Source organism: Prenolepis imparis, unplaced genomic scaffold (genome assembly GCF_030444845.1).
Source record: "Prenolepis imparis isolate NDT839.2.m4 unplaced genomic scaffold, iyPreImpa1.0 SCAF_28, whole genome shotgun sequence".
Lineage (NCBI taxonomy): Eukaryota > Metazoa > Arthropoda > Insecta > Hymenoptera > Formicidae > Prenolepis > Prenolepis imparis.
Genome location: NW_028141186.1, coordinates 217,458 through 289,546, shown reverse-complemented (window position 1 = coordinate 289,546; position 72,089 = coordinate 217,458). Strand labels below are relative to the sequence as shown.

General features: G+C 37.1%; 4 protein-coding genes across 4 annotated transcripts; all 4 read right to left on the bottom strand.

The window, feature by feature from the left end:
* Positions 1-33,660: 33,660 nt before the first annotated feature.
* On the bottom strand, positions 33,661-39,163 carry LOC145946913 (uncharacterized). The gene is made up of 7 exons (XM_083056666.1): positions 38,906-39,163; positions 38,698-38,811; positions 38,500-38,565; positions 37,460-37,546; positions 35,020-36,930; positions 34,696-34,779; positions 33,661-34,234 (listed from the first exon to the last, which is right to left on the bottom strand). The coding sequence occupies exons 1-7, from the start codon at positions 39,066-39,068 to the stop codon at positions 34,020-34,022; spliced, it is 2,640 nt and encodes an 879-aa protein (XP_082912792.1). The 5' UTR covers positions 39,069-39,163; the 3' UTR covers positions 33,661-34,019.
* LOC145946918 (uncharacterized) lies at positions 39,109-41,242 on the bottom strand. The gene is made up of 9 exons (XM_083056671.1): positions 41,177-41,242; positions 40,886-41,092; positions 40,568-40,774; positions 40,250-40,456; positions 39,929-40,138; positions 39,617-39,823; positions 39,305-39,511; positions 39,158-39,193; positions 39,109-39,113 (listed from the first exon to the last, which is right to left on the bottom strand). The coding sequence occupies exons 2-9, from the start codon at positions 40,965-40,967 to the stop codon at positions 39,109-39,111; spliced, it is 1,161 nt and encodes a 386-aa protein (XP_082912797.1). The 5' UTR covers positions 40,968-41,092; positions 41,177-41,242.
* Positions 41,243-61,654: 20,412 nt separating this feature from the next.
* Positions 61,655-62,170, bottom strand: LOC145946917 (uncharacterized). Its single transcript, XM_083056670.1, has one exon. It carries the CDS (start codon positions 62,168-62,170, stop codon positions 61,655-61,657), a length of 516 nt encoding a protein of 171 aa, XP_082912796.1.
* Positions 62,171-62,379: 209 nt separating this feature from the next.
* On the bottom strand, positions 62,380-67,926 carry LOC145946912 (uncharacterized). The gene is made up of 3 exons (XM_083056665.1): positions 67,849-67,926; positions 63,035-63,735; positions 62,380-62,928 (listed from the first exon to the last, which is right to left on the bottom strand). The coding sequence occupies exons 2-3, from the start codon at positions 63,716-63,718 to the stop codon at positions 62,878-62,880; spliced, it is 735 nt and encodes a 244-aa protein (XP_082912791.1). The 5' UTR covers positions 63,719-63,735; positions 67,849-67,926; the 3' UTR covers positions 62,380-62,877.
* Between the last annotated feature and the right edge of the window lie 4,163 nt (positions 67,927-72,089).

Here is a 72,089-nt window from a genome sequence, read left to right as displayed (position 1 = left end):
TGTCCCGGCCACCTCCTCGTCGTCATCAGACGTCGAGCCATCTGGTACTTTGCCAGCGAGGGTGCCAGAGGAAGTGGCTATCGCTCAAAGCGCTGTGGAAGAGCAGCAACCCCGAAGTGCGGCACTACGGTGTTTGGCGGACAGCGGGAAGATTCCCTTTGTTGTTCTGGAAAGGCTCGCGGTTCATATGGGGAAGAAGTCGCCGCTTCCCGGACCGTCGACGGATATTTCACCATCGGTGAGCCAGGATGAGGAGGCTCCGATGGTGATTTCGTCCGACACGTTTCCGTAGCCAGTAGTGGAGAAACAAGCGGATAAGGGTGAGTACAACCTCCACTCTATTAAAAAAACGCGGTCGTTCGGCTAAGACCGGTGATTATGTTGGCATTGCCGAAGCCAAGGAGCGGCTTAACGTTGCCAAGAAAGAGGAGATCCTGCTTAAAGAGATTGAGAGGATTTTGGATCCGTCCACTGGTCCCGTCCTCTCCGCTGTGAGCCGGGGGAATATTCCATCTCGGGAGACGTTTCGCGGGGGTCTTGCGAACGTCTCCCCGCTGGATTTACGGAATCTGGCGCGGAAGTTTGTGTGCCAGATTGAAAAAGTATCTGAGGTATCCGAGGGTCTGGATAACTCCTTGGCTAGGGAGCTTTTGATCTCATCTTCCAGGCTGGATGAGATCGTGGGAGCTTTCGAAGAACGCCTATATGCTGCTGCGGATTCGCAGGTAAAGGGGTTATGGTCCGAAAATGAGGGCCTAAGGTGGCGCATATTAGGACAAGGAGGTCAACCGTGTTAACGGTGAACTAGGAGCCCTTCGGGCTAGCCTCCTTTCATTGGGGGCAAAATACGATGCTCTACTTTACAGTGGGGAGTTGCAGAGCGTGGAGCCGGCAAGGGGGAAGGAGAGCCCCCTCCATTGCTTGTGGAAGGGCCTCCTCTGACCGCTGCCATAGCGGATAGATCCCCGTTTGCGGAGGAGATCTCGTTGCTCCTGGATCGAAAACTTGTCGATCTCAGAGGCGATATTGTCTCGACGATGGCGGCCGCTTTTCGACTAGAGCCTGTCGGTGCTCAGGCTGGGGCTCCTCCTCCTGAAGGAGTTTCCAGATTTTTGGGTCCGACGGGCAGTGTTACGGGCTCTATTGCGCCCGTTGCTTCTCCCGCTCATGGGGGCTCTGTGCCCTCTGCGTTTGCGGAGGGGTCCTCGGATGCCCCTGGGATCGGGGGGAGGACTAGGAGGAGAGCCAGGAGGCTCCGTACAGGGTAGAAAAGAATGCGCGTTGGCGCTGCGGCTTCGGATGCGGGGGCTCCTCGCAAGCGAGTCCGTATTCGTCCCTTGTCCACGGCGGCGGTGGCGTTGACTGTGGTCGGGGGGGGAAGGATCGGCCCACCTATGCCTCGGTTCTGTCCGAGGCAAAGGAGTGGATCGACCTTAAGAAGATTGGCATCTCGGGGATGGGGATGTGTCGAACGGTAACCGGGGGTTCGCTAATGCAAATACCCAGTCAGGATGCGTTTGCCAAGGCGGACCAGCTTGCTGGTCGGCTGAGGCAGATCTTCGACGGGTCTCGATACGTCTGGATATCACGTCCGGTACGACTGGAGGAGGTGCGTCTAAAGGGTGTCATGGCCTTTTCTTCTCGCGAGGACATCCTGAGGGAGGCTGCTGACGTCGAGAATGCGATTTTGGGAACATCCGGGCTGGGTTAGTCCGAGGTACCCCAAAAACTGACGTCAGCACAATTTGGTTACGCTGCCCCGCTAAGGTGGCGCGCAAGTTGGTGGCGAAGGAAAGGCTTCGTGTGGTGTAGTCGGAACTGGCAGTAGTTCCGTTGGCCCGCCGCCCCATACAATGCTACCGTTGCTTAGAGTTTGGACACGCGGCCCTGAGATACAGTTTCCTCATCTGGATCGAGGGGACTGTTATCGCTGCGGCAAGGTGGGGCATAGGGCTGCCGGCTGTTCGGCGCCGCCACACTGCGTTGTCTGCGCGGGCAGGGGCAAACTTGCCAATCACAGGTTGGGCTTAGGGGTGTGTGCCAAGTTGGCCGCCCTTCCAAAAAGGCACGGTGAGGAGCGGATGGGTGCCGCTTCTCAAGATAAAAGACAGGCCTCGGGACGCCCGGATGGGGGTTCTTGCGAGGGCACATCCACCGAGGGAGAAGAGCAGGGGGATATGGAGGTGAACCCGGTGGACGTGGGTCTGCCTCCCTCTCCCATACTCGGTATGTAATGTTTCGTCTAATGTTATGGGGGCTGCGGCCTATGTTGACGGCTTCGGCCGGTCTGTATGGTCTGGTTACGCCCTTCGTTAGTTGGTCCATTTTTGTACGTGGTTATTTATTTATTTAATGTGGATAAGGACTGCGGCCTATCTGACTCGCCTCGCGGGTATGTTAGGTCCGGTTACGTCCTTTTAATGAGGTGGCGTTCGTTATCGTCGTTGTCCAGTGGTGGTCCTTGGACCATTAGTTGGATGCAGGGGTGATTGGCATAATTGCCGGTCATCCCTGCTCCCATTGTCTATGTGTAGGGAACATGGAGGATGCGGCCACTCTGGTCGGCTAAGGCCGGCATGCGTGGTTTCGGTTACACCTTGTGACGTGACGGTTTTACGCCCGTCACAGGGCCGGAACGGCCCGGCCGAGAAAGGGTCGAGAGGGAGGAAACGAATTTTGGGTCGGCGAGCGACGAACTTTTCTTCGTCGACTCGCCTTTAGTTAGTTAAGTCCCGTAGGTTTACCGAGTGGAAGTGAGTGGTCGGAGAAGGCTCTAATGTATCAAAGGGAGCAGCCATCGTGGGATGGCGGAATTTGCAGCAAGAGTGGACGACCTGGGTGGAAGCGGTGCGCTCGGGGACGCCGGATAACACGATCAAGTAAGGTATTTATTGTCAAATAAATAGAATAAATACGCAAGGACCCGTTACTGCCGGATACGTTTTACAGCCTCGGATAGCGGACGGAACTAAGCGGAGCAGCACATAAAAAGGTACCGACATCTCGAGACAGGGATGGCTACTCCAGTGGGGCCGCCGGCATCGTCCCGAAGAAAGCGGAACCGTCGGAGACTGATCACCTCTCGGCGGGTTCCCCCAGTAAGTCGACAGCCATTAAAGAAGGAGAGAAGCAGTTATTCGGAACGTGCAGCGAGCAGCTACATTATCCGCACCAACATTCCGAAAAGTACCGAGAGCAGTTCCGAAAATACCGGGGCCACGAGGCCCACAAGGATCGACTATCGTCGACAGAGGATCAAGGATCGATTATAGGCGGCGCGCGCAGCGCCACCGACGCCGGCTACCGGCGTGCCGTGAGTCGTACACTGTTCGACGAGACTGCGGCATGCGAACCACGTGAGACACTGACGGACCTCCATATATTGTAAGGCCACCACTTTCGAAATCTCGGTAAGAGCGAACTCGGCGGGGACTCGCGTCTCTAGTAACACGGCAAAAATTGTTACCTAGGTTATTGTTAATTACTTTCGTTACCGAGCACTCGGGAGTGTGCAAAACGCGAGGCCCGTACCGAGATTCGCCATTAATGTAAGAATTGCGCCGCCTCTCTCTCTCCGTGGAGAGTCGTACCGAGTCGACAGTCCAGAATTTTGTGTATAAATGTTAGTCTAATTATTTATCGAGTTTCGTCTCTCTGATTGTCTTGTATCGAGTATTTGAGTCTTGTAATTTGGGAGATGTCTTTCTCCCTCGCCTCCTCGATTGAAATATAATACGGGAAATATAATATGTTCCCCTTGGTAGCGATAAATATCAGACCACAATTGTTTTGTAATACCTCGAGTGTCGAGGATCTACCGAGTCACGAGGCCGTAAATGAATAATATGAAGCATTAATCCATTTTCTTATACGAAATATATTTTCTTAATTTTTATTGAAAGATTCCGAGTTGCTGATTTAATGACTCTCCTTCTCTCCGAAGCCCCGAGTACGATTCCCCGCATTAAGAATCCCGCCCCTTTGCCAATTAAGAATCTGAGTTACCGAGCTTAAGCCGTCACTATCGTAGAATTAATTATCGTGTTATTTTGAGTGGTGCGGCCTGACCGTACCTGGCGCCTAAGCAATCTGTCGAATTTTTGTGTATAGAGATACCGAGAAAAGTGACGAAGTTGCGCGGCACTAGGAAGAAAAGTCCGTTGCAAATTTGGCGCCCAACGTGGGGCCCAAGGGAAAATTATTTTTAACTTCGGTTAATTAAGAAATTTGAGACTTGGCTTAAGCGACGGAGATAAGGAGAGGAGTCAGGAGAGAGATAGGAGATTTCTTTGCGTTGGCTATCGCCATCACACGGCCGTTCCGTATTTCCCAAACATTTTTCGTTTGCCTTATTATTTCCTCAAGATTTTTTTCTGTTATCTATGTGTATTTCCCGCCTGTATTTATTGATATATTTTGAGCTGGGAAAAAGATTTTCCTGTGAGACGGTTCTTGCCGAGACGAGTAAACCCCGAATTTAGAGTGCCATCGCGTATACATTGTTTCTCCCTCGAGGCGGAGAACCGCTGCGCGGGCTCGAGCACGCATTCCATTGAAGCTCGCGCGCGGCACGGTAAACACCGCGTATCAGTTACATACAATAATGTTGTGTATCCTTATACGTTTCCTTTGCGACTCGGTGTGTGATATAGATTATTCGGGTAAAACCTTTGCGGTGTCGGAGATTGTATAGATGTCGCACAGTGGTGCCATATACGTGAATCACGGAAAAAAATTATATAATTTATTAACTTTTAGAGATCGGGCTTTTTTGATGATTTTAATAGTTTTCAATTGCACACATATCAATATTGTTATATGAGAAGAAATAAAACATCAATATAGATCTGATAAAAATTAGTTATATAATATATTTTTATTTAATTAGTGATGACCAATCTAAACGCGTGTTCAAAACAAAAAAAAATATATTTTATAACAAAAGAGATATTTTATAATATCTTTGAACTGAGCCTACTAGCCCCGGTCTCCTCTAGTCTTCTCGTTATGCATTTATATTCAAATAAAACAAATATAAACATTTTTCCATTTTTTATTATAAATATAAATAATCGCACTAAATCGCAATTGTAATTAATTGCATACGATAATATAGTATGATTTTAAATTTATATAAATTTCTGATTGAAGGGAAATGTAGATAAATGGTGAGATTTATTCAATGATCAAGATTAGTAAGGGGATTTACGATTTTATAATATTATTCTTTGCATAAAAAAAATCCGATTTAAAAACGAAATAAATACGCTTTTATAAAGTTATTATGTCAAATTTGTGAATTCCGTACAATAATTTTCAATATAAGATCTTCAAAAAATTGTAGGAATATATGGAATAAAAGCATAAAAATTTCATATTCGATGATACTTTAAAATTTTCTTCGGAACGACTCTAATGATGTCCACAGTTTTATAAGCGTTGGACCGCTAACAATGCGAGTTCATACGATTAACAACGCCAAACTCATAAGTCTCGAATCTTCAAATGTATGCATGATGATGATCGAATCGACGTTACACCGTATGTTCGATCTCGATCCATGCATTGATGTATCTTTTGATCGATTGGTTAAAATTACCGAGACAGTCGATGTTAAATTTACACAATTTTCAAATATCGCGTCCAATGTAACGAGAATCCTAAAGAAGTATCAAATGTAATACGCGCTAGCGACGCCTTCAATAAACATCAACTCATCGATTGTGAGCTGGCAGCTTTCATTTTTAGTCCATAATATGTAAGAAAAAATATATAAATAAAGAGTTTTTAAAGTCTAAATTATGATGTAATTTTTGCATGCATTTCCATTCTCCATCTTTCTCCCACCCGTAAGCAGCTCTCATACATAACTTGTTGCGGGGTCCTTGCGGGGTCTGACGTCATACGGGGAAGGGGAAACGCCAGGCTAGAGATTGAGAGGTAGCGTGAGAGAGAAGAAAGAGATAGCGCATGTGAAGGAGAGATATGTCGCGGCGAGGTACACGAAAGAGTGACAGATAGCGCGAGACTAGGAACCGTGAGAGAGATAGCGCGAGAGAGAAGAAAGAGATAGCGCGAGGTGCATGCAAAGGAGATTTTTTTTAAAAATATTTTTTTCCAATATTAATAATAATAATTCTTTTATAATAATATTCTTAATATAAATGGGAGGAAGGAGAGGAATTATTCTAAAGTAAAATATGTGTTTTTATGTTTAAAATAATTTTTTTTTTATTCATAAAATAGGTATGTGTAATATTTATAATTTTGTGTGTGTGTGTGTGTGTGTGTGCGTGTGTGTACGTATGAATATGTGTGTATGTGAATTTAAAATTTAAAATATAAGAATATATAAGAATATAATAATATAATATGAATATAATATAAAAATATAAAAAATATAATAATATAATATGAATATATAAGAAAAATACAAATAATAAGATAAATAGATAAACAATATAAATTTAAAATACAAAATATAAAAATTTTTAATGCGTCGGCGGCAAGCGGTTGAGCAGCGGCTGCGAGGTGGTGGGGCGATGGCAGCGAGGCGGTAGAGGACCATTATGGGACAGCAAGGGATCCCTTCTGCATAACAGAAAATTTTTTTTTATTAATTTATAAATATTTTAATTTATTTAAATAAATACTTACAAGTATTACATACTACCTCCATGACAGGTTAGGGAGAATATGGTTCCTCAATATCTCGGTCTGAAAAATTAATGGTTCCTCAATATCTTGGTCCGAAAAATCATAATCCGATGATTCGCATAATGCCGATGGTGATGGCATATCCATTCGACCAATATATGGGTCCTCAGATCCTTTAAAGTAAACCACACAGCTTTTATAGCGACGTCGAAAGCATTTGATATTGTTGTGTGCTCTGAAGCATTTAGATAAACCTCCAGTTGTTCTTAAAATATCTTCATGAATTTCTATAAAATGGGCCAAATCTTTTGTTTGGGGTTTCTGTACACCGAGTTCACGATTTCGTAGAAACTGTACCACCGAAGACACCTTCGATTTTTTCTGACTCGCCATTTTCACAACACTTGTAGAATTCTCACTTTAAGTGTCCCAGCACAATCTCCAAAAGTTTATTTTGTGCAAATAGGACACATATCACATGGAAATATCTGACACAATGATTTTCTACAATAGCAACACCATCGACAATCCACTGCATTGTGTAATTTAATCACATGCTTTCGTACAGCATACATGTGTCCGAAATCTTGAATAGAGATCATACATGAAGTACATAAAGCCAGAGCACCACCCGTAGAATAATAAAAGTATATGGCGCAAACTTTTGTACGTCCGTTTAGCGCAAGGATTTGTGAATTAGACACTACCTTGTCGTGAATATCCGTAAAGTCCTCACTGCGATCACTAATATAATTACTGTCACTCAACAACAATGATCTTCGTCAGATTCGTCTACATTGTTATCCGACAACTCGTGATCTTCATCAGATGACTCGTCTAATATTCTCTCGAAATTATTATTTTCCATTTCTTCTTAACTCACTACACTGTGCAACTGACACTTCGCACTTTCGACACTTTAACTCGTCGAATGCTAAAGACTTTTTGACGCGGAGACAGACTCTCTCCATAAGTTTCAACCCCCATCCCTCTCAAAATTATCGCAATTGTTACGTCCTGTGGACTGCACGATTCTTTTCTCCTCCCCGATTTACGCAGATTCGCGTTCCGCGAACATATTAATTATAAGACCGAAATTAGTTATAAGAATTAAACGGAGAAAGACAGTGATTGTGAAACAACTCGATCGGTGAGATTACGAAACCTACACTTTGATCAATAAGTCATAGGTAATGTTGAAATATCACGATCGACACACGCTATCAGTAGACCAAAGATCGGAATTAGGAAAGAACTCTTCATACAAGGAAGCAATACGTTGCGCAAAGGGGATTAAACACCGAACGTATGACTATGAGTCACAAGAAAAGAAGACGCCCTTTGCCCTATAGGAAGGGCAGACGAATAGTATAAAAGCAGCGAATCTTCCAAGAACGCTCTACTATTAATTCCGCCTACGTCGTGGCAGTTACACACTTCTGGATCCTCGCATTAAACATACATTGTGACCATCGAGGCTCAACAACCAGCTATCAGTCAACCTACACCTTCGCCCACACCACTCGAAGGAATCATCGATCCTGAGGATCAACCTATAGCTGCCAACCCGCTCACCAAATAATATACAGCCAACAGTGAGTACTTTCATTCTTCTACGATCACGGAAGTGAATAAATCCCCGGAATCGCGACTAAACTTAATAAGTAGTGGAAATCGCTGCCCGTCGAGCATTGAAACGCGCTCTCCGATTGAAACGGGACGATTAAAAGCCAACGCGAATTCTCAACCGCCTCATAGCACATCAACGTTACACACACACTCATATATAATTGTTTATACATGTCCACAAATTCAAATGTCTAATTCTCCGAATATTATTAAGATTTTATTTTTTTGAATAAATGATAATTATTTACATTACGCGAATTTAAAGTCTTATTTAAACCCCTGCGTTCCTTCATATATCCCCCGAGATCGCACAAGGTCCTATCCCGCGTAAAAGGGATTTAATTCCCTTACCGAAAAGGACCGACGAACGGACCCCTGAAATAAGCCAGGTAAAAGCGACTATCCAGTCGTTGACCTGCAAAAGGGCCAGACAGTCCGTTCGACCCGAAATCACTCCGATTTCGGGAAAACGCTGTTACGACCTTCGAGCGGCCTTTCCTTCGTGCAGGCCAGGACGTAACATACGTTTAATTGGGGGCTCGTCCGGGATTGAAATGTGCGATCTTTGGGAATAGGAATGAGTAAAGGGACTAGAAGCACAACGGACAAAGACGAAATAGATGAACTTTACAAGACCGCGTTAGAAACACCACACAGAACACGTGAATCTAAATCAAAATTCACAGCATCTACGCCTCGACATGTACATTTTTTAGGAGATTCTAATTTAACCGAAATAAGTGAATTACTCGACGAATCCGACCAAGTTGAATTTATTGACTCAAAAAATCAGATTCTCAAAATTAATATCGATAATTCTAACGGCGAATCCGGAGGTCCATCAATAAACATGGCTAACGCTAATCCTTTCGCCACTTTAAAATACGCGGTCGAAGCCGTTCCCTTTTTTGACGGTAGTAACACCCCACTAAATTATTTTATTGAGGGATGCGAGGAAGCAAAATCTATGCTCCCTAAAGAGGCAGAGTGTCAATTCGCTAAAATTATAAGAACGCGAATAGTGGGGGAAGCGCGTCGTACTATACAAGATCAAGATTTTAATACCGTAGCTGCATTAACAACGTATTTGAAGAAAATTTACGGTCCCTCCAAAAATGTCTATCAATTACAAGGAGAATTAGGTTGCGTTTATCAGAAAAATAATGAAGATGTCGTCACTTACGCGAATCGGGTTAAACTTCTCGGAAAACAAATACTAGAGGCATATCGAAGCTCAGGGAACGCCATGCCTGAACAGGATATAAAAGCAACTATAGAAACAGATATGTGTAAATGCTTTATTAGAGGACTAAAACCCGAAATAGAACAAAGAATAGCGCGAGACTTAAACGTACAGGAAACCGTGGCCGACGCGTTAAAAATAGAAAGAGAGCTTCAACAAATGACAGATTTACGACAAGGCGCTAAATCAAGTCAAAATTCACCGCTACCTGTTAATCTATCTCGAGAAGTCTGCCAAATCTGTTATAAAGAAGGGCATGCAGCAAGTAGTTGTCGAAAGCTCACTCAACTTTCACCACAAAATCAAAATCCTTTCGGAAACACCGGAACGGATATTTTAATCTGTCAAATTTGTAAAAAACGCGGGCATAGCGCAGATAAATGTCGGTTACGCGACCCACGATCTCGACAATCAATTAACGTAATTCAGGAAAAGGTCATTACTTGTCAATTATGCTCTAAGATTGGTCATAATGCAAAATCATGTCGACAGAATAACTTTAATCAACAAACAAATAAATCTTTAGTAATTTGCCAATGGTGCGATAAATCCGGTCACTCGGCTAATAATTGTTGGAAGAAACAAAATGAACGCAATACTAATATCGTGTGTCAAACTTGTAACAATTATGGCCATATCTCTAGAAATTGCCGCTCTAAAATCAATCCAATACCAACACATAAAGACAATTTATTCTGCCGATATTGCAAAGAACAGGGCCATCTTCTCGATACATGTCAATTACGAATTACGAGTAACAATCGCCGCAAAGAAAAAGAGCAGGGAAACTACAACGGACCCTCGACATCGGGTGTAAAATCGGGGGCCGAGCGAACATCACACCCATCCGTGCAGCGGCAAGCCAAGTAAATAACTACGAACCCGAAATCAGGCCTGTAACTGTAAGCCTCGACAAACATAGTCGCGTGCCTACGGTACAGGTTGAAATCGATAAAATTACCACTCAAATAACCTTTATGTTAGACACGGGATCCGGACCGAATATAATTAAAGAAAATTTTGTGCCCAAAAATACAAGTATTAATTATTCGAATATTTTAAAATTAAATGGCATAAACAATTATCCTGTCTATACCCTAGGAGAAATTACACTAACACTTTTTGAATTACCGGTATTATTTCATATCGTTGCCAACGATTTTCCGATTCCACAATCCGGAATATTAGGAAATGATTTCTTCAAACAAACTTTTTCAAAAATAGATTACGCTCAAGGACATTTAGATATTTCCGGAATTAATGTGCCCTTTTTCTCCCCGGAAACCATAATAGTATCTCCAAGATCAGAATCGCTATTTTTTGTGAGGATAGAGAACCCTGAGATTAAAATAGGATATATACCGAAATTAAAAATAGAACATGGAATTTTCCTAGGAGATACTATCGTAGAAACTATTTCTGGAAAAGCATATCTAAATGTCATAAGCACTCTAGATGAAGAAATAGAAGTTCGCGTACCGACACTCCGTTTAAAACCACTGAACGAACTATTTAACGACGATATCGAAATTATTGATAACAAGAAAGAGGGGTCAGATAACGACCAGACTAACGTTAACACAGACCATGAAGATAAAGATACGATGATATTTAGAGACAATGAGGATGAATTTTCAATAATGATTCAAGGAAAGAATAAAATTAAAAGTAAGAGAGGGAATAAAAATTATTTAAACGAAAATTATAATAATCCAAAAATCCTTGGAGAGGGAAGTTACCAAACCTCTCCTGAAAATTATAATAATCCAGAAATCCTTGGAGAGGGAAGTTACCAAACCTCTCCTGAAAATCATGATAAATCAAAAATCCTTGGAGAGGGAAGTTACCAAACCTCTCCTGAAAATTATAATGATCCAGAAATCCTTGAAGAGGGAAGTTACCAAACCTCTTCTCAAAATTTTGATAATCCAAAAATTATTGGAGAAGAAAGTTATAAAAATCTCCCAAAAGAAAAAATTCCTAGAATTTCGAAGGAAAAATGTCAAACCTTGTCAGAAAATTCTAGCTCCGTCGATTCCGAAGAGGGAAGTTACCAAACCTCATTTCATAATTCGACACAACCTTTTTCCAAAAATTCAAAGGATCGTTTATCCCTTCCAAAACTTACATTTCCAAAAACTGGATTATCTGTTAGAAATAATGAAAATGAATTAGAAACCTCTCAAGTTACAATGGAAAATCTTCTAAAAGAAGCTCAAGAATATAATAAAGATATTGAAAAAATAAATAATAAAACAGTCAAGAATAAAAAAGGACCGTCTCCAAAAATCTCAGCATCCTTATTTGACAAATCTCAAGAAATTATAAAAAATTTCCCACGAAAACGAAAATTAAATCATAAAGAAAAACACCAAATTAATGTAGAAAATATCGATCTACATAACTGCCTAGTAGTTTCCGAACAACCAAAGGAAACTCGATTTACTCAAATTATGGAATTACTGCGGTTAGAACATCTAAATAAAGAAGAACAAGAGAACGTATTAAAATTAATAACAAACAGTCAAGATCGATTTCATGTTCCTGGAGAAAAACTGACCGCTACTCATGTTTTACAACATCAAATAACCACTATAGACGATCGACCGATTAACACTCGTCAGTATAGATTCCCGCAATTACACAAAGAAGAAATAAACAAGCAGGTAGAAGAACTGTTAGAAGGAAGCATCGTAAAACCGTCTCAATCACCTTATAATACGCCCATATGGATCGTGCCAAAGAAAGAAGACTCGAAGGGAAACAAACGCTGGAGAATGGTTCTCGATTTTCGAGCGTTAAACGACAAAACTATCGGTGACGCTTATCCATTACCCAACATCGTAGATATATTGGATCAATTAGGAGGAGCACAGTACTTCTCAGTATGCGATCTAGCTTCCGGATTCCATCAAATAAAAATGGATCCTGCCGACAGTCATAAAACAGCATTTACCACTCCTTTCGGTCATTATGAATTCGACCGAATGCCTTTCGGATTAAAAAATGCACCTGCTACCTTTCAACGATTAATGGACCTAGTATTGACTGGATTACAAGGCGAGGAATTATTTGTCTATATGGACGACATTGTTATTTATGCTACCTCTCTAGAAGAACATGAACGAAAATATAACGCATTAATAGAGCGACTTCGTAAAGCCAACTTAAAATTACAACCAGACAAATGTGAATTTCTAAAAAATGAAGTAACATATTTAGGACACGTAATTAGCAAAGATGGAGTAAAACCCGATCAAAAAAAATTAGAAGCAGTACAACAATTTCCGAGACCCAAAACACTGAAGAATATTAAACAATTTTTGGGACTTGCAGGTTATTATAGACGATTCATACCGAACTTTTCTAAATTTGCAAAACCACTTACTTCTTTACTGAAAAACGACACCCGCTTTGAATGGACAGCCGTACAAGAAGAATCATTCGAAATTTTAAAACAAAAATTATGTGAAGAACCTGTATTGCAATATCCTAACTTTTCGAAACCATTTATCTTAACCACAGACGCATCAGGAATAGCAGTAGGAGGAATATTATCACAGGGAGAAATAAATAAAGACCGACCGATCGCGTACGCTTCTAGAACCCTCACCGATAACGAAATAAAATATGACACATACGAAAAGGAAGCTTTAGCTATAGTATATTGCGTCAAACATTTTCGACCGTATTTATATGGGAGAAAATTTACATTAGTCACCGATCATAAACCATTATTATGGTTTAAAAATGCTCAAGACGCAAACATGCGAATATTACGCTGGAGACTAAAATTAGCCGAATACGATTACGATGTCGTATATAAGGCAGGAATAACTAACGTAAATGCAGACGCATTATCAAGAAATCCAATAAATCTAGAAGAAATCGATTGTAAACTAATAAAAGAAAGAAAAACCTTAAATCCAAACAACCCCGCAGATGCAGAAATAATTTCAAAAATGTTAGAAGAATCAGATAGCGAAGAAGAAGAAGAGGAAGACGATTTTCATTTATATCTCTCAGATAACGAAGAACCCATACCTGAAGCTAATTTTGTCAAAAACAATAACGATTCTATACCTTTTACACTCGAAGAAATAAATGAACCGACCGTAATACAAACTACAGAAAAAGTATTAATACACGATCCACCTAAACAAGACAGAATACAGACAAGAAGCCAAACTGCAGGACAAGGTAATAAACAAAAAACCACTAAGGAAGAAGATAATATTGAACAAAACAAAGAAAAAAACGACACATCAGACAAGGACCTCGACGCCGAAGAGGAAGAAGAAGACGAAGAAGACATTATAAATCAAAATCTAAAGGCAAGGAAAGCGAAACCCAGAATTATCGAAAATAAAATAATTAAAAGCAACATCATAGATTCTCGCGAATTATTATTCCTACGAAAAGATAACGTAGCATATTTTGTCGACACCCAAGGAAATCCTTTAGACTCAGGATCTCAGAAACTTTCCGAGCGAAACGAACTACCAAATTTAGGATCTCTTACCTTGGGCGAAGCCAAGGCCATAAAATACAAACACTACTATCATATCGCGCTACCTGTTAACGATGAACAACGAGTAGGCCCTACGGCAACTCTAGATCACATCTTAAAAACCTTGAAAGATTTAAATAACGTTATCAAAAATTTAAAATTAGAAACAATTAGCATTGCAAAAACCGATTTCATTAATAACGTTCCCTGGAACAATATCAAGGTACAACTACAATTGATATTTATTAACTCAACTACGAAAATAATTATTTGCAATGGACAAATTAAATATCCACCGAAGGATTTGCGTTCTGTCATACTCGACGAAATGCATTGCTCACCAACAGGAGGACACCGCGGAGTAACCAAAACATATAATAGAATTAAACACAATTATTATTGGGAAAATTTGAAATCGGACGTTCAAAAACACATACAACAATGTTTACAATGTCAACTGAAAAAACTCGTTCGAGTTAAAACAAAACAACCAATGATAATCACAGACACGCCTGGCACTTCGCTTGATAAAGTAGCTATGGATATCGTAGGCCCACTACCTAAGACCGAAAGAGGCAACGAATATATCTTAACACTACAAGATCAGCTAACAAAATATTGTATGGGGATACCGCTACCTGACCAAACCTCAGAAACCATTGCGGAAGCCTTTGTAGACCGTTTTATTTGCGTGCTCGGAGCGCCGAAAGCTATACTTACAGATCAAGGAAGAAATTTTATTAGCGATTTAATGAAGAAAATTGCCAAATTATTCAAAATACGAAAATTTCGCACAACAGCTTTTCATCCTCAATCAAACGGATCATTGGAGAGATCACATCACGCACTCAGCGAATACTTAAAACAATACGCAAACGAGCAAAAACAATGGGACAGATGGATCGGATTAGCTATGTTCAATTATAATACTAGCGTACACGAAGCCACAAAACACACTCCGTACGAACTAGTTTTCGGTAAAATAGCACGAGTTCCGTCAAATGAACTTCTTCCACCTGAAGATAAATTAGCAAATTATGAAGACTATTTAATAAATCTTGTCACACAACTTCACACGATTCAACGTAATGCTCGCGAAAACGTAGTAACAGCAAAAGTCAAATCAAAAAAATATTACGACAAAAAATTAAACCCTCAGACCTTTAAACCCGGAGATCAGGTATTCTTGTTAAAAGGACCGAAACCAGGTAAATTCGGAGACCAGTATACCGGACCTCATGAAATTTTAGAGATATTAAATAAAAATAATGTAAAGATCAAAATAAAGAAAAACAGTCGCATAGTACATCCTAACCGTTTACGAATATCGCACATCAAACCAATATCTAATAATAAACGTGGAAACGCGGCTTCATCAGAAGCATCGACAAGCCTGGATGGTCCAAGTAGTACTAGGCGACTGGGGCAGGACAACCTGGTACCACGCGAACGATGTCTACATCCTAGAAGATAGATTCAAAGAATTGCCATGGCAGGTCATTATCTGCGGGTTAGCCTATACCAAGGCCCCCACCAACAAAACCACTTGGCCCAGGAGGACACGCCACTTATGTCAACTCCTTCTAGAAAAACAACAAGGATGGATTAACATCATACATCCCTTGAGACAAGGAGCGGCACTCGTAAAACTACATATGAAAATCGACAGCGAATTCAACAGAGCATACAACGTTAGAGACGTGCTTGTCAAACTAGGACATGCAGAGCTGCACACAAAAATCACAGCCGACGTCGAACCTGCCGTATAAATAAAAACATATATATATACGCATATATATACGCAAATATATTCATCCGTAATCTTAAGTTAAACTATTGTATTTTCTTTATAACCTCGTATACTCTATATTACTATTCATATATTATATTTCGTTAAATACCTTTTCTTTATACATATATGTATATATATAAAAAATTTTTTTATATAGTCTCAAATACATAAAATATTGTCTTTTTATCTCTAGATTAAAATAAGTTATATTTTGTTAAAAACAATATCATGTAACTTCAGTAGTAAAAAGAGAGAAGGAATTTACCTATATACATATATATATCTATAACCAACACGTATATTTTAGTTTAATATTCTTCGTAATGAACGTGGAATCATTTTCCATTCTATAGAAAAACTACCTGATCGTCAGTTCCAGTATAACAATGCCAATATATCATCAACTCCAATGGACTCCTGAAATAACAGAAGAAATACGGCAAGGACCCATCGACGGCGTGAGACCACAAGATCACCCTGAAACTTATTTAAAATTGATGGAAATCCGATGTGTCATACAAGCACGGGGGAACATCTATCAAAATACTGAAGACCACTCTAAAATCTGCCAAGAATGTTATAATAAAATACCAACCAAGGAGGAGTATATGACACTACCACCCCACAATCTAGTCCATAAGGACTCAGCAGACAACCAATCAAACTGCACTAAGTGCGAAATAATAATCGTACTAATAAAACCTGCAGAAGAATGTATCGAATGTATAGAAGAATTTCTATACGTCAACTACGAACACCTGGTAGACGGATGGGGCTAAGCTGTGTTTCCCAGAGGGAGAGAAGAACAATAAAAGGAAAAAGATTCCACGCGCACCTTACCAGTAATAAAATAAAATAAAAAAAAAAAATATAATAAAAAAAAAATGTAAGAAAAGAACGAAAGAATAAGGAAGGGGTTTTGGTGGTCGCCTTTTTCTTTCCTCCTTTTCAAAAAAAGGAGATACATGGTAACTAAAGGAAGCACAATTAACCAACAGGTTAAATGTGGTTCTTTCTACCGATATTCGTAAATCGCGGCAAGAAAAGAATCGAAAATTTTTTATTTCTTTTTTGCAAATGTTGTGTTACACCCCCAACATTTGTCTAAGACGGGGGGTGTTACGTCCTGTGGACTGCACGATTCTTTTCTCCTCCCCGATTTACGCAGATTCGCGTTCCGCGAACATATTAATTATAAGACCGAAATTAGTTATAAGAATTAAACGGAGAAAGACAGTGATTGTGAAACAACTCGATCGGTGAGATTACGAAACCTACACTTTGATCAATAAGTCATAGGTAATGTTGAAATATCACGATCGACACACGCTATCAGTAGACCAAAGATCGGAATTAGGAAAGAACTCTTCATACAAGGAAGCAATACGTTGCGCAAAGGGGATTAAACACCGAACGTATGACTATGAGTCACAAGAAAAGAAGACGCCCTTTGCCCTATAGGAAGGGCAGACGAATAGTATAAAAGCAGCGAATCTTCCAAGAACGCTCTACTATTAATTCCGCCTACGTCGTGGCAGTTACACACTTCTGGATCCTCGCATTAAACATACATTGTGACCATCGAGGCTCAACAACCAGCTATCAGTCAACCTACACCTTCGCCCACACCACTCGAAGGAATCATCGATCCTGAGGATCAACCTATAGCTGCCAACCCGCTCACCAAATAATATACAGCCAACAGTGAGTACTTTCATTCTTCTACGATCACGGAAGTGAATAAATCCCCGGAATCGCGACTAAACTTAATAAGTAGTGGAAATCGCTGCCCGTCGAGCATTGAAACGCGCTCTCCGATTGAAACGGGACGATTAAAAGCCAACGCGAATTCTCAACCGCCTCATAGCACATCAACGTTACACACACACTCATATATAATTGTTTATACATGTCCACAAATTCAAATGTCTAATTCTCCGAATATTATTAAGATTTTATTTTTTTGAATAAATGATAATTATTTACATTACGCGAATTTAAAGTCTTATTTAAACCCCTGCGTTCCTTCATATATCCCCCGAGATCGCACAAGGTCCTATCCCGCGTAAAAGGGATTTAATTCCCTTACCGAAAAGGACCGACGAACGGACCCCTGAAATAAGCCAGGTAAAAGCGACTATCCAGTCGTTGACCTGCAAAAGGGCCAGACAGTCCGTTCGACCCGAAATCACTCCGATTTCGGGAAAACGCTGTTACGACCTTCGAGCGGCCTTTCCTTCGTGCAGGCCAGGACGTAACATACGTTTAATTGGGGGCTCGTCCGGGATTGAAATGTGCGATCTTTGGGAATAGGAATGAGTAAAGGGACTAGAAGCACAACGGACAAAGACGAAATAGATGAACTTTACAAGACCGCGTTAGAAACACCACACAGAACACGTGAATCTAAATCAAAATTCACAGCATCTACGCCTCGACATGTACATTTTTTAGGAGATTCTAATTTAACCGAAATAAGTGAATTACTCGACGAATCCGACCAAGTTGAATTTATTGACTCAAAAAATCAGATTCTCAAAATTAATATCGATAATTCTAACGGCGAATCCGGAGGTCCATCAATAAACATGGCTAACGCTAATCCTTTCGCCACTTTAAAATACGCGGTCGAAGCCGTTCCCTTTTTTGACGGTAGTAACACCCCACTAAATTATTTTATTGAGGGATGCGAGGAAGCAAAATCTATGCTCCCTAAAGAGGCAGAGTGTCAATTCGCTAAAATTATAAGAACGCGAATAGTGGGGGAAGCGCGTCGTACTATACAAGATCAAGATTTTAATACCGTAGCTGCATTAACAACGTATTTGAAGAAAATTTACGGTCCCTCCAAAAATGTCTATCAATTACAAGGAGAATTAGGTTGCGTTTATCAGAAAAATAATGAAGATGTCGTCACTTACGCGAATCGGGTTAAACTTCTCGGAAAACAAATACTAGAGGCATATCGAAGCTCAGGGAACGCCATGCCTGAACAGGATATAAAAGCAACTATAGAAACAGATATGTGTAAATGCTTTATTAGAGGACTAAAACCCGAAATAGAACAAAGAATAGCGCGAGACTTAAACGTACAGGAAACCGTGGCCGACGCGTTAAAAATAGAAAGAGAGCTTCAACAAATGACAGATTTACGACAAGGCGCTAAATCAAGTCAAAATTCACCGCTACCTGTTAATCTATCTCGAGAAGTCTGCCAAATCTGTTATAAAGAAGGGCATGCAGCAAGTAGTTGTCGAAAGCTCACTCAACTTTCACCACAAAATCAAAATCCTTTCGGAAACACCGGAACGGATATTTTAATCTGTCAAATTTGTAAAAAACGCGGGCATAGCGCAGATAAATGTCGGTTACGCGACCCACGATCTCGACAATCAATTAACGTAATTCAGGAAAAGGTCATTACTTGTCAATTATGCTCTAAGATTGGTCATAATGCAAAATCATGTCGACAGAATAACTTTAATCAACAAACAAATAAATCTTTAGTAATTTGCCAATGGTGCGATAAATCCGGTCACTCGGCTAATAATTGTTGGAAGAAACAAAATGAACGCAATACTAATATCGTGTGTCAAACTTGTAACAATTATGGCCATATCTCTAGAAATTGCCGCTCTAAAATCAATCCAATACCAACACATAAAGACAATTTATTCTGCCGATATTGCAAAGAACAGGGCCATCTTCTCGATACATGTCAATTACGAATTACGAGTAACAATCGCCGCAAAGAAAAAGAGCAGGGAAACTACAACGGACCCTCGACATCGGGTGTAAAATCGGGGGCCGAGCGAACATCACACCCATCCGTGCAGCGGCAAGCCAAGTAAATAACTACGAACCCGAAATCAGGCCTGTAACTGTAAGCCTCGACAAACATAGTCGCGTGCCTACGGTACAGGTTGAAATCGATAAAATTACCACTCAAATAACCTTTATGTTAGACACGGGATCCGGACCGAATATAATTAAAGAAAATTTTGTGCCCAAAAATACAAGTATTAATTATTCGAATATTTTAAAATTAAATGGCATAAACAATTATCCTGTCTATACCCTAGGAGAAATTACACTAACACTTTTTGAATTACCGGTATTATTTCATATCGTTGCCAACGATTTTCCGATTCCACAATCCGGAATATTAGGAAATGATTTCTTCAAACAAACTTTTTCAAAAATAGATTACGCTCAAGGACATTTAGATATTTCCGGAATTAATGTGCCCTTTTTCTCCCCGGAAACCATAATAGTATCTCCAAGATCAGAATCGCTATTTTTTGTGAGGATAGAGAACCCTGAGATTAAAATAGGATATATACCGAAATTAAAAATAGAACATGGAATTTTCCTAGGAGATACTATCGTAGAAACTATTTCTGGAAAAGCATATCTAAATGTCATAAGCACTCTAGATGAAGAAATAGAAGTTCGCGTACCGACACTCCGTTTAAAACCACTGAACGAACTATTTAACGACGATATCGAAATTATTGATAACAAGAAAGAGGGGTCAGATAACGACCAGACTAACGTTAACACAGACCATGAAGATAAAGATACGATGATATTTAGAGACAATGAGGATGAATTTTCAATAATGATTCAAGGAAAGAATAAAATTAAAAGTAAGAGAGGGAATAAAAATTATTTAAACGAAAATTATAATAATCCAAAAATCCTTGGAGAGGGAAGTTACCAAACCTCTCCTGAAAATTATAATAATCCAGAAATCCTTGGAGAGGGAAGTTACCAAACCTCTCCTGAAAATCATGATAAATCAAAAATCCTTGGAGAGGGAAGTTACCAAACCTCTCCTGAAAATTATAATGATCCAGAAATCCTTGAAGAGGGAAGTTACCAAACCTCTTCTCAAAATTTTGATAATCCAAAAATTATTGGAGAAGAAAGTTATAAAAATCTCCCAAAAGAAAAAATTCCTAGAATTTCGAAGGAAAAATGTCAAACCTTGTCAGAAAATTCTAGCTCCGTCGATTCCGAAGAGGGAAGTTACCAAACCTCATTTCATAATTCGACACAACCTTTTTCCAAAAATTCAAAGGATCGTTTATCCCTTCCAAAACTTACATTTCCAAAAACTGGATTATCTGTTAGAAATAATGAAAATGAATTAGAAACCTCTCAAGTTACAATGGAAAATCTTCTAAAAGAAGCTCAAGAATATAATAAAGATATTGAAAAAATAAATAATAAAACAGTCAAGAATAAAAAAGGACCGTCTCCAAAAATCTCAGCATCCTTATTTGACAAATCTCAAGAAATTATAAAAAATTTCCCACGAAAACGAAAATTAAATCATAAAGAAAAACACCAAATTAATGTAGAAAATATCGATCTACATAACTGCCTAGTAGTTTCCGAACAACCAAAGGAAACTCGATTTACTCAAATTATGGAATTACTGCGGTTAGAACATCTAAATAAAGAAGAACAAGAGAACGTATTAAAATTAATAACAAACAGTCAAGATCGATTTCATGTTCCTGGAGAAAAACTGACCGCTACTCATGTTTTACAACATCAAATAACCACTATAGACGATCGACCGATTAACACTCGTCAGTATAGATTCCCGCAATTACACAAAGAAGAAATAAACAAGCAGGTAGAAGAACTGTTAGAAGGAAGCATCGTAAAACCGTCTCAATCACCTTATAATACGCCCATATGGATCGTGCCAAAGAAAGAAGACTCGAAGGGAAACAAACGCTGGAGAATGGTTCTCGATTTTCGAGCGTTAAACGACAAAACTATCGGTGACGCTTATCCATTACCCAACATCGTAGATATATTGGATCAATTAGGAGGAGCACAGTACTTCTCAGTATGCGATCTAGCTTCCGGATTCCATCAAATAAAAATGGATCCTGCCGACAGTCATAAAACAGCATTTACCACTCCTTTCGGTCATTATGAATTCGACCGAATGCCTTTCGGATTAAAAAATGCACCTGCTACCTTTCAACGATTAATGGACCTAGTATTGACTGGATTACAAGGCGAGGAATTATTTGTCTATATGGACGACATTGTTATTTATGCTACCTCTCTAGAAGAACATGAACGAAAATATAACGCATTAATAGAGCGACTTCGTAAAGCCAACTTAAAATTACAACCAGACAAATGTGAATTTCTAAAAAATGAAGTAACATATTTAGGACACGTAATTAGCAAAGATGGAGTAAAACCCGATCAAAAAAAATTAGAAGCAGTACAACAATTTCCGAGACCCAAAACACTGAAGAATATTAAACAATTTTTGGGACTTGCAGGTTATTATAGACGATTCATACCGAACTTTTCTAAATTTGCAAAACCACTTACTTCTTTACTGAAAAACGACACCCGCTTTGAATGGACAGCCGTACAAGAAGAATCATTCGAAATTTTAAAACAAAAATTATGTGAAGAACCTGTATTGCAATATCCTAACTTTTCGAAACCATTTATCTTAACCACAGACGCATCAGGAATAGCAGTAGGAGGAATATTATCACAGGGAGAAATAAATAAAGACCGACCGATCGCGTACGCTTCTAGAACCCTCACCGATAACGAAATAAAATATGACACATACGAAAAGGAAGCTTTAGCTATAGTATATTGCGTCAAACATTTTCGACCGTATTTATATGGGAGAAAATTTACATTAGTCACCGATCATAAACCATTATTATGGTTTAAAAATGCTCAAGACGCAAACATGCGAATATTACGCTGGAGACTAAAATTAGCCGAATACGATTACGATGTCGTATATAAGGCAGGAATAACTAACGTAAATGCAGACGCATTATCAAGAAATCCAATAAATCTAGAAGAAATCGATTGTAAACTAATAAAAGAAAGAAAAACCTTAAATCCAAACAACCCCGCAGATGCAGAAATAATTTCAAAAATGTTAGAAGAATCAGATAGCGAAGAAGAAGAAGAGGAAGACGATTTTCATTTATATCTCTCAGATAACGAAGAACCCATACCTGAAGCTAATTTTGTCAAAAACAATAACGATTCTATACCTTTTACACTCGAAGAAATAAATGAACCGACCGTAATACAAACTACAGAAAAAGTATTAATACACGATCCACCTAAACAAGACAGAATACAGACAAGAAGCCAAACTGCAGGACAAGGTAATAAACAAAAAACCACTAAGGAAGAAGATAATATTGAACAAAACAAAGAAAAAAACGACACATCAGACAAGGACCTCGACGCCGAAGAGGAAGAAGAAGACGAAGAAGACATTATAAATCAAAATCTAAAGGCAAGGAAAGCGAAACCCAGAATTATCGAAAATAAAATAATTAAAAGCAACATCATAGATTCTCGCGAATTATTATTCCTACGAAAAGATAACGTAGCATATTTTGTCGACACCCAAGGAAATCCTTTAGACTCAGGATCTCAGAAACTTTCCGAGCGAAACGAACTACCAAATTTAGGATCTCTTACCTTGGGCGAAGCCAAGGCCATAAAATACAAACACTACTATCATATCGCGCTACCTGTTAACGATGAACAACGAGTAGGCCCTACGGCAACTCTAGATCACATCTTAAAAACCTTGAAAGATTTAAATAACGTTATCAAAAATTTAAAATTAGAAACAATTAGCATTGCAAAAACCGATTTCATTAATAACGTTCCCTGGAACAATATCAAGGTACAACTACAATTGATATTTATTAACTCAACTACGAAAATAATTATTTGCAATGGACAAATTAAATATCCACCGAAGGATTTGCGTTCTGTCATACTCGACGAAATGCATTGCTCACCAACAGGAGGACACCGCGGAGTAACCAAAACATATAATAGAATTAAACACAATTATTATTGGGAAAATTTGAAATCGGACGTTCAAAAACACATACAACAATGTTTACAATGTCAACTGAAAAAACTCGTTCGAGTTAAAACAAAACAACCAATGATAATCACAGACACGCCTGGCACTTCGCTTGATAAAGTAGCTATGGATATCGTAGGCCCACTACCTAAGACCGAAAGAGGCAACGAATATATCTTAACACTACAAGATCAGCTAACAAAATATTGTATGGGGATACCGCTACCTGACCAAACCTCAGAAACCATTGCGGAAGCCTTTGTAGACCGTTTTATTTGCGTGCTCGGAGCGCCGAAAGCTATACTTACAGATCAAGGAAGAAATTTTATTAGCGATTTAATGAAGAAAATTGCCAAATTATTCAAAATACGAAAATTTCGCACAACAGCTTTTCATCCTCAATCAAACGGATCATTGGAGAGATCACATCACGCACTCAGCGAATACTTAAAACAATACGCAAACGAGCAAAAACAATGGGACAGATGGATCGGATTAGCTATGTTCAATTATAATACTAGCGTACACGAAGCCACAAAACACACTCCGTACGAACTAGTTTTCGGTAAAATAGCACGAGTTCCGTCAAATGAACTTCTTCCACCTGAAGATAAATTAGCAAATTATGAAGACTATTTAATAAATCTTGTCACACAACTTCACACGATTCAACGTAATGCTCGCGAAAACGTAGTAACAGCAAAAGTCAAATCAAAAAAATATTACGACAAAAAATTAAACCCTCAGACCTTTAAACCCGGAGATCAGGTATTCTTGTTAAAAGGACCGAAACCAGGTAAATTCGGAGACCAGTATACCGGACCTCATGAAATTTTAGAGATATTAAATAAAAATAATGTAAAGATCAAAATAAAGAAAAACAGTCGCATAGTACATCCTAACCGTTTACGAATATCGCACATCAAACCAATATCTAATAATAAACGTGGAAACGCGGCTTCATCAGAAGCATCGACAAGCCTGGATGGTCCAAGTAGTACTAGGCGACTGGGGCAGGACAACCTGGTACCACGCGAACGATGTCTACATCCTAGAAGATAGATTCAAAGAATTGCCATGGCAGGTCATTATCTGCGGGTTAGCCTATACCAAGGCCCCCACCAACAAAACCACTTGGCCCAGGAGGACACGCCACTTATGTCAACTCCTTCTAGAAAAACAACAAGGATGGATTAACATCATACATCCCTTGAGACAAGGAGCGGCACTCGTAAAACTACATATGAAAATCGACAGCGAATTCAACAGAGCATACAACGTTAGAGACGTGCTTGTCAAACTAGGACATGCAGAGCTGCACACAAAAATCACAGCCGACGTCGAACCTGCCGTATAAATAAAAACATATATATATACGCATATATATACGCAAATATATTCATCCGTAATCTTAAGTTAAACTATTGTATTTTCTTTATAACCTCGTATACTCTATATTACTATTCATATATTATATTTCGTTAAATACCTTTTCTTTATACATATATGTATATATATAAAAAATTTTTTTATATAGTCTCAAATACATAAAATATTGTCTTTTTATCTCTAGATTAAAATAAGTTATATTTTGTTAAAAACAATATCATGTAACTTCAGTAGTAAAAAGAGAGAAGGAATTTACCTATATACATATATATATCTATAACCAACACGTATATTTTAGTTTAATATTCTTCGTAATGAACGTGGAATCATTTTCCATTCTATAGAAAAACTACCTGATCGTCAGTTCCAGTATAACAATGCCAATATATCATCAACTCCAATGGACTCCTGAAATAACAGAAGAAATACGGCAAGGACCCATCGACGGCGTGAGACCACAAGATCACCCTGAAACTTATTTAAAATTGATGGAAATCCGATGTGTCATACAAGCACGGGGGAACATCTATCAAAATACTGAAGACCACTCTAAAATCTGCCAAGAATGTTATAATAAAATACCAACCAAGGAGGAGTATATGACACTACCACCCCACAATCTAGTCCATAAGGACTCAGCAGACAACCAATCAAACTGCACTAAGTGCGAAATAATAATCGTACTAATAAAACCTGCAGAAGAATGTATCGAATGTATAGAAGAATTTCTATACGTCAACTACGAACACCTGGTAGACGGATGGGGCTAAGCTGTGTTTCCCAGAGGGAGAGAAGAACAATAAAAGGAAAAAGATTCCACGCGCACCTTACCAGTAATAAAATAAAATAAAAAAAAAAAATATAATAAAAAAAAAATGTAAGAAAAGAACGAAAGAATAAGGAAGGGGTTTTGGTGGTCGCCTTTTTCTTTCCTCCTTTTCAAAAAAAGGAGATACATGGTAACTAAAGGAAGCACAATTAACCAACAGGTTAAATGTGGTTCTTTCTACCGATATTCGTAAATCGCGGCAAGAAAAGAATCGAAAATTTTTTATTTCTTTTTTGCAAATGTTGTGTTACACCCCCAACATTTGTCTAAGACGGGGGGTGTTACGTCCTGTGGACTGCACGATTCTTTTCTCCTCCCCGATTTACGCAGATTCGCGTTCCGCGAACATATTAATTATAAGACCGAAATTAGTTATAAGAATTAAACGGAGAAAGACAGTGATTGTGAAACAACTCGATCGGTGAGATTACGAAACCTACACTTTGATCAATAAGTCATAGGTAATGTTGAAATATCACGATCGACACACGCTATCAGTAGACCAAAGATCGGAATTAGGAAAGAACTCTTCATACAAGGAAGCAATACGTTGCGCAAAGGGGATTAAACACCGAACGTATGACTATGAGTCACAAGAAAAGAAGACGCCCTTTGCCCTATAGGAAGGGCAGACGAATAGTATAAAAGCAGCGAATCTTCCAAGAACGCTCTACTATTAATTCCGCCTACGTCGTGGCAGTTACACACTTCTGGATCCTCGCATTAAACATACATTGTGACCATCGAGGCTCAACAACCAGCTATCAGTCAACCTACACCTTCGCCCACACCACTCGAAGGAATCATCGATCCTGAGGATCAACCTATAGCTGCCAACCCGCTCACCAAATAATATACAGCCAACAGTGAGTACTTTCATTCTTCTACGATCACGGAAGTGAATAAATCCCCGGAATCGCGACTAAACTTAATAAGTAGTGGAAATCGCTGCCCGTCGAGCATTGAAACGCGCTCTCCGATTGAAACGGGACGATTAAAAGCCAACGCGAATTCTCAACCGCCTCATAGCACATCAACGTTACACACACACTCATATATAATTGTTTATACATGTCCACAAATTCAAATGTCTAATTCTCCGAATATTATTAAGATTTTATTTTTTTGAATAAATGATAATTATTTACATTACGCGAATTTAAAGTCTTATTTAAACCCCTGCGTTCCTTCATATATCCCCCGAGATCGCACAAGGTCCTATCCCGCGTAAAAGGGATTTAATTCCCTTACCGAAAAGGACCGACGAACGGACCCCTGAAATAAGCCAGGTAAAAGCGACTATCCAGTCGTTGACCTGCAAAAGGGCCAGACAGTCCGTTCGACCCGAAATCACTCCGATTTCGGGAAAACGCTGTTACGACCTTCGAGCGGCCTTTCCTTCGTGCAGGCCAGGACGTAACACAATTCTTCCTTAAAAAAATATTTAGGAAGATGTTTCGCTCTCGTTTACGACCGATTTTCTGCGAGGGTACAAAGCAGCCGAACGTTGGCGCCGATACGTTGCATTCTTCCTTAAAAAATATTAAGAAAAATGTTTCGCTCTCGTTTTTATGGGAGATTTTCCGCGAGGGTACAAAGCTGCCGAACGTCAACGCAAATAGGTAGAGGCCTATTAAATCACGTTTGACATGTTCGTCGCAGCGTCGGCTTAAAATCTTCATTCCTTTCCTAATGATAAAATGTCCATAAAATGAAAAACATAGTTTTAATGAACTCTAGAACGCTCCGTTGACAAGTTCGAGCAGCCGGACATCGGCGCTTCCGTAATAAAATTATATTAACGAGGGTACAAAATTGTTAATCATCGGCGCTTGTTCTATACCTTTTTGGGGAAAATGTCTAAGAACCCTCATAAAAAAGTCGTAAAGATACCATCTACAAATATTGCACTCAGAAAACTCCCCCTCCTTTGTCGAAACATCCCCCTCCACCCGCGTGACGTCAGCCCCCGCGCCTACGAGATACCCCCGCCCCGCGTGACGTCATACCCTCGCCACGGAGAACCCCCCGCGCCCCGCACCCCCCTCAGAGGACCTGAGTTAGAACTCTCATAGTATCCCTACTGACGGCCAAATATTTAAAGCGTACTGGTTCCGTCTCTTATCGCTCGGCGACGTCCATACTGGGTTTAATAACGAGAGATGCGCGTTGATTATCGACAATATTTCTTTCTCTCGCGATATTTCGCAACAATGACCACTAAGAAGAGCCTGGGATGGATATGCGCTCTTAAGGTGGACGAACTAAAGAAGGAACTCGCGGCTAGGGAATTGTCAGTAAAAGGGATTCTCCCCACTCTCCGGAGTAGACTGCTTAGATTCGAGGCCGCGAACTTAGCCGGGAAGGAACACGTGTCTACCCCCGAAATATCCGATAATTCCTCCGAAGACGAACCGAAAGAGGAAGAGGGGGCGATCGGGGGGGAGCCTAGGCAGATACCGAGACGACCCCTGACACGGGTGGAGGTCCCGACACCTCCAGAGCAGTGATGCAAGATTTCACGCGCGACAGCCACTTCGCGACAGCCATCTTGCAGTGGAGGGGGTAGGTCGGCAGCGCAGAGCGCACCGAAAAGATGAGAACCCTTGTCCTTCGAACATATGTAGAAGAGGACAGGTATATATCTTTTGTCCTTTATTTTCTTTTGATAGAATAGAGCTCTAACCCCCCTACAGAATTATCAAGGCGAGAAAAATATAGATCCGAAAGTCGCTGAATCGGGAATCGAACCCGAGACCTTTCGCTTGCCGGGCGACTGCTCTCACCATCTGAGCTATTCAGACCCTTCGACCCTATATTTTTCTCTGCCTTAATAAAATAACTATTTGTAAATAACGCCTTTTTCTCGCCTATAATTCTGTAGGGGGGTTAGAGGGGATCTTTGGAATTAAAAATCTCGAATTGAGATTGTTCCTTAATAAAGTCTTGGCGGTGTACCAAGCAAAATGTGTGCCCCGTGCACAATTAGTTAATTCCAACGAAAAATTAATTTTCGTTGGAATCGACGCACCGACATCCGCGTACGGCTCGAATAGCCAATCTATTCCCGATTTATACCAATAAAAAAATCGCGTAAATCAATATTTAAAAAAGAATGGTTAGATATTGAAGAATTTAAACTTTGGTTGCGTGAAGTGCCACATGACGAAAGTTTATTTTTTTGTTTGATTTGCGATAAATCTATCGCTAGTAGTTTATCGCAAATCCATCGTCATGCAGAATCCAAAACACACATAAATATATATAAAAAATATCTAGAAAAAAATCAATCAAATTTAGAAGATTTAAATATGCAAAATAAATCTCTTTTGCCATTTAATGAGCGTAAAAAATCCGCGGAAATCAGATATGCAGCATTAATTGCTGATAAAAACATTTCTCATCAAAATACAACAGAGATTCTTACATTTTTTCAACAAATAGGAGAAGATTCTGACGTATTGAAAAGCATGAGCATGAGTCGAACGAAATGTAAAGGCATTATTACAAACGTTTTGTGTCCGATTGAGACGGATCGTGTCGTCAATAAAATTCAAAATACAAAGTTTTCAGTTTTTATTGACGAAACATCAGACAATGGATGACTTTTTTTGTCCGATGCGTTGATTCGGAGACATTAGATGTTCGCTCGCAATTAGTCAAATTAATCGATATTGATGCCAAAGATCCAAGCGCAGAAAAGTTGTTTCAGGCATTTAAATGTGAAATGTGGAAACTGCAGATACCATTTCCAAATATTGTCGCCTTATCGTGCGATAACGCATCTGTGATGACAGGGAAATATTTATCGTTCAAAAAAAAGTTGGAAGAACTATGTCCACGTTTACTAACTTTAACATGCCCTTGCCACTCCGCTGCATTAGCAGCGCATAATTAATTTCAACTTTAACATGCTGTATAGCATTCACACTGCCTTATTTAACATGAAATTCGTCACAATTCGGTGTGCGCGTGAAAGAAAGAGAAAGAGAGAGAGAGAGAGAGAAAGAGCGAAAAAGAGGGAAAGAGAAGGAGATAGAAAAAGAGAGAAAGAGAGGGAGATAGAAAAAGAGTAAGATAAAGAAGCGGAGAGAGATATACGATATATGATTTAATCATGATACTTTCTCATTAACGCGTGATGCGTATGAAGTGAAAAAAATCTATTTACGATACACATTTTATACATTTTCCGTCGCTTTATAAGCCTTTCGCGTTAATCAGAAAGTATAATGGTTAAATTATATATACCTACTCGTACATCTCTCTCCGTTTCTCTATTTCGCTTTCTTTCTCTCCCCCCCTCTCTCTCTCTCTCTCTCTCTCTCTTTCCTTCTATCTCTCTCTCTCTTTCTCTCTCTATCTCTCTCTCTCTCTTTCGCGCTCACGCCGAATTGTGACGGATTTCATGTTAAAATAGACAGCATGATTGCTAAACAGCATGAATTTACATGTTACTTACCTTTCTCCGTTTATCTATTTCTCTCTCTCTCTCTCTCTCTCTCTCTCTCTCTCTCTCTCTCTTTCACACGTACACCGAATTGTGATAGATTTCATGTTAAATTAGGCAGTGTGAATGCTAAACAGCATGTTAAAGTTGAAATTAAAATGTAGGCAAGTTGCGAATGGTAAATGCTTTTCGGCGTGATATCATATGTGGCGGCACATCAAAAGCGGTTGGCCGCATGCTTTGAGTGGCGAGCGAGGAGAAATGCGACATATGATACAGCGCCGAAAAATATTTGTCTTTGCAACTTGTCCACATATTAATTTCAACTTTAACATGCTGTATAGCATTTACACTGCCTTATTTAACATGAAATTCGTCACAATTCGGTGTGCGCGTGAAAGAGAGAGAAAGAGAGAGAGAGAGAGAGAGAGAGAGAAAGAGCGAAAAAGAGGAAAAGAGGAGGAGATAGAAAAAGAGAGAAAAAGAGGGAGATAGAAAAAGAGTAAGATAAAGAAGCGGAGAGAGATATATATGATTTAATCATGATACTTTCTCATTAACACGTGATGCGTATGAAGTGAAAAAAAATCTATTTACGATACACATTTTATACATTTTCCGTCGCTTTATACGCCTTTCGCGTTAATCAGAAAGTATCATGGTTAAATTATATATACCTACATCTCTCTCCGTTTCTCTATTTCGCTTTCTTTCTCTCCCTCTCTCTCTCTCTCTCTTTCCTTCTATCTCTCTCTCTTTCTCTTTCGCGCTCACGCCGAATTGTGACGGATTTCATGTTAAAATAGACAGCATGATTGCTAAACAGCATGAATTTACATGTAGGTAAGTTACAAATGACAAGTACATTTTGGCTAGGTACCATACGATATGTCGCGGCACATCAGAAACGGTTGACCGCACGCTTCGAGCGGCGAGCGAGGAGAGACGCGACATATGATACCGCGCCGAAAAATATTTGTCACACATTTGGAACTTGTCTACATAATAATTTCAAGTTTTACGTATTTAGCATTAACACTGCGTAATTTAACATGAAGTTCGTCGGAATTCGGTGTACGCGTGAAAGAGAGAGAGAGAGAGAGAGAGAGAGAGAGAGAGAGAGAGAGAGAGAGAGAGAGAGAGAGTGGGAGAGTGGGAGAGTGAGAGAGAGAGAGGAGGAGAGAGGGAGCGAAATAGATAAACGGAGAGATATATGTATATATAATTTAATCATATGGTAATTTTTGATTCACAGATGATGCGTATAAAGCGACAGGAAATCTATAAAATGCCGGAGTTACAGATTTTCTGTCGCTTATTTATACGCATCATCCGCAAATCAAAAAGTACTATATGATTAATTTATACATACTTACCTTTCTCTGTTTATCTATTTCTTTCTCTCTTTCTCTCTCTCATTCTCTCTCTCTCTCTCTCTCTCTCTCTCTCTCTCTCTCTCTCTCTCTCTCTCTCTCTCTCTCTTTCACACGTACACCGAATTGTGATAGATTTCATGTTAAATTAGGCAATATTAATGTTAAACTACATGATCGTTGAAACAAATACGTCGACAAGTTGCAAATGATAAAGAGATCCACTTGATTATAAAACAATCTAGTATCATAAAGTCGTGCGTATATGAGCGTATTCATCGTTCTCTTTACTAAATCTAGAATGAAATCATTGTAAATATACATTGTTGTATATATATATATGCAGCGGTGTCCTACACGCGACACGCGACATCGTCATAATTCTCACATCATTTTTCTACCGCCGGAAAAACAAATTGATAATACTTTTTCGGCGTGTATTATATGTCGTGCGTCTCTAATCGCTCGCCGCTCGAAACGGTAGACCGCACGCTTTGAGCGATGAGCGACGAAAGACACGCGACGTATATGATATCGCGCCGAAAAAGTATTATTACTTTGTTTTTTCGGCGATATGAAAATGATATGAAAATGATGACAATGTCACGTGTCGTGTATAGGACATTCTGCATTTACATACAATATTATATATTTATAATAATTCCATTTATGATTTATTCGAGAGAACGACGAATACGATCATGCACGCACGATTTATGCTACTAGATTGTTTTATAAACAGCGTGGAGCCTTTATTATTTGCAATTTGCCGACGTATTTATTTGAACATTAACATGTAATTTAACATTAACGCTGCCGAATTTAACATGAAATCTATCTCAATTCGGCGTCCGCGCGAAAGAGATTATTATACTTATTTCTTAAGATGGTGCAGGGAGAGAACAAAATAATATGTATCTAACTGTAACAGATTTTTTATATGGAAATCTCATATGTATTTCATAGTAAATACATGAAGGGAAAGATAATGTATAAATATGTAAAGATGAAAATAATGAAACTGAATGTTATATATATTACTCAATATCTTTTATTAAAGAGGTTATATTCATGTAGTATTTCATAATGATATGTGATGTAAGATAATAATATACATTTTTTGTTTTCTTGAATGGTTTTTCATAGAAATTTTACATAGATATTGAATTTGTGAAAAATATGTGTAGGTGTTCACAATTCCAATTAGATTCAAAAGAAACATGTGTATTGTGTACATTAAAATGACAAAATTACGGTGCTAAAGATTAAGAAATACATAATAATCTTAATTATACGTATTAATATAGTGTAATATAAAATTTTCAATTATAATAATCTGAAAATATTATTAAGATGTGTTTGTAATACCTCTAATCATATAAAGAAACAAGTAAAAAATGTAATAAATATAGTAATACAACAGAAAATGATAATTATACAACAGAATGGTAATTAAAATCATTGCTCACAATGTATGTAGAACTTATTTTAAGTAATTACTTATTCATTTTTATGACAACACAAAATTTGATATCTTTTCTCTAGTTATAAATAAGGAAACTTAATATTCTCGATTTCAGCAAAAATAAGAGAACCTTGATACATTAATCATGTTTACTTATTTATTTTTATGACAACACAAAATTTGATATCTTTTTCTCTAGTTATAAATAAGAAAACTTAATATTCTCGATTTCAGCAAAAGTAATAGGACCTTGATACATCAATCATGTTTGATTAAATTCGCAACATCCTTAAAGTTAAACTTTAATCCTTAAAATTTAGCAATAATATAAATCATAAAGAACATGTGATAAATTAATTAATATAATATAATATACGAGATCAGATTATTATAATATATTGTACTATAGTAACTACGCCTTCACAAGGTCCTTCTAGAATGAGGTAGTTAAATTGAAACCAAAAGATAGAATAAGATTTACTTATGAACATCTATAACATTGACGAACTAACGCACACATCTATATATTAGCATATCTCAATGTACAGGTGTACAAAAACAAAAAAAAGATATTGAATCAGAGTTATACTGTGTATAGTACATATAAAATTAATTTAAAATTATATATATATATTATATAAAGTATTAAATTATATAAATTTTAATTAAAAAATTTAAAATTTAAGTGATATGAAAACGTTTTATATTGTTTTAAAAAAAATCAGAATTTCTTTACAGGCGTTAATAAAATGTTTTGTACGAAATTGCAAACTCTTCCACTATTGTTGTTTCAGGTTTTTCTGCTTATTATGCAACCACGTTTTGATTTGCGGCGATGTACGACGAGCCAGAGAAATATATTTTTTCTTTACTTCTTGAATCTCTTTTAGAGACGGCAATGTATTATTTTCCATATGTTGTGCAAACGCAGAAAGAGCTGCTTTTTTCTCAAATTCTGTCCATCGTACTCTTTTTGTTTGTCCATAAGGAGATGCTAGAGGAGCATAGAGAATATTATTGAAATAATTTAACGAAATAACTATACTATTTGTTCTCGACTTTGACATAATACGTTTAATAAAAATAATACGTTGATTGCTATGATCATTCCTATATCCCATATTCAACGATAATAAATTATTTAAATAGAAATGCTATTTTATTTTACTTATTTACTTTTAATTTTGAATCGCAATTATAAATAGTTTTAGTATAAATATTGGCAAATGTTATAGATTATGTAAACAAAACTAAGTTCTGTATTTCGGTAATAAAAAAGGAATGACAAAATATAATTACTTGCAGGCACTAATTAAATAGGTAACTTTTAAGAGTTATATTACAAATATGTAAATGAGTATCATTTTTAAGAACAAATTGACATAATAAAAGAAACTGTATATTATTGTAATTCGTACAGTTATTGATTGAAAGCAGATATGAAAAATTACTTACTACTACGTTTCCGTTTTCCACCTTGTTCATCCGTTTGCTTGTCAGAATTTTTGAAATGATTTGATGTCTCACATAATGAAATATCTATAATAAACAGCAGTTATTAAAACATTTACGAAATTACAATATAGAAATTATAATATTGTAATGCTCGTTTTATTATCATGATATCATTACGATATCAAAATAATATACAAAAAGAATACTTTAATGTAAAATAAATAAGCATCAAAACAACATAAAACTAATTAAAAATGTAAATAATGTAAATCTTAATATTATAAATTCTATGTTTTACATAATGATTTAAGCAAATAACATTACTTCTTTCATCACTATTATTGTTAACTTCAACTAAGTTATCTTCTATTTCAGAATCACTGTCCGATATCGATTTATTATTCGTATTTTGTGCATTTCCTTCTGATACTGCTTCTAAGTAGCGGGAGATTTTCAGTATATCTCTGCTTGCTATTGGTTGCCTGTAATGATCTCTGTGTATTTTATCAGCATGACCCATAAAGGTGGCAAGATCGGAAACATCAGTATCATTCAGATTAAATTGAATGCAGTGTGTTGCAATATGTTTTCTTAATGTTGTACCGCGTAAAGTAGTTGATTGACTTGCGTTACATTGTTCGGCAAATGTACGCATTAAAACACAGGCTCTCAGGTATCGGTGTCTATCTTTGTCGACAGCAGGTAGTCCAAAAATATAAGGGTTTTTCTTTGGTACATTAGCTTCTTCACGATATTTCAAGATTAAAGTGATGCAATCAAATAACTCATTTGACAATAAAACAAGCACTGTGCGTCCCAGTTTTCCTCTGATGCAAAATCGAACATATTTCTCTGCAATTTTTCTATCTTCCATCGATAATGATTTATAAATATCACTGTACATATTTTTATTTACTTTTTCATAATTTTCAAAATCTTCTATCAGTGCTCGCTCAATTTCTCCTGCTCGTCGTCTATTAAAGACATGTGTTGAAGTTAATGTTACTTCTGCTAAAGAAATCCATTTCTCATATGAAAAGGACTCTTTTAATGCTGCATATGCTTCAGTTCTCATTTTTGCCAAATGTGTGTGTAATTTTTTAATATCTTCCAATGACGGGAGATTTATTTTCTTGTGCCTTTTATGTGCGGACTGCGTTTCAATAACTGTTTTGTTGACACTCGTACCTATATCCACAACTAACAGTTTTAAAAAGTCTTTAACTAATTTTTTCTTCTCTTCATCTTGAGTCTTGATGCATTCCATAATGAGAAGATTTCCTATATGCTTAATAAGTGTTGACAAGTTAGCCGCTACTGCAGGAGTTTTATAAAGTTGTTCTTCATTGTCATATCCTGCAACTATATTAATTGCTGAAATACAGTCGTCATATATTTGTGGATGATACAGCGACTGAAAATCTTCTATATTCGTATTTATCTCTTTTAACGCTATAAGAAAACGGCCTAGTAGACGCAATCGTGCACGAATCATATCATGCTGATGTTGGGATTTATATTTAACACACAACTTATTCGCATATATAATCAATAATTTGTCATATCTCACAATACGTGTTACATCATCTTCTCGCATAACAGGAAACACTGTTTTCCTTAAACACTCACTTGCTATTGAATGTATTCTACCAGTGATTTTTCTTCCCATAATCATAATATTTTTATTTTTTCGAAAATCTTTCTTAAGACAAGCTCGAGCATGATGACGTATTGTGCTTTTTGCGAAAAATCCTTTACATTTTACGCAAACAACAAAATCTTTAGCAGTCTTATTAGATTTCTCATTTGGACGTCTGCATACAATTAATTGCCCAGTATTAAATTCTGAGTTGGTGTTAAATTTAAAATTACCCATTTTTCGAATAGTCTCTATTATTTTCTTCCTTTCTGGGTTTTTTCTAGGCAGAATGGCAAATTTTTTTACATCAGGCTCGTTAGAGTGTACTGTTTCCAAATGTCGTGCAAGCTGTGATTGCAACTTCATACAAAAAGTGCAATAATTTTGTTTTGATTTTAAATTAGACTTTTGAACATACATAGCTTCATCGTTACATGCTGATGTACCAACAACATTTGTACTTGATGTATCAAAACTGGAAGTGGATGAAATACTTCTGTTAACAATTGGCACTTGCTTTTGAGGAGATTTGCTATATAAAGAACTGTGTTCTGAAGGTATATATTCTTCATCATCACTTTCGTCCTTATCATTATCTAATATCAAAGAAAAACAAAGAAATTATATAACTATGAACAAAGGACACAACTCCCATATCATTGAAAAATTAAAGCACACAATATTTGTATGTCAATGTATATATTACCAAAAGATAAAAAATAATGTTCAAAGTAGAGGTAATAAAATTGATTTATCTTAATTTTAATGTATTTCAAATATACAGAGCACAATATTGCATGAATTACATTACTTAAATTTATAATTAGTCTTGTAAAAGTTTAAATTTATAATTAATCTTGCAAAAGTATAAATTTATAATTAGTCTTTATAATTAAAATCACTAAAAGCTTAAGATAAAATTAATGAAACAAAACTATTGCGCTTTTTGCATGAAGTTGCAATCGCAGCTTGTACGTTATATGAAAATAATAACAAGCTTGATGTAAAACAGTAGCAACGTCAATGTTATAAGAATTATGTCCATTAATATATATATCATATATTACACATATAATATTGTGAGATTTATTAATTTATAAAGAAAAAAAAAACAAAACTACATACTATAAGACACTGGCACATCAACAATTTCTGGATCAGGCATATCATCTCGGCAAGGAGATAACACACTTACACGTCCTGCATCAGTTTCTGTATGATTTATTGAAGATATAAAAATAGATTAGTAAATAATATCTAAAATAATCCGTGTTTACAAGATTATACTTTAAACAAATCTTAAAATGTCAGTTTATAAATACTTAATAAAAACTTAAATTGTATTACTGTATTATCATATTTATTTTTATTTTGTCTAAAATTTTATCATTTCTTATGTGTATTTGAAACTATAAAACCTGTTTTCTCTAAATTTATATAACTGGAGATACAATCTTTTATCTCTAAAAAATATAAATATACATAAACATTAATGTTTATATTTTAATTTAAGTGGTTTTCTATTACTTTTGTGATATGCTCAGTGTTGTGCTTAGATGATTTTAAAATTAGCTAGATAAAGATGAGATAAAAATATTTAAATTAATTTTAGATAAAATGATAATTTTGTTTTAAATATATGTATCTAAATAAAAGGTAAAATTATATGGCAATTCATCTAGATAATTTTCAAGATAATAATTTTTAAGACTGCTTATATAAACATAGTTTAAAAAAATGTAAATTATAAAAAGGATATAAAAATATATGTATTTATATTTCTACTTATAAATTTTTATGACTTATTGCTTAAGTTCTACTATTTAAGTATTTTTATGTGCTATGATTCTAAATCAAAATTATCTGAAAATTATTCAAGATAATTTAGTAAAAATAATAGTTTTTCTCATCTATGATGCAGATATACATAATACATATTTTTATTATCTATATCTATATAAAGATAAGATGACGCCAAAGTTTCATCTAGATGATCATCTATATAATTTTATTCAGATAACAGCAAACACTGGACATGCTTATATATGCATATATATATATATATTTTTTATTGCATTTATTCCTTATTTTTTTATAGTTTGTGTATATTTATATTTGTTTATGAGTTTATATTTTTATATAAAAATAATTCAATTTCTACATACCAGTCATGTTAAAACTTAATCTCCTAACACACTCCTTATTGATTATAACAGATCCATTAAGTGAATCTGCAAACAAAACATAAGATTAGACAAACGGACAAATACATTTATTCAACAATGCAATAAAACATTGCATATTATTTAAAATGTAAAAATATGAAACAATATTTAAAATTTAATTTTAACAATAATGCATACCAGATAAAGAAATATTTGCGTCTGCTGTTTCAATATTATCATTCATGAAAAAGTTATTCGGCATGACAGTTTCAATGGTCTCATTTTGATTTGTAAAGATTATTGTGCCAATATCTAAAACAATATATACATATAAGAAAAAATATTATTTCATACAGATGATAAAATAGCGCTTAGAAATATAGTTGATAACATTATCGAAACTTACCAAAATTTGCTGAGAGATCTGTACTCTCTTGATAATCACAGTTATCAATAATCACGGTAATTTCTTCTCTCGCACATTTACCAGTATTTGATGTAACATTGGTCATCTCCTCATTACAATCTCTGTTTGACACAGATTCATTATTTTTATCGCTTTCATCCATAGAAACTATTATGTGAGATTCATCAGTATTTGATGAAACATCAATCTTTTTAGCAACAGACTCCTTTTTTAGTATCACAGAATCAATGCCTTTGTTTTTATTTATAAGACTTATCGAATTAATATCTACGAGAGAAGAAATACAGATGATTATTGCATACATATGATATATAAAATAAGTATTACAAATATCATTAATATGAGCTAAACTAAATAATTGGAAATGTGCACATTTACCAGTATTTGATGCAACATCGGTCATCTCCTCATTACAATTTCTGTTTGACACAGATTCAATATTTTTATCGCTTTTATGCATAGACATTATTATGCGAGATTCACCGGTATTTAATAAAACATCATTCTTTTTAGTAATAGACTCCTTGTTTAATATCACAGACTCATTGCCTTTGTTTTTATCCATAAAACTTATCAAATTAATATCTACGAGAGAAGAAATACATAATTATCGCATACATATGATAAAATAAGTATTACAAACAACATCGATATGAGTTAAACTAAATAATTAGAAATGTGCACATTTACCAGTATTTGATGCAACATCGGTCATCTCCTCATTACAATTTCTGTTTGACACAGATTCAATATTTTTATCGCTTTTATGCATAGACATTATTATGCAAGATTCACCGGTATTTAATAAAACATCATTCTTTTTAGTAATAGACTCCTTGTTTAATATCACAGACTCATTGCCTTTGTTTTTATCCATAAAACTTATCAAATTAATATCTACGAGAGAAGAAATACATAATTATCGCATACATATGATAAAATAAGTATTACAAACAACATCGATATGAGTTAAACTAAATAATTAGAAATGTGCACATTTACCAGTATTTGATGTAACACCGGTCATCTTCTTATTATAATCTTTGTTTGGCACAGATTTATTATTTTTATCGCTTATTTCATTTATAGACATTATTATGCGAGATTCACCGATATTTAATGAATCATCAATCTTTTTAGTAGTAGACTCTTTGTTTAGTATCACAGAATCATTGCCTTTGTTTTTATCTGTAAGACTTATCGAATTAATATCTACGAGAGAAAAAATACAGATGATTATTGCATACATATGATTTATAAAATAAGTATTACAAACATCATTGATATGAGTTAAACTAAATAATTGGAAATGTGCACATTTACCAGTATTTGATGTAACATCGGTCATCTCCTCATTACAATTTCTGTTTGACACAGATTCAATATTTTTATCGCTTTTATGCATAGACATTATTATGCGAGATTCACCAGTATTTAATGAAACATCATTCTTTTTAGTAATAGACTCCTTGTTTAGTATCACAACCTCATTGCCTTTGTTTTTATCTATAAGACTTATCGAATTAATATCTACGAGAGAAAAAATACAGATGATTATTGCATACATATGATTTATAAAATAAGTATTACAAACATCATTGATATGAGTTAAACTAAATAATTGGAAATGTGCACATTTACCAGTATTTGACGTAACATCGGTCATCTCCTCATTACAATTTCTGTTTGACACAGATTCAATATTTTTATCGCTTTTATGCATAGACATTATTATGCGAGATTCACCAGTATTTAATGAAACATCATTCTTTTTAGTAATAGACTCCTTGTTTAGTATCACAGCCTCATTGCCTTTGTTTTTATCTATAAGACTTATCGAATTAATATCTATGAGAGAAGAAATACAGATGATTATTGCATACATATGATATATAAAATAAGTATTACAAACATCATTGATATGAGCTAAATTAAATAATTGGAAATGTGGACATTTACCAGTATTTGATGCAACATCGGTCATCTTCTCATTACAATTTCTGTTTGACACAGATTCATTATTTTTATCGCTTTCATCCATAGAAACTATTATGTGAGATTCACCAGTATTTGATGAAATATCAATCTTTTTAGCAACAGACTCCTTTTTTAGTATCACAGAATCAATGCCTTTGTTTTTATCTATAAGACTTATCGAATTAATATCTACGAGAAAAGAAATACATGATTATTACATACATATGATAAAATAAGTGTTACAAACATCACATTGATATGAGTTAAACTTACCACAAAATTTTAGAAAATTAGTTCTTTTGCATAATATATGTGGTTTATTTGTTATAATATTTTTTTTAATATCTTGTGTTACGTCCGGCGGACTTCACGATTCTTTTCTTTCCCACGACCAAGGCGAAGTTTGTTGTTAGGTAAATAAAAAAGGAAGAAAAAAGATAATAATAATCTAAGCGGCACGTATATAATAAAACGAAAACGTGCCCAGCGAAACGGACAGCTGCAGATATCGTGAGCGACCGATAAATATTACAAAATCGGTAAATAAAAGAGACCAGGCGGAAAGATGCCGAAAGCGGATTCTTGCCGACACCCTCGCGAATAATAAGTTAAAATCACATATCGGCAAAACATAAAGACGGCGAGAACGCGCCGAAAGCAAATCCTTCCCTAGTAAAATTAGGGGAAAACAAATAATGAAAACGAAAGTGTGCAAAATAAGATAGCACACCTGCGGGTATTCTCGCGAGAAAGCGGCGAAAAATATAAAGATTAAAAAGATGCCACACGCATCGCCTCTCAGCAAACAAGCTCTAAGCCACACGCGAGGGCAATAAAGCGAGAACCCGCCGATAAAAGCGGCACTAACAAACGACAAATATCGCGATATAGGAAAAACTAACAACAAACACCGCCGCCGATATCGAAATCTCGAGAGGATAATAAAAATATAAACCTCAACAAATTCTCCATTGGTCAAAACCTAGGGCCCTAAACAAAAGCCCTGACCAATCCCGATAAACTTTTAAAGTCAAGAGACGCCTCCGGGACTGAAAGGGCGTTATTGAAAAATTCCCTATTCGTCAGGAAATATTAACAAACTAACGGGAAGGAGGAGCAAGAAGGTATATATACCCGTGACATCTCTCAGAGAATATCAATCTTTTCTCAAACCTACGCTCGCGGATCAATCGCGAAAAGTTGTATCACCATCCTTCGAGTGAATCTCGAACTCGTGAGCATTCGCAGTGACATTTGTGAAATCATCGTGTGCCCAGTGCTCACCGAGTACGACGATTTTCGCGAGTGAACAACTGCGAGTGGAACACCATCCTCACGGAGGAGTCCGTAGCCAGATTCACAACTGGAATAATTAACACCTACCCGCGCACTCCATAAGTAGTAAGTTATCAAGCACGCTACATCTCCACCCTTACTAATAATACTTAAAATAATTCTGGGACTTCAATTAAATTATAATTGTTTTCCTTTTTAATTTATTAATTTATTATCCTTGTTAAATTCTAACTTCGAAAAACTGTCCTTTCTTCCCCCATCCTTATCTCTCTCTCTCTCTCGAAATCACTGTGGATTTCCCGCGATAGCGGAGCAATCCGTGATTTCTATCATCCCCTTACCTTTTGAAATCACTCCGGATTTCCCGCGATAGCGGAGCAATCCGTGATTTCTTCCATCTCCTCTTTCTCTCGAAATCACTCTGGATTTCCCGCAATAGCGGAGCAATCCGTGAATTCTATCATCCCTTTATCTTTTGAAATCACTCCGGATTTCCCGCGATAGCGGAGCAATCCGTGATTTACTCTCTCTCACTCTCTATTTCTCTCTCTCTCTCTCTCTCTCTCTCTCTCTCTCTCTCTTGAATGAACAAATAAGTAATACAATAACTAACTAAATTATTAAATAATTAAAATATCAAAATTATATAAAAATAAATATATATATATATATTTTTTTTTTCTCTTACAAGAACTCCCAGAGTTATTTTTCAGTAAAAACTCTTCTTGCCCGGTTACTTTATTATTCGCTCTCGTAGTGGAAAATCCAAGGAGACGACCCTCGCGAACCGCTGTTAAATTGGCGCGAAACCGGCGTAATAGGCGGTTAAAGAAAGCGTTGGCACGGAGTCTGGCTGCGGGCGAAACCTTCGGCTCCCTAGAAAAAATTAACACACCGATCCATACAGAGACAACTAATACATATCACCCTACGGTCTCTCCTATTTCCTCACCCGAACATATAGAAACCCCGCTGACGCCGTCTCCCGCTACCTCTGCTTCTGCAGAATTTTTCGATTCCCCGCGAACTCCTTCTCCTCTTTCTCCCGAACCCGCTATACCTCAGCGGGCCCCTTCCCCTCACTCCTCTGTTTCCTCTGAGGACGCCGATTCTCCGCGGAGCCCTTCTCCCTTTCTTCCCCCTGCTTCTCCCGAACGCCCTGAGCCACCTAGATCTCCGTCTCCGGCTCCCTCAACAATCACCCTTGAAGATTCTCCTCCCTCATCCCCAACGTCCTCTGTAAATAGGGAACATCCGGAAGGGTTTGAGGTAGTAGATATCAGCGACGACGATTCCGAGGAATCAGGATCGCCTGCCAAGCTCTCATACGAGCAATTCAGAGCTTGGCTGATAAACCAGCTCCCAGGGATACGAGAAGTCCCTGAGGAAGCTTTCACGATTGGTCCAGGCCCCGTAGACCACGAGGCCTTACGCGAATTTCTAGAGACCACCGATAGGAATAACATCATCCCCTGGTATGTTCCCGGGCGAAGATATCCTTTAGCCGTCCCTGCACACCTTCTCCTACGAACCTATCCCCCCTCCACCGCCATAATTACCGAACTCATATAACCTAGAAGTCTCTCTTACACGCACACACATGGACACTAATTTTATATACCTATTACCATTTAAATTATTGTAACCACCAATCGGGACCCTAAAATTTAAACAATAACTCTTACCCCTTTCTGCCCCGATTGAAGACCTCCGTACTAATGTATCACCCGCGACACATACACATACATTCACTCTTCATTAGCAACTAAGTCCGTCAATAATATTATTATGTATATAAATTCTTTCGTCTTTATATTAGGAATAAATTTATAAATTTCAAAATAAATGATTTTCATTTATTAATAACCCGTTCCCACTTATTCCCGTAAACCAGGATCGCACAAGGTCCCATCCTGCGTAAAAGAGATTAAATTCTCTTGCCAAAAAGGGACCACCGAGCGAACGGCCCTTTAAATAGAGTAAGAGCGACCCTTGCGGTCGTTGACCTATTTGGGCCCAGACGTTCGTTCGGGTCGAACAGACGGATAGTCTGCCGTCGTTCGAAAAGATAAATTTAGTTACGTCCTTCCTTTCGACTCTTCCTTCCTTGAGTCTGGACGTAACATAAATAAAAATTTGGGGGCTCGTCCGGGATAGAAATGTGCGATTCCTGGTAGCGGTAATGAGTAAAGGAACAAGAGGTCAAACTGATAAAGATCAAATAGAAGAACTATATAAAACTGCATTAACAACACCACATAGAACACGCAAATCTAAATCTAAACCATCTGATTCCGAATTAATTCACACATCCACACCTTTAGTACCTTCAACTTCGACATCTCGCCAAATAAATTTTTTGTTAAAAGATCCTTCCTCAGAATTCGATTTAACTGAAAATACTTTAGTAGCCGAATCGCCCGAGTCAGATTCCGACGATTCCGCCGATATAACTACTGAAACAATAAAAGATCAAATCGAAAAATTTGATATCGAAAGCGATCCCGAAAATTTACTTTCTTTTAACATGGCGCAACCTAACCCCTTTGCTACCTTAAAATACGCGGTAGACGCCGTCCCCTTTTTTGACGGTAGTAACATTCCGCTAAATTATTTTATCGAGGGTTGCGAGGAAGCGAAAGCTATGCTTCCTAAGGAAGCAGAGGCTCAATTTACTAAAATTATAAGAACTAGAATAGTGGGAGAAGCGCGTCGAACAATTCGGGATGAAGATTTTGATACTGTATTGCAATTAACTACTTATTTAAAGAAAATTTATGGACCCACTAAAAATGTATATCAGTTACAAGGAGAACTAGGATGTATTTATCAAAGGAATGAAGAGGATGTCGTCACTTACGCAAATAGAGTTAAATTACTTGGAAAACAAATATTGGAAGCATATCGAAGTTCCGGTCACATTTTACCCAATCAAAATATAAAAACAACGGTAGAAAAAGACATGTGTAAGTGTTTTATTAGAGGGCTAAAGCCTGAAATAGAGCAAAGAATCGCTAGAGATTTAGACGTACAAGAAACTGTAGCCGACGCCCTAAGGATAGAAAGAGAGCTTCGAGAGATGACAGGTTTGCGCCAAGGCCAAGGCGTTAAAACAGGCCAATCACCGTACACTAATCAAGTGCGGGAAATCTGTCAGATCTGTTTCAAAGAGGGACATGCCGCAAGTAGTTGTAGGAAGCTCGTTCAATTTTCCTTACAAGGGCACGATTTTCAAACGAATAACGGAACGGAGATTTTAATTTGCCAAATATGCAAAAAACGCGGCCACAGTGCGGATAAATGTCGCCAACGCGATCCTCGCGCTCGTCAGTCAGTAAACGTAATTCAAGAAAAAATTACTATATGTCAATTATGTTCAAAAACCGGCCACGACGCCAAATCATGCCGACAAACTACTTCCCAACAACAAATTAATAAATCGGTTACTTGTCAATGGTGTGAAAGGCCTGGCCATTCGGCTAGTAATTGTTGGAAAAAACAGAACGAGGAAAGAAGTTTGGAAAGTAGACCGAAAGTTTCATGCCAACTTTGCGATAAATTCGGACACTCCGCTAAGGATTGTCGTGTTAAAATAAATCAACAACTGACAACGAAGAACGATACATTCTGCAGATATTGTAAAGAACAAGGCCATCTCCTTGAAAATTGTCAGTTACGCAACGCAAGTAATAATCGTCGAAAAGAAAATAATCAGGGAAACTACACAGGTCCCTCGGGGTCGGGTGCACAACGGGGGACCGGACAGACTTCACACCCGTCGACATCTCAAGAAGTCAAGTAGGCCGTCAAACCATCGACATACGACCCGTAACAGTAAACCTCGATAAACATAGTCGCGTGCCTACTGTTCAGGTCCAAATTAACGAAATACCATCGCAAATAACCTTTCTATTAGACACGGGATCCGGACCAAATATAATCAAGGAAAATTTTATACCTAAAACTCTAAAAATTAACTATACAAATATATTAAAATTAAATGGTATAAATAATCATCCCGTATATACGCTCGGAGAAGTCGCTTTAAATCTCCTTGGAATTCCGATATCTTTCCATTTAGTATCTCGCGACTTTCCGATTCCACAATCCGGAATATTGGGAAATGATTTCTTTAAACAAACATCATCGAAAATAGATTACGCTCAAGGATATCTGACCGTATCCAAAGTTAACATACCGTTTTTCTCACCGGAATCTATAATAGTGTCTCCGAGATCCGAATCATTATTTTATGTAAGGATAGAAAACCCCGAAATAAAGATGGGATATATACCAAAATTAAAAATAGAACATGGAATTTACTTAGGAGACACTATTGTAGAGAACATCTCCGGAAAAGCATATCTCAATGTTATAAGTACTTTAGACGAAGAAGTGGAAGTCCGCGTACCCACTTTGCGTTTAAAGCCGTTGGATCAATTATTTGACGACCATAAATCCGACTGTCCGACGATCAACAATTACGATGAAGTTTCATCTATAAACGAAGAACCAATGAACACCAACGAAACTTATATTGATATCGAAGACGAAGAAGAAATTTTCGAGGATGAAGAAAAATTTACGGAAATAACTCGAAGGACAAACAAAATTAATGTTGACAAGGGGAATAAAAATTCTCCTGAAAATTTTAATAATTCAAAAATCCTTGGAGAGGGAAGTTACCAAACCTCTCCTGAAAATTTTAATAATTCGAAAATTCTTGGAGAGGGAAGTTACCAAACCTCTCCTGAAATTTCATATAATCCAACAATTAACGGAGAGGGAAGTTACCAAACCTCTCTTGAAAAATTGAATAATTCTAGTAAAGGGAAAAATTATCAAATCTCTCTCAAAAATTTAAATGATTCAAAATCCCTTGGAGAGGGAAGTTATCAAACCTCTCCTGGAGGGGATATTTCTAGAACTTCGGAGGGAAATTTCCAAACCTCGACAGAAAATTCTAGCTCCGTCAATTGCGAGGAGGGAAGTTACCAAACCTCACTACGCGATTTGACACAATCTTGTTCTAATTTAAGAGAGAAAAATTCCTTATCAATTCTAGATATCAAATTTCCGAAAGTTGGATTATTCACAGAAGACCACAATGACAAATTAAAGTCATCTCATGTCACTATAAAAGACCTTCTTGAAAAGGCACAAAAATATTTAAATATTGAAAAATTAAACATTAAAAACTCTAAACGCATGAAAAACAGAACCAAACCGTCTTCGAAAGTTTCGACGTCTTTATTAAATAAATCGCAAGAAATTATAGATAAATTTATGCGAAAACGAAAATCTAAACATAAAAGAAAACAACAACAAATTAACGATGCAAGCAACGATTTGCATAATTGCCTGGTGGTTTCCGAGAAAAAGGAGAAAGACCGCTTTATACAAATTACCGAATTATTACGATTGGAACATCTAAATGAAAAGGAACAAGAAAGTGTAAAGAAATTAATAACAAACAGTCAAAACCAATTTCATATTCCCGGAGAAAATTTAACTGCAACTCATGTACTCCAACATCAAATACCAACCACAGATGATCGACCAATTAACACTCGTCAATACAGATTCCCGCAACTACATAAGGAAGAAATAAACAAGCAGGTAGAGGAACTGTTAGAAGGAGGCATCGTAAAACCCTCACAATCGCCATACAATACGCCCATATGGATCGTGCCGAAGAAAGAGGACTCCAAAGGAAACAAGCGCTGGAGAATGGTCCTCGACTTTCGGGCTTTAAACGACAAGACCATCGGGGACGCATATCCATTACCTAACATAGATATATTAGATCAATTAGGGGGCGCGCAATATTTCTCTGTATGCGACTTAGCATCTGGGTTTCATCAGATAAAAATGGATCCTGCTGACAGTCACAAAACTGCATTCACTACTCCCTTCGGTCACTACGAATTCGATCGAATGCCTTTTGGATTAAAAAACGCTCCTGCAACATTTCAGCGCCTAATGGATTTAGTATTAACAGGATTACAGGGCGAAGAATTATTTGTTTATATGGACGACATTGTTATTTATGCTACTTCCTTAGAAGAACACGAACGAAAATATAACGCATTAATAGAACGACTTCGCGAAGCTAATTTAAAACTACAACCTAATAAATGTGAATTTTTAAAAACCGAAGTAACTTATTTGGGACACGTAATTGGCAGAGATGGAGTAAAACCAGATCCGAAAAAATTAGAGGCAGTACATAAATTTCCCCGACCGAAAACCCCAAGAAATATTAAGCAATTTTTGGGACTTGCCGGATATTACCGGCGCTTTATTCCAAATTTCTCTAAACTAGCAAAACCATTAACAAATCTATTAAAAAACGACACTCGTTTCGAATGGACATCAATTCAAGAAGAATCCTTCGAGATATTGAAACAAAAATTATGTGAAGAGCCAGTACTACAATACCCTGATTTCTCTCGACCATTTATTTTAACTACGGATGCGTCAGGTTTAGCCGTAGGAGGAATACTCTCACAAGGAGAAATAAACAAGGACAGACCTATCGCATACGCTTCCAGAACACTCACGGACGACGAAACGAAATACGACACTTACGAAAAGGAAGCACTAGCCATAATATATTGCGTTAAACACTTCAGACCATACTTATATGGAAGAAAATTCACCCTAGTTACAGATCATAAACCTTTAATGTGGTTTAAAAACGCGCAAGACGCAAATATGAGAATACTTCGCTGGAGATTAAAATTAGCGGAATACGATTACGACGTTGTTTTTAAGGCAGGAAAAACTAACGTAAATGCGGACGCATTATCAAGAAACCCAGTAGATCTTGAAGAAATTGATTGCAAAATAATAAAAGAACGAAAAACATTAAATCCAAATAATCCAGAAGATGCAGAAATAATTTCCAGAATGCTGGAAGAAACCGATGACGAAGAAGAAGAAGACGACGATTTTCAACTATATCTGTCAGATACCGAAGAAATTGAAGGACCGATACTCGAAGAAGAACCCCCTGATAATAATGCCGATCCTATACCTTTTACCCCCGAAGAACTAAACGAACCTCCAGCGTCACAAACTATCGAAAAAGCGCTAATACATGATCCTCCAAAACAAAACAGAATGCAAACAAGAAGTCAGGCGACAAAACGAAATATTAAGAAAAATAATGAAAATCATAATAACAACAAAAACAATACTGAAAAGATAGAAGAAAGAAACGATCCGCCAGACAAAGATCAGGATAACAAAGAAACAGATGGAAAAGAAAGGGAAGAAAGCGATGACGACGAAGAAGAAATTATCAATAAAAATTTAAAATCAAGAAAAACAAAAATGAAACCTACTATCATTGAGAATAAAATAATTAAAAGCAACGTTATAGATTCTCGCGAACTATTATTTCTGCGAAAAGACAATGTCGCGTATTTTGTCGACATTTACGGAAAACCTTTAGACTCAGGATCTGAAAAACTCTTCGAAAGAAACGAACTCCCGAATATAGGACCCCTGGAGTTAGGTAAAGCGAAAGCAATAAAATACAAAACCTACTACCACATAGTCTTACCCATCAGTGAGACGGAACGAGAAGGCCCCACAGCGACTCTCAACCAAATTATCGCGGTCATACACGACTTACGAAATTTGACTGAAAATTTAAATTTAGGAACACTCAGCATTGCAAAAACAGAAATTATCAACAACGTTCCATGGAATAATATCAAATCGCAACTGCAATTAAGATTCATTAATTCCACTACCAAAATAATCATTTGCAACGGACAAATTAAATATCCACCGAAAGATCTACGATCCGTTATAATTGGTGAGATGCACTGTTCGCCGACCGGAGGACATCGCGGCGTCACTAAGGCATACAATAGAATAAAACACAATTACTATTGGGAAAACTTAAAACTAGACGTTCAAGGATACATACAACAATGTTTGCAGTGCCAACTGAGAAAATTAGTACGCGTCAAAACAAAACAGCCTATGATAATCACAGACACACCAGGCTCTTCTTTCGACAAGGTAGCCATGGATATTGTCGGACCTTTACCCAAGACAGAAAGAAATAGCGAATACATTTTGACCTTACAAGATCAGCTGACCAAATACTGTATGGGTATACCATTACAAAACCAAACCTCCGAAACTATCGCAGAAGCTTTCATAGATCGTTTCATCTGCATATTCGGAGCGCCAAAGGCAATATTAACGGATCAAGGAAGAAATTTTATCAGTGATTTAATGAGGAAAATCGCAAAATTATTTAAAATTCGTAAATTTCGTACTACTGCCTTCCACCCACAATCTAACGGATCTTTGGAAAGATCGCATCACGCATTAGGAGAATATTTAAAACAATACGCAAACGAACAAAAACAGTGGGATAGATGGATAAGCCTTGCAATGTTCAATTATAATACTAATGTACACGAAGCAACCAGACATACACCGTACGAATTAGTCTTCGGAAAAATAGCCAGAATTCCTTCGAACGAGCTTTTACCTCCAAGCGACCAATTAGCGAATTACAACGATTATCTAGTAAACCTCGTTACACAACTTCATACAATTCAAGGAAATGCTCGTGAAAACGTTATCGAAGCAAAACACAGATCGAAGAAATATTACGATAGAAAGATTAACCCTCAAACCTTTAAACCAGGAGACCATGTATTTCTCTTAAAGGGGCCAAAACCCGGAAAATTCGGGGATCACTATACAGGACCTCATGAAGTACTGGAAATATTAAATAAAAATAATGTAAAAATTAGAATAAAGAAAAATAGCCGAATCGTGCATCCTAATCGATTGCGAATTTCCTACATTAAAACCACTAAATAATCAACAAAAAGGATTAATTTTCCACAAAAATAAATGTTTTTTTTTATATATATATATATATATATTAAAAATACAAAATATAATATTAATAAAAATAAAGTAGAAATACATAAAGGTTATAAGAGGAAAAAGATACACACACCTACAAAAATAATTAATATTTCAGATGGATCGCAAATTCAGACGAATAATCGCAATATTAATAATACTAGCAGTATACCTGCATCCAACACATGGGCTAATAGGATATGACTGTGGATCTTCCTCCGCAAACCTAACCACGCTATCATTGTTAAACATCGAGGAATGCGATATCCCTCGTAAAGAAATTAAACCGGATCAAGTTTACGTACAGCTGTTACAAATTAATGAATTCGAAGCAGTGCACGTAATACAGTGCAAAGTTGAAATCGACCGATTAGTCAAGAAATGCGGAATGTTTTCTCACACAATGGATGTACATAACGAAAAATATTCATATATAGAAGAAATAACTCGCGAGGCTTGCAGGCGAATGCATAGTTACGGAAGTTATCAAGTAGGACGCACTCTTATCTCAGGACTTAAATCCAATAGCACAATAACCAGACCGATTACGTTAGCTGGTCAAATAGACAACTACGGCGAATGCCACGGAGGAGCATACTCAGATCCTTACGGAACATGGTCGGACGTCATTGTAGTCGGAACTGTAAAAATCACATTACAGGATTACACTGCCGACGTACGCATCAACACTAATAAAGTACAACTCAGATCCGGCATTACTTGCCAACTCGGCTCTACACATTGCATAGACATCGAAGGAGGAGACACGTATTGGAATACCGTACCTGCAGGTCCCTGTAAATTTAATAACTATGGAATATTATTCGAGGGGTACGCCTACAAAATAATTGACGACGAGCAAGGCCAAACAGTATATTCTCTCACCACACAAGACACAATATTCGCTCTAACCAGTAAAGGCAAACAAGATGTCTGCGGATATTCGATAATACGTACCGAACATCCTAAATTAATGATTTTCGAAACTGTACGAGGAACCGTCGTTTTCAAAAAATAATCGCGCGTTTCAAATCTCGATATCTTCACGTACATGAATTCTAAGTTTGTTTACGTGGAAAAACATATTCGCACGCAAATTAATCAACTTTACCATGACATTTTATTACAACAATGTAATTTAGAGCAACGAATGCTACAAAACGCTTTGGCCATAGCCACACAATCTCCAGATATTTTTGCATATCATCTAATGAAAGGGCCCGGCTATATGGCTCTACTAGCTGGAGAGGTTATTCACATCGTAAAATGCGTACCCGTCGAAGTCAAGCTCGCTCAAACAAACCGATGCTACAACCAACTACCCGTGCTTCGGGAAAATCAAACGTATTATTTAACTCCACAAACGCACATATTATTGCAACAAGGAACGCAAACCACTTGCAACACATTAGCACCCGCCATGTATCAGCTAGGAGATTCTTGGTACAAATTTATGCCAAGACCAGTGGATACCATACCGCCGGTCACTATAAAACCATTGACTAAGCCTGTATGGAAATACATCAGCCCAGGATCGCTCGCCACCAGCGGTATATACACGGAAACAGATTTAAAGGACCTACGAGATCATATAATGTTTCCAGCCGAACGACCTGCCGTCCTCAACTCCCTAGCGAGAGGGGTGATGGGAAAAACCATATCCCTGGAAGGGGGATCAATCTCCAATTTACTTGATACAAACACCATAGAAAAAATAGCAATATCTACATGGAACAAATTCTGGAATAAATTTCTATTTTTCGGGAATCTCAGCGCTGGACTAATCGGAATATACCTGAGCATCAGAGTCATAAAACTGACGCTAGACACAATAGTACACGGCTACGCCTTACACACAGTGTACGGGTGGTCCTTGTACCTGCTAGGAGCCCTATGGGACTCCCTAACACATCTACTAATACATTTGAAAACAAGGCAATCGAAAAAATCGAAAGCCAGCGTGCCGGTTCTCTATACCCAAAATAACGAGACACCTGAAACCATCCACACAGAAAACAACACAACTCCAACAGCTACCTACCCCCTCCTCCCCCCACGGGAAGATACTACATATACCTTGGAGCTTAAAGAAGCGAAATTTTAACGAGCAAGGCATACCGCCAATTACAATAACCCCCCCCCCGGTTTTCTTCACATATCAAGCAAGGCATACCGCCAACACAATAAACCCCCTTTTTGGATCTCCCCATGCACCAAAAACAGTAAAATTTTTTTTATATACAGAAATGGAAACCTCTTACATCGACACTGAATTCTTGACTCGCGGTCGCCTGAAGGTGACCGTGGTAAGAGCGGAATCACCCTTGCTGTTTTGGGTACAACTAAAAAATAGCGCAAGGGAACTCCTGGAAATGGAAGAAGAAATCCAATTCCGGATGGATAGGAGAGCCAATTCATTGCTCGTATACCCTCACCATATGAAGGAGGACTTAGAGGTCGTGGTTAAAGACAAGAAAGGATGGAAGCGAGGGTTTATACAAAGCATAAATAAAAACACTTGGATGGTCAAAATAATGCTCGGCGACTGGGGAAGAACAGTGTGGCGCCGTATGAGCGAAGTGTATCACCTAGAAGACCGTTTTAAGGGGGTATCCTGGCAAGCCATAATATGTGGATTAGCCCACACCGCAGCCCCTAATGGTAGGCAAACGTGGCCAATAATGACACGAGACCTGTGTCGACTCCTTTTAGAGGGACAAGATGGATGGATAAATATAGTCCATCCTCTAAGAAAGGGTGCGGCCCTGGTGAAACTCCATATGGAGACCACCAAAATGTTCGATAGAGCATATAACTTTAGGGACGCGCTAATTCGGATTGGCCACGCCGAACTTTGCACAAAAATCACCGCCGACGTGGAACCCTCAGTCTAAAAAAAAAAAAAAAAAAAAAAAAAAAATATATATATATATATAACCAGAATTATGTATTAACTTAGAGTTATTGTAGCATTTAAATAATTCTATATATTCTAAATTTTTATTACTCCACTATTCATTTGAAATCTGAATTGTGTATTAATTCAGAATTACTCTAGTGTTTAACAATAAGTATTCCTATAGACCCTAAATTTTCTTTACCTTACTACTACTTCGTTTGAATTTTGAATTATGTATTAGTTAGAATTACGCAAGCGTTTAAGTACTCCCATATATCCCAAATATTAATTACTATTATCATTAGTCACTATGTCACCCTACCTTTCCTCTTTATATTATGTACTTCTTTTGCATATTATAATTATAGCGTCATTATTGATGCTACACATTATCATATCATATTATTTTTTTTTGTATTAATTACTATTAGACCATATATATATATATTGAATCGTTATTGGTAATATTTCAACATTTGCGTTCTTAGATTTCAGTTGTTTTGTATACTTATCATGAATATATGTGTTTCTTCTTTAATTACATGCGCAAATTTATACCTTATACTTAACCTCATAATAATAATACTTTGTAAACAAGTGGAACCATTTTCTATCTTAATTACATCATTATCGTCAAAACATACTGCCTGATCATCGGTTGCAGTATAACAATGCCAGTATATCACCATCTTCAATGGACACCCGAGATGCCGGAAGAAGTACGCCAAGGCCCAATCGACGGTGTTAAACCAGGAGACCACCCCGAAACATACCGAAATCTAACAGAACTCCGGTGTGTTACATTAATGGAGGGTGAAATCTATCAAGATACGACTGACTGCAGCAAAATTTGTCAAGAATGCTATGATAAAATATCAGCCGAGGAAAACCAAGAATATGCAACAATACCACCGCATAATTTGGTCCACGAAATATCAGCTGGCGACCAAACAAATTGCACTAAATGCAATAAAGTAATAGTAACAATCAAACCGGCGATAAACTGCAGGGACTGCATAGAAGAATATCTATACGTTGACCAGACATACTTGGCCGAAGGCTGGGGTCAAGCTGTGATCCCCAGAGGGGTAGAAGAGCAATAAAAGGAAGGGACCTGCTACTTGACACCAGAGAACTGACATTTACTACTGACGAAAATCAGGCAGATAAAAACGTGCCTAATTCTTTTCTTTTCTTTATATATAACATATATATATTTTATATATATATATATCCCTCTATTTTCATTAGAATTTTCATACGATAGAAAAAGGGCTCCACACCAGCGTTACATGTATTAGCGGTACTAAATTTAAATAAATAAGTACAATTAAAAATAAGCTATAAGTAAATTGTATAAAAAGCGAGGAAAGGACGAAAGAACAAAGGAAGGGGTTATGGTGGTCGCCTTTTCTTTCCTCCTTTTCTACAAAATATTTAAATAGTAATTAGGAACTCAAAGAAACACATTTAATAAAAACAGAATTAAATGTGAGTCTTTCTACCAAATCGGCAAGTCGTGGCAAGAAAAGAATCGAATTATTCCTCACAGATTCTTTTTGCAAATGTTGTGTTTTTACACTCCCAACATTTGTCTAAGGCGGGGGGTGTTACGTCCGGCGGACTTCACGATTCTTTTCTTTCCCACGACCAAGGCGAAGTTTGTTGTTAGGTAAATAAAAAAGGAAGAAAAAAGATAATAATAATCTAAGCGGCACGTATATAATAAAACGAAAACGTGCCCAGCGAAACGGACAGCTGCAGATATCGTGAGCGACCGATAAATATTACAAAATCGGTAAATAAAAGAGACCAGGCGGAAAGATGCCGAAAGCGGATTCTTGCCGACACCCTCGCGAATAATAAGTTAAAATCACATATCGGCAAAACATAAAGACGGCGAGAACGCGCCGAAAGCAAATCCTTCCCTAGTAAAATTAGGGGAAAACAAATAATGAAAACGAAAGTGTGCAAAATAAGATAGCACACCTGCGGGTATTCTCGCGAGAAAGCGGCGAAAAATATAAAGATTAAAAAGATGCCACACGCATCGCCTCTCAGCAAACAAGCTCTAAGCCACACGCGAGGGCAATAAAGCGAGAACCCGCCGATAAAAGCGGCACTAACAAACGACAAATATCGCGATATAGGAAAAACTAACAACAAACACCGCCGCCGATATCGAAATCTCGAGAGGATAATAAAAATATAAACCTCAACAAATTCTCCATTGGTCAAAACCTAGGGCCCTAAACAAAAGCCCTGACCAATCCCGATAAACTTTTAAAGTCAAGAGACGCCTCCGGGACTGAAAGGGCGTTATTGAAAAATTCCCTATTCGTCAGGAAATATTAACAAACTAACGGGAAGGAGGAGCAAGAAGGTATATATACCCGTGACATCTCTCAGAGAATATCAATCTTTTCTCAAACCTACGCTCGCGGATCAATCGCGAAAAGTTGTATCACCATCCTTCGAGTGAATCTCGAACTCGTGAGCATTCGCAGTGACATTTGTGAAATCATCGTGTGCCCAGTGCTCACCGAGTACGACGATTTTCGCGAGTGAACAACTGCGAGTGGAACACCATCCTCACGGAGGAGTCCGTAGCCAGATTCACACCTGGAATAATTAACACCTACCCGCGCACTCCATAAGTAGTAAGTTATCAAGCACGCTACATCTCCACCCTTACTAATAATACTTAAAATAATTCTGGGACTTCAATTAAATTATAATTGTTTTCCTTTTTAATTTATTAATTTATTATCCTTGTTAAATTCTAACTTCGAAAAACTGTCCTTTCTTCCCCCATCCTTATCTCTCTCTCTCTCTCGAAATCACTGTGGATTTCCCGCGATAGCGGAGCAATCCGTGATTTCTATCATCCCCTTACCTTTTGAAATCACTCCGGATTTCCCGCGATAGCGGAGCAATCCGTGATTTCTTCCATCTCCTCTTTCTCTCGAAATCACTCTGGATTTCCCGCGATAGCGGAGCAATCCGTGATTTCTATCATCCCCTTACCTTTTGAAATCACTCCGGATTTCCCGCGATAGCGGAGCAATCCGTGATTTCTTCCATCTTCTCCCTTTCTCTCGAAATCACTGTGGATTTCCCGCGATAGCGGAGCAATCCGTGATTTCTTCCATCTCCTCTTTCTCTCGAAATCACTCTGGATTTCCCGCAATAGCGGAGCAATCCGTGAATTCTATCATCCCTTTATCTTTTGAAATCACTCCGGATTTCCCGCGATAGCGGAGCAATCCGTGATTTACTCTCTCTCACTCTCTATCTCTCTCTCTCTCTCTCTCTCTCTCTCTCTCTCTCTCTCTCTCTTGAATGAACAAATAAGTAATACAATAACTAACTAAATTATTAAATAATTAAAATATCAAAATTATATAAAAATAAATATATATATATATATTTTTTTTTTCTCTTACAAGAACTCCCAGAGTTATTTTTCAGTAAAAACTCTTCTTGCCCGGTTACTTTATTATTCGCTCTCGTAGTGGAAAATCCAAGGAGACGACCCTCGCGAACCGCTGTTAAATTGGCGCGAAACCGGCGTAATAGGCGGTTAAAGAAAGCGTTGGCACGGAGTCTGGCTGCGGGCGAAACCTTCGGCTCCCTAGAAAAAATTAACACACCGATCCATACAGAGACAACTAATACATATCACCCTACGGTCTCTCCTATTTCCTCACCCGAACATATAGAAACCCCGCTGACGCCGTCTCCCGCTACCTCTGCTTCTGCAGAATTTTTCGATTCCCCGCGAACTCCTTCTCCTCTTTCTCCCGAACCCGCTATACCTCAGCGGGCCCCTTCCCCTCACTCCTCTGTTTCCTCTGAGGACGCCGATTCTCCGCGGAGCCCTTCTCCCTTTCTTCCCCCTGCTTCTCCCGAACGCCCTGAGCCACCTAGATCTCCGTCTCCGGCTCCCTCAACAATCACCCTTGAAGATTCTCCTCCCTCATCCCCAACGTCCTCTGTAAATAGGGAACATCCGGAAGGGTTTGAGGTAGTAGATATCAGCGACGACGATTCCGAGGAATCAGGATCGCCTGCCAAGCTCTCATACGAGCAATTCAGAGCTTGGCTGATAAACCAGCTCCCAGGGATACGAGAAGTCCCTGAGGAAGCTTTCACGATTGGTCCAGGCCCCGTAGACCACGAGGCCTTACGCGAATTTCTAGAGACCACCGATAGGAATAACATCATCCCCTGGTATGTTCCCGGGCGAAGATATCCTTTAGCCGTCCCTGCACACCTTCTCCTACGAACCTATCCCCCCTCCACCGCCATAATTACCGAACTCATATAACCTAGAAGTCTCTCTTACACGCACACACATGGACACTAATTTTATATACCTATTACCATTTAAATTATTGTAACCACCAATCGGGACCCTAAAATTTAAACAATAACTCTTACCCCTTTCTGCCCCGATTGAAGACCTCCGTACTAATGTATCACCCGCGACACATACACATACATTCACTCTTCATTAGCAACTAAGTCCGTCAATAATATTATTATGTATATAAATTCTTTCGTCTTTATATTAGGAATAAATTTATAAATTTCAAAATAAATGATTTTCATTTATTAATAACCCGTTCCCACTTATTCCCGTAAACCAGGATCGCACAAGGTCCCATCCTGCGTAAAAGAGATTAAATTCTCTTGCCAAAAAGGGACCACCGAGCGAACGGCCCTTTAAATAGAGTAAGAGCGACCCTTGCGGTCGTTGACCTATTTGGGCCCAGACGTTCGTTCGGGTCGAACAGACGGATAGTCTGCCGTCGTTCGAAAAGATAAATTTAGTTACGTCCTTCCTTTCGACTCTTCCTTCCTTGAGTCTGGACGTAACACTTGCAATATATCTTTATTATCTGTAATGTTGAAGAAATATCTGTTAACAAAAAAAGAAATTGAGAATACATTAAAATGTATTCTCAATTTCTTATTTCATTCGTAGATATATTTCTACGTTTATATTTTATTATATCATAAACAATCGCATCGTTACTGCTTACTATTCAATCTGCGATTTATGTATATATTTGTAATGTAATATAAATGTTAATGACATGCAATAATAGTAATATAAAATATTGATATGAGACATATATTTAACTGTAGATCCTTGTCTTTCCCTGCTGCTTCCCGCTGCTGTCAGTGCCTTCTTCATATCTGCTTCACTTTCAATTGTAAATTTCTCAAATGGGCCAGGACACGACACCAGTTAGCGATTTCTATCATAAATGTTATGTTTACTTGCACATCCTGGATGATAAAACAGTTTAATACAAGACTTGCATGCAACAACCTGATTTTTTATTGCCTTCTTACATGCCGAGCATCGATACTCGTCATATTCATCGTTCATATCGATAATTACCGGCCGAAGCTGTTAATACCAGCATAGGCGGTCAATTACCTTTGTCCAAATTCACACGTCAGCGCTTTGTGTCCACCTTTAATGTCTACCTGTCGCGTGAAATCTCGATGCCTCATACACGAAATATAACTCTCACGCTCACAAATCAGCATATTCCTGTTAGATAACACTCATGTCTATTCCCGGTCTATGCAACTATTACTTCAATACTTTTTCGCCACTCTCTCTCACTATATAATCACTTAAAAGTTATCACTTTTGCAGAGCGATGTTTGACACGTCTTCTCTCAGAAAAAAGAGAGAGAGAGAGAGAGAGAGAGAGAGAAATTGATTGATTTGATATTTATTAGCTTTCTCAGCTATTTGTAAAATACAAGTCTAATTTACATTAATTACAATATACTCCTTTAACTCTCGCTTAAACGCTTCCAGTTCTTCGATTCGTCTTATTTCAGCTGGTAAGGCATTGTACATTTTCACTCCCTCATAAAACATACTCTTCTGTGCACTCGTTATCCTACGAAATTGTACCACAATGTCCCCAGCTTGCCGTGTCTGTCTTTCATTCTCTTTTCCCACTATTGTTAACTTATTTCTTAATTGATCCGATAACATATTCTTTAAAATCTTAAAGATAAATATACATACATTATAATTCAGTCTCTGTCTTATGGACATAAACTGCAGCGCTTGCAGCATACTCTCCACTTTGGTATATCTATCACATTGCAATATGACCCTCATGGCCCGGTTTTGCGCTTTTTGCAATTCATTTAGTTGTGTTTCTCCCATATCAATTAACAGCGTCGCACAATACTCAAAGTGAGGCGCTATGATTGACTTATATATAATACATCTAGTGTATGCCGATATGTAGTTACCTATTCTATTTAAAAAACTCACTTTTTTCCCTATTTTCTTTAGCATATAATCACAGTGGTCCTTAAATCTTAACCTATCGTCAATAATTAACTTAACCATTCTAAAGCTGTTCCTCTAATTCCGTATTGATATAATTTCTCTAACAGTCTTTCTCTATCTATCGTTTCAAATGCTCGCTTGAGATCCATGAAAATTACCCCCACCATTTTTGCCTCACTAACTACCAGTTTCCATTCGTCAATGACTGTTTGAATCGCTGTTTCACACGAATACTGTTTTCTAAAACCTGACTGATGTTCTGTTATGTTCGATAACAATAAAATGTAATTTTTGTACGTACCGAACGTAACTTCTTAACTCTTATTCCAAGATTAATATCAATTCTTTCTATATTCTTGCTATGTATAATCCTTCCTTGTTTTACGACGTTATTTCATATTATGTACAGGACTGAATGTAGTACAGGTTATATAGGAGTTGTCTTCATCTTAGAAACAGGAACCAGAATATTTATAGGATTCAAAACAGGAACCAGGAAATATATATATATATATATATATATATCTGTAAAGAATTCCTGCGTCTCTAAAGAAATTAGGAAATATAATTAAAATATGAATTAAATGATATCACCGTAAGGCAAGATAAAAATGATTATGGATAATATCACCGTAAGGCAAAATATGAATAAGAGTTTTATAGTTTTCAGTTATCACCTTTTAAGGCAGAGAAAATATTAATCAGCTTTGATAAGATTAGATTGATAAAAATATAAATCACCATAAGGCAAAGATAGAATTAATTTGATAAAGATATAAATCACCATAAGGCATAGATATATTAATCACCATAAGGCAAAGATAGAATTTGTTTGATAAAGATATAAATCACCATAAGGCAAAGATATATTAATCACCATAAGGCAAAGATAGAATTTGTTTGATAAAGATATAAATCACCATAAGGCAAAGATATATTAATCACCATAAGGCAAAGATAGAATTTGTTTGATAAAGATATAAATCACCATAAGGCAAAAATATATTAATCACCATAAGGCAAAGATAGAATTTGGATGATCACCTTATGGCTAGCCTCAAATAATTGGCTTGATGGAAGGTATCGACTATCATGATATGTACTTACATGATGTCCCCAATTGGACAAAGTCGACCTTCCTAACCAGATATATGTAATTAACCAAATATATTTCGATGTATCTCTGATGATCTTGATATTTCCGTACGATGCGCATCGTGTCGATTCAAACATAAAACGAAACACGATAAACAGCTGCATAGCAACCAGATCTTTTTCTTTTCTCACGGCACTCTATGAAAGATTCGAATAGACTTTCCTATACATTTTCTCCGCCCGCATTCAACAATAGATTTGTTGAATGAATTTCAGGATCAGTTGGGATAATACATAATTTTGTTATAGGTCTCTTGTAAATAGAGTTTGCAGTTTTCACTGTAACAACTCTGGTTAAACCGTCTGGTCCTGGATGTAAATGTATGACTCTTGCGAGGGGCCACTTTCCTGGCGGGTAACGCTCATCCGTAATTAATACTAAGGATCCTTCCTTTATTTCATTCGAAGGGCGATACCATTTAGAAATGGCTTGATACCTTTGTAAACACTCTATAGACCATCTTGACCAAAAATGATCTACTTTCTGTTTAAGTAATTGCCAGCGTGAAAGCAAAGATGTCTTTTCAGTTAATAGACTCGGTTCCGGTAATGTAGTTGGTGCTTCTCCAATAAGAAAATGTCCTGGAGTCAGGGGTGAATAGTCAGATGCATCATCTGATAAAGGACATAATGGCCTTGAATTTAACACTGCTTCTATTTGTACAGTTATCGTTGTCATTTCTTCATACGTTAATATAGTATCCTTTAAAATTCGTTGTAAATGAAATTTAATAGATTTTACAGCTGCTTCCCACTTTCCTCCAAAATGAGGGGTTGATGGAGGATTGAATTTCCATTCAGTGTTATCTTTAGCGAGAAGATAGGCAAGGTCACGTAATTCATTAGAAGATGACTTGAAAAAACGTCTTAAAGTTGCATCTGCTCCAACAAAGTTTGTTCCACAATCACTTTGTAGCGTAGCACATATACCTCTTCTACCAGTAAACCGTTTATAGGCAGCTATAAATGCATCAGTGGTATAATCCGTAACTACTTCTATATGTATTGCTGATGTTGTGAGACAAACAAATATAGCTAAATAGCCTTTATAAGTTTTTGCCGCTCGCCCTCTCCAAGTCTTCATTATCACGGGACCAGCATAATCTAAACCTGTGTTATAAAAAGGTCTTGCTGGAGTCACACGTGATGATGGTAATTGACCCATGAGCTGTTTCGCTCGAATTCCGCGATACCGTGCACACCTTCCACATCTTAGGATGTAAGAACGTACAGGTGCTCTTCCACCGATAATCCAATATGAACTTCGTAAAAAACCGAGAGTAACTTGAGTACCTCCATGTAGCGTCCTTTTGTGAGCATCATCAATAATCAAAGTACTTAACGAAGATCTTCTTGGTATAATAAGTGGATGTTTTGTGTCAGACTCTATCTGTGCATTATGGAGACGACCTCCAACACGAAGTAATCCTTCATGGTCTATAAAAGGTGTAAGGCGAATCAAAGGGTTGGATTTAGGCAAATGCTCTCTATTAGAAATTATACGAATCTCGTTCGAAAACCATGCTTGTTGTACAATTCGTACCCAAAAATTACGACTCTTCTCGATTTCCATGGGTGTTATGGGATGTTTAATCAGTGTTGATTGTGATTCTCTACGGAGACAACGAATAAATCTGCGACAAATAGAAGTAATTCGTAATAATTTCATGAGTGAAGAGTACTTATCCAACAATTCCCAGTATAAAGGTTGATGGGTGACAGCAATCATGACTTGTCTGGATCGTTCTTCCAAACCAGTTTCCGGTAACTCTTTACACTTGAAAGAAGGCCAAGATGATGGAGACTCAGAAAGCCAATTTGGTCCTTTCCACCATAGATCAAATTTAATTAATTGATCTGGCCTTAAACCACGAGATGCACAATCCGCAGGATTTTCTTTCCCAGGAACAAAATGCCAAGATCCATAAGGTAATAATTCTTGTATAGTAGATACACGATTACGAACAAAATCTTTCCATTTGGTTGGATGAGCCGAAATCCAAGAAAGAGTTACAGATGAATCAGACCAACAAAACACCGATACGTCAGAAAGTGCTAGTGCTTTTAAAGTATGTACAGTTAATCGCGCTAATAACAAAGCCGCAACAAGTTCAAGACGTGGAATCGTAAGCCGTTTAATTGGTGCAACCTTTGTCTTGGAACAAATCAGTTGAGTAGATATTTTACCATCGTTACTGGAAATTCTTATATAAATCACAGCTGCCATGGCTAATTCTGATGCATCTGAAAATCCATGAATTTCAACAGAAGTACTGGAATGAACATAACCAAACCATCTAGGAATTGCTAATTGATCTAGATGCTGAAGTTGTTTTCTAAAATTCTCCCAACGATATTGCATGTCTTGAGAAAGAGGTTCATCCCATTCAATCTTTCTTAACCAGAGTTCTTGAAGAAAGATTTTGGCTGTTATGAGAATAGGTGCGATAAGTCCTAATGGATCATATAATTTTGCGATTTCAGAGGAAATTATTCTTTTAGTATATTTTGTAGTAGATGTTGGTAAAGCTGAAAAATGAAACGTGTCCGAGTCGGGTCTCCAAATAAGACCTAATATCTTGCAAAGTGTAGATTCAATTTCCACAGCAGATGACGATTCTTCACATTCTTCACCCGACATCGACATTGGCAGAATCTCTCTACAATTACTACTCCATTTTTGTAAAGGAAATCCACCCGCTGCACATAATTGAATAAGTTGATTGACAATCTCTTTAACTTCCGAAATTGAATCCGCTCCTCCAAAGATATCATCAACATATCTTCCCTTTGTCAAAGGAATAACAGCCTTAGGAAAATGATGACCTTCGTCGGTTACTAATTGTTGTAATGCTCGTAATGCAAGAAACGGAGCACAGACAAGTCCATAAGTTACAGTTGTGAGTCTAAAAGCTACCAGTTGATTTTCAGAACCTCGCCACAATATCCTTTGTAAATCCCAATCGTCAGGATTAAGAGCAATTTGTCGAAACATTTTAACTATATCTGTAGAAAAAAGAAATCGATGTGTACGAATCCATATAAGAATATCTGAAATATCTGTCTGAAGTTTTGCGCCTGCGTGAAGCAGATCATTAAGAGAATAACCACTGTTTGTACGGCTAGACCCATTAAAAACAACTCTTAATTTTGTGGTACGACTGCTTTCTCGAAGAACTCCATGGTGTGGTAAATAGTGTATAGGAGAATTATTATTTCCGGAAATATCAGCTAACATCATATGACCCAATGTTTTGTATTCTTCTATGAAATCAACATAGAGTTCTTGAAACTTGGGATTTAAAGTAAATCGTTGAAATAATCTATTGAGACAACATAGTGCCTTTTGTTTTGAATCACCCAGAAGTGAAGGATTTGATTTTAGAGGAAGACGTACAACATATCTTCCAGTAGCATCTCTTGTATGAGTAGACAAAAAATGTCGTTCACACTCTTCTTCTTCCTCACTTAATTTAGATTCCGTTGTAGTAGGTAGTTCCTCTTGATTCCAAAATCTAGCAATAAGATCTTGTAAATCATGATCCAAAGTACAATGATACGTTCTTGCTGAATTAGATAAATCATTTTCTGATATTGGTCCTGAAAGAACCCATCCGAAAATAGTTTGCTGAGCAATAGGCGTTGACAAATCCCCTCGTATTAATCCTGGCAGAATTACCGAGCCATAATTATCTGAACCTAAAATGATATGAATATGACCAGAACAAAAAAAATCAGGATCTGCAAGTTGAAGTCCAGCAATATGAGACCAAGTATGACAAGACGCGTTAAAAGGCGGTAATTTAGTTGTTAGACGAGGTAACACGTAGGCTTCGATTGTACAATTATAAGTTGGATCATAGATGGACTGTAATTTTATTGTAACACTTCCTTTAGTGTGACCGGAATATGTACCACCGACTCCAAGAAGTGGTATTGAAGCTGAACTGCGTTTTAGTTGTGCATGATTTACTAAATTTTCTGAAATAAAAGATAATTCTGATCCTTGATCTATTAATAAACGTACTGCAAAATTTACATCTTTATTTTTATGTAATATGGCTCTACTCGTAGCTAATAACGTAAATTTTAGTAAAGAATTTGCTTGTCCAGATTGATGAGCACATAATTTGTTTTGTCATTCTATTGAAGGTTGTGACTGAGGATTTTCTTTAGATTGAGTAGATTGAGCATTATCTATCTTAGATGATTTTTCACCAAAATGTTTTGATGAAGACACGTTGATGTCATGAATTGAAGTATGATGCTTCTTTCCACATTTGAGACATCTTTTTAAAGAATTACATTTGCTTGCTACATGTGGGCCAAGACAATTAAAACATCGTCGATGCTTCATAATAATATCCCTTCGTTGTTGCTGAGTTTTCGAATGATATTGATCGCACTTTGCTAAAAAATGTGAAGATCCACATAGCGGGCAAATGAAAGAATTAGTAAAAGAATTTTGATTAGATGATGTAGCTACATGAGCAGCTATTTTTGTACGAGACTTTCCAAAAGAGGAATGATCCTTATCCTTATGTGATCCAGAAGAAAAAGTATTATTATGTAAATTAAGATTCTCTAAAGCTCGTGTCCTCCCAATAAGAAATTCTTCAAATTGTAAGTAAGTCGGATATGAAGAGGTTGAACCAAGTTTAACCTCCCATGCTTCTCGAGTTTCAGGATCAAGTATTCTTACGAGCTGATGTAATAATAATGGATCCCAATGATCTACTTCACAGTTCAAAGCACGTAAAGCACCAATAACTTCTGATATGGTTGTCAAAAGAGTTCTGAGACCTTGAGCGCATTTTGTTTTAAGCGGCTTTAAATTTGTAATTCTATCCAATTGAGTAGTAATCAAAAATCGTTTATTCTCATATCTTGAAACTAATATATCCCATGCAACAGTAAAATTTTCATCAGAAATAGGCAAATTATACATTAACCGAGCCGCTTCACCAGTTACACATGTCTTCAAATAATGCATCTTTTCAACGTTTGATAAATCTTCATTATCGTGAATCAAAGAAACAAATAAATCATGGAATGATCTCCATGATTGATAATCTCCTGAAAAGCTTGGTAATTTTATACGAGGCAATGCACTACGAGGTAATTGTGAGGTAGATGATGCTACATGTTCCGAATGAGTAGGTCGAGATTGCCGATCTACCGTTTCTAAATCATCTCGATATGTAAGTAATTTAGCACGAGAATATACATAAAACGCTTGACAACGTTCATACACGTGTTCTTTAATATATGATTGATCATTATTCTCAGAAAGTATCTCAAGATATAAATTTTCATGTTCTACTTGAAATTTAGACCAATTCTGATCAAGTAAATCCAAACGTGTATTAATTAATTGACGATTTAAACGTGAAATTTCTACGATATCAAAATCCGCTGCATCTTGTATTAGATTAAATCGACTTTTTTGTAAAGCGATCTTTGCTTCTATATTAGACATCTTGAAAAGCTTGGTATCCGGCTCGAAGGACCAAAAAATGTTCGATAACAATAAAATGTAATTTTTGTACGTACCGAACATAACTTCTTAACTCTTATTCCAAGATTAATATCAATTCTTTCTATATTCTTGCTATGTATAATCCTTCCTTGTTTTACGACGTTATTTCATATTATGTACAGGACTGAATGTAGTACAGGTTATATAGGAGTTGTCTTCATCTTAGAAACAGGAACCAGAATATTTATAGGATTCAAAACAGGAACCAGAAAATATATATATATATATATATATATCTGTAAAGAATTCCTGCGTCTCTAAAGAAATTAGGAAATATAATTAAAATATGAATTAAATGATATCACCGTAAGGCAAGATAAAAATGATTATGGATAATATCACCGTAAGGCAAAATATGAATAAGAGTTTTATAGTTTTCAGTTATCACCTTTTAAGGCAGAGAAAATATTAATCAGCTTTGATAAGATTAGATTGATAAAAATATAAATCACCATAAGGCAAAGATAGAATTAATTTGATAAAGATATAAATCACCATAAGGCATAGATATATTAATCACCATAAGGCAAAGATAGAATTTGTTTGATAAAGATATAAATCACCATAAGGCAAAGATATATTAATCACCATAAGGCAAAGATAGAATTTGTTTGATAAAGATATAAATCACCATAAGGCAAAGATATATTAATCACCATAAGGCAAAGATAGAATTTGTTTGATAAAGATATAAATCACCATAAGGCAAAAATATATTAATCACCATAAGGCAAAGATAGAATTTGGATGATCACCTTATGGCTAGCCTCAAATAATTGGCTTGATGGAAGGTATCGACTATCATGATATGTACTTACATGATGTCCCCAATTGGACAAAGTCGACCTTCCTAACCAGATATATGTAATTAACCAAATATATTTCGATGTATCTCTGATGATCTTGATATTTCCGTACGATGCGCATCGTGTCGATTCAAACATAAAACGAAACACGATAAACAGCTGCATAGCAACCAGATCTTTTTCTTTTCTCACGGCACTCTATGAAAGATTCGAATAGACTTTCCTATACAGTTATAATACAGTTATCTTCTAAATACGCCTCAATTTGCTTTTTAACTACTAATTCTAATACTTTCTCGAATATTGGTAACATATTAATAGGCCTAAATTCACTTGCTTTTCTGGCTTTTTCTATTTTTGGAATCGGTATTATCGTAGACGTTTTCCAACCTTCTGGACAGCAACCTTCCCTCAAAGAGTTATTTATTATATCAATAAATTCCTCTTTTATTACGTAAAATACTGCTTTAAGTATATCACTAGTTAATCCCTCCTCCGTGCCTTTCTTTTTTGGTAGTTCCATAACAATTTTTTGTAAATGCTCTATTCTAATCATCTCATAATTTTCCATTATTCCCTCGCTTTCAATAACAAAAATAATTCTTTTACCTGGACTTCCTAACTTATCTCTACTTATAGATTTTACTATGTTCTCAATACTCTGTATATAATATAAATTAAATTTATTAGCTATATTGCACCCTTCAGTATTATCTAATATTTCAAAATCTATATTCTCTATTTTTTTTGTAACCGTTGGTTCGCCCCTTATTATTTCTTTTAAGGTTTTCCACATAGATGTCGGATTTCCCTTGTTATGATCTATCATATTTTCATAGTATTCTTTTTTCTTTGTCCTGATTAGTTTAACCACTGCATTTCTTTCGATTTTAAACTGTGACCAATTTTTATCCGTGTCATCATACAACGCTTTACTGTACGCCTCATCCCTTTTAGTCGCTGCTTCCCTTATTTCATCTGAAAACCACTTTTTCCCTTCCCATATTTTCGGAATTCTAAATTTTTTTCTAGGTGCTGTAGCATCCAACGCATCTACTATATTATCGACAAGTTTCTTCGCTCTCACACTGACATTCATATCTTTTTCCTAATTTATTTTCCACTAATTTAATAAATTCATCTACATTAAACTCTTTAAAATTCCTAGCATTAAATTCTCTGTATTTATTATCAATTTTATTCGCATTAAGATCAACTTTTAACCACGCATGGTCCGTTATTTTAGGTTCATGAATTACTTGCACTTCTATTTTATTATTAGCGTAAATTAAATCTATAATTGTCTTACTATCTTTCGTAATTCTCGTCGGTTTATTTACATATTGTTTCATGCCTAAGCTCAACATTGTCGTTTGTAACTTCTTTGTATAAAACGAGTCCAACATAATATCTATATTAAAGTCTCCTATTACTATACATTCTCCCCGTATTATTAATTCTTCTATTATATCCTCCAGAAATCTCACGAACTCACCATGCGATGAACTCGGTGAATGATATATTACTGTTATCACTCCTTTATACAATTTATCTTTCACCTCAATCGCAGCACACCAACAATTCGCTTCTAACTTTTTTACTAATACTATCTCATATTTAATATCGTCCCTTACATATAAAAGAACCCTTCCTGTATTTCTGTTTTCAGCATCACATCTAATCATACTATACCCCGTTACGTTCACTTCACAGTCTTCAATTTCAGCAGTCACTCTGGTTTCTGATAACGCTATGAACGCAGGATTCATTTTCTTCATAATCTGATGCTGCATCTCGTCTTTATGCGCCATCAAACTTTGCGCATTTGTATACAGTATTAATTCCGTTTCCTTCTGTAGTTGCTATTTATCTTCCTCCCATCCGGCCCTCCTCTTCTCCTCCTGTATCGCCCTCTTGAAAGTCGGACATTCCGGATCAAGTGCGCCATGCTCATCATTTATTTTCAAATTGTATGTTTGAATCTTAAACATACAATTTATACATCTTTTCTTTGTCGCTGTACATTCACTCACTTTGTGATTTCCTGCACATTTGTGACATGTTTCATTACGCGCTCAATTCTTTGCAATATGATAATAACCCCAGCATTTAAAACATCTTTTAATGTTAATGTGATTGAATACAGGACACTTTCTCCATCCTACATTCAGTTTCCCTTTTCTTAACATTACTTCATGAGTCTCTTCATCTGCTTCAATTATTACGATACCATCTTTTCCTCTTCTTCCGGACTGATATTTCTCATTTATTTTCTCTTTAACTATTCTCTTCACTATTCGCATATGAATTCCTTCATTTTTCACGTCAATTTTGTTCTGCTTCTTAATTGTACCTATTAAATCATCATCATTCAACTCCATTTCTTCCTCGCCAATATTGACAATTTTTATCTTAGGTTTCATCCGCGGTGACTCAGTAACGTTAAAGTTCTCGCCCAGCTTGGCTTGTACTGTCGCCTTTAGCTTTTCCATTTCTTCTCCAGTCTCACAGCCGAGAATCACTGTTCCCTTACTTCCTTTTTTTAACTTCGTTATTCCCATAGCCATATTCTTGATATCTACCTTTTCTTTTATCAGTTTTTTAGTTGCTTCACTCTCCTGTTGCACCTTGGGTTTGACAATTATAATATTTTCTTTTTCCTTCTCTTTAACTGCTTCACTATAACATCTTTGAGCTCCCCCTGCCAGTCCACCCGCTCATCCTTGTATAATTCTTCTCAAGTCTTCCAGTTCTTGTTTAATACTTCCAAATTCTTTTCGAACTATTTCCTTAACCATCATTTTAATTTCCTTCTTACATGCTGTTTCGTCTTTTATTTCTTTCACAGTTTTTACAAGCCAATCTATTTTTACGTCAATACTCGATGATCCACTCGCTCCTGATATTCTATTTCCACTGCTTGATGTCGTAAACGAACCCGTAGATCCTGTAGATCCTTGTCTTTCCCTGCTGCTCCCCGCTGCTGTCGGTGCCTTCTTCATATCTGCTTCACTTTCAATTGTAAATTTCTCAAATGGGCCAGGACACGACACCAGTTAGCGATTTCTATCATAAATGTTATGTTTACTTGCACATCCTGGATGATAAAACAGTTTAATACAAGACTTGCATGCAACAACCTGATTTTTTATTGCCTTCTTACATGCCGAGCATCGATACTCGTCATATTCATCGTTCATATCGATAATTACCGGCCGAAGCTGTTAATACCAGCATAGGCGGTCAATTACCTTTGTCCAAATTCACACGTCAGCGCTTTGTGTCCACCTTTAATGTCTACCTGTCGCGTGAAATCTCGATGCCTCAATACACGAAATATAACTCTCACGCTCACAAATCAGCATATTCCTGTTAGATAACACTCATGTCTATTCCCGGTCTATGCAACTATTACTTCAATACTTTTTCGCCACTCTCCCTCACTATATAATCACTTAAAAGTTATCACTTTTGCAGAGCGATGTTTGACACGTCTTCTCTCAGAAAAAAAAGAGAGAGAGAGAGAGAGAGGGGGAGAGAGAGAGAGAGAGAAGATCCACTGACAAAAAAGTATGTATACGGCGCTGACTTGATTATTAAAGTAGTATTAATATTCGAAGACGAGCGATAAATTAATCTTTTCCATATTTCAAAAGTATATTGTTTGTACAACATTTTGCTGCGAAGCAGATGTCGGCTTGCACACTTTTTCAATTTTTGCCTCGTCTTGAAATATTGAATACCGCCAATAGTCGCCGCGCAATTAATACGGCGCTGATTTTATTATTAAAGTAGTATTAATAAAAGGCTAGCGATAAATTAATTATAGATAAAAAAGCTATAAAGCATTTAAAGCATTTGAAGTTCACGTAAAGTTCATGTATAAACCGCGCGGCGACATTGGTCAGTATTTAATAATTAAATACGTGGCAGAAATTAAAAGACTGTGCAAGCCGACATCTGCTTGGCAGCAAAATGTTGTCCAAATGATATACATTTAAAAAATGTAAAATATTAATTTATCGCTCGTCTTTAAATATTAATACTCTTTTAATAATTCTTTAAATATTGAACACCGACAATTGTTGCCGCGTGTGGTTTTACAGCGCTGACTTGACGATTAAAGGAGTATTAATATTTAATGGCGAGCGAGATAAATTAATCTTTTTCATATTTAAAAATTATATTGTTTGGACAACATTTTGCTGCCAAGCAGATGTCTTCCTGCAAATTCTTAATATTATTATTAATAA

Bases quoted from the DNA above. Each gene is read 5' to 3' on its own strand.
- LOC145946913 (XM_083056666.1), bottom strand. From the start codon at position 39,068: ATGGATGAAAGCGATAAAAATAATGAATCTGTGTCAAACAGAGATTGT. The intron at 34,780-35,019 runs GTAATGTTATTT...TGTTTATTATAG, and splicing joins CAATAATAGTGATGAAAGAA to ATATTTCATTATGTGAGACA. The intron at 34,235-34,695 runs GTAAGTAATTTT...ATGCTCCTCTAG, and splicing joins TGGAAAACGGAAACGTAGTA to CATCTCCTTATGGACAAACA.
- LOC145946918 (XM_083056671.1), bottom strand. From the start codon at position 40,967: ATGGATGAAAGCGATAAAAATAATGAATCTGTGTCAAACAGAAATTGT. The intron at 40,775-40,885 runs GTAAATGTCCAC...CTTCTCTCATAG, and splicing joins CGATGTTGCATCAAATACTG to ATATTAATTCGATAAGTCTT. The intron at 39,512-39,616 runs GTAAATGTGCAC...CTTCTCTCGTAG, and splicing joins CGATGTTGCATCAAATACTG to ATATTAATTTGATAAGTTTT.
- LOC145946917 (XM_083056670.1), bottom strand. From the start codon at position 62,170: ATGACAACGATAACTGTACAAATAGAAGCAGTGTTAAATTCAAGGCCA.
- LOC145946912 (XM_083056665.1), bottom strand. From the start codon at position 63,718: ATGGCAGCTGTGATTTATATAAGAATTTCCAGTAACGATGGTAAAATA. The intron at 62,929-63,034 runs GTACGAATTGTA...CACCTTTTATAG, and splicing joins AGAAGAGTCGTAATTTTTGG to ACCATGAAGGATTACTTCGT.